Below are 72,089 nucleotides of genomic sequence, written 5' to 3' on the forward strand. Positions count from 1 at the left end.
TTGCACACAACTTTAAAGACTTTGAAGCAAGCTTCCTAGATTCTTCAAACACTCAAACTGTTTCAAGAGTAAATCCTCTCATCTATTCAATTCTTCCTTACCATGCATGTATTCAACCTGCGCTGTTTAAGAACCCACTGGTCAAAGTGCTCTGCCTAAGGACCAAGGGGAGAAAATGATGAAAACTTCAAAGGGTGCCCTCCTACAGACAGCAATCTAGGTGAGATGATAGAAAAATGTACAAAAGTAACTGTAAGATTGATTGTGATATGTGACACAGGGAAGCCAAAGTGATAAGAGAATTCAGAAACATGAACGGCTATCCTTAACTTGCACATTCGTGTTGGGAGCTGCTCTCAGACCAGGCTTCATTTTGTGGAGTATTGATCAGCTGTGCCAGGAAGGCACGTAGTCCCAGACCAAGGCAGTCTGAATGCAGGCAGCAGCTGTGCCTCGGCTTCATCCTTTTCTTCTTTTTTTAAAAAAACAAATACCAAAAAGCTTATTCATTTTCTAAATCTATATGGCATAATCTTTCACATCTATTTACATACCTTTACTGATGTTAATTCATTTTGTTGTACCTAAGATAATATTACTATGCATAACAATTTACAATTAGTGAAAAAAGTACACAGGTTTGAAAGACAGCAAGGAGCAGTATATGCTAGGGTTTGGAAGGAGGAAAAGGAAGGGGGAAAGGATACAATATATTATGTCAAAATGAAATAAATAATAAAAAAGTTTCTTTCAAATATCTAGACTTGATGTTTATTATCAAATTAAGCTGATCTGTGGAAATGATATCGAATCAAAGGCTATAGTTTATTTTATTACAACTGAACTCAACATATATATTTTAAAACTCCGTGCTTCAATATTTCAGATGTTAGTGATCTTTATGAGCTCTAGAATGTAGAGAACAATTCTGTGAAAGGGTAAAACAGTTAAACTGCTACTAATTTCTTTTTTCTTTTGTTTCCCCTCTGAAATTTTGTGTTTAGGTATATACTCCCTACTATAATAAAGCAAACACAGGAAGATCTGAAATTTTACAATCATAGATAAAACCACAACTTCATTCATGAAAATAAAAATTTCTGTGTATTATATGAAGAGAAAGAAATAATTTCATATAATTTAAATATAAATATGCTATATTTTTCTCAGAAATTCTATTCCTCAGAATCTGTCCTTAAAAATGTTGACACACATTAAAAAACATAATTAGACATTAGAAACCATGTAAAACAAAATATATGAGCTGTTTGAACATTTGTTTTACCTCTGCCAAATCTTCTTTTTGGAACATTAATTTCAAGCCTTATAAATGCGTTTATCAGGTAATCAACACTGAACAGTATCTGTGTAGTAAAAAGCTCATCTCAATTGTCTGTGAGCTGCATTGCTTATTTTCATTTTCATTTTAAATAAAATGTTATTTGATTCTGCTATATGAGAAATAGTCTTGGGTAAAGGTGATAGGTAGTCAGGTAAGAGTGATCATTGCATACTAATGAAGACTGGAGTTCACATCCTCAGAACCCATTGCAAAAGCTGGGTATGGTCATAAACTCCTGTAACCCTGTGCTGAAGAGGCCAGAGACAAGAGAGAGCATGGGTGAACCTTTCTGTTTACTAGCCTAGCTCCAGGTTCAATGAGAAAGCTTTTCTCAAGGAATCGATCCAGAGAGGGATCGAGCAGGACATCCAACATCCTCTTTTGGATTCTGCACACTATGCATGCACACAGTTGCATACACAACACAAAGATACAGAGGGGAGAGCTGGAGCAAGAGAATACTTGGTATTCTGTCATGGGTGGAATGAGAAATGACTGCCATTGACTCACGCATTTGAACACGTGAGACCCAGTCAGGGCCACTGTTTTGAGAGGTGAAGCGTGTTTGAAGGTCTGTTGACTCACTGCGCCTTCCAGTTCGGTTTTGCTGCTTTATGCATGTGGCTGAGAATTTAAACTTCCAGTTTCTTATTCTGGCCATCTCTCTCCCTGCTTTTGCTTTACTATAGCTTCTTCTTCTGTAATTTCTGTAACTCTTGCTGAAAAGCTCATGTTCGTACAGCCCAACTCTAACCATCAGGCTAACCACACTATAAACAAAGCTTCTCCTGCAACTCATAGACCTTTTACTCATTTAATTATATTTAGCTGCCCAATAAAACCATCAGTTTGCTAGACTTATCTTTTCTGAGATAAAATATTTTAATCCATCCACTATTATACCTATCTGTTTCATGACGATGATCAGAGTATAAGATTTTAATTTATGCATGAGGGAGGAGGGAGGAGCTAAAATAATTAAATTAACTGAACTACACACATGGGGGGAGGGGGAAGATGGCCCATTTTTTACATGATGTAGGGACTCGTGGGCAGGGAGCTCCAATATAAATGCCTTAAACCAGGATTGCAGGGTTTCCAAACCTCAGCGATGATGGCTCTTGAGCTTGATTTCCTAGTGTGAAGTTCTGTCTGCAGCTTCCAGCCGTAAAATATATCCCAGCAGATGTGATGACCAAGATACCTGCTCATGTTTCTTTGTGTTCTCTGGGAGGGAAGGCACTCTCAGATGACAACTACTGGTCTTGAGAAACCGAGGAATCATGTACCACACTGCATCTTGTTTGACCCACAGGTATAAAAGTGTCTCTACTGCATCATTTTCTTACACTTTTGGAATCTTAGAACTTATATTTTTCTTTGATAGAACTTTGGTTAATATTAATGTTCCATGTTGAATTTTCTGATAAAGGATAAAAGTATAAAGTAGAGAAGCAATATATTTCCTTTTCATCATTTGATTTTTTGTTACCACAGTTTAATTTCTATTTTAAAATTATAAAACCAAATAATTATTCTAGTTAATCAAAAATGATAGCATTTGTCTACTGAACTTGAAAGTATTAAATTATTCATATTAGCTAAGCAATTTGTTAATGAATTATATGTGTGATTTTGTACACTTGCCTTCATCTGCTTTGAAAAAAATGTAAATTTAATGATATCACTACGTTATTATTTCAAGCTTAAAAATTGGCCAATTTAATTGGAAATGGAGATATTAAAACATAAATTATGAACACTTTATTAGAGAAAAAGGTCTGTTGGTAATTTAAGTGAATAAATATAGCTTATTTGGCATTGGTTATATGGTTTCGTTTGTGACATGGACAAGCTGCTTAGAATTTCATATTCCAGAGCAGAAAAGAATACAAGAGTTCTAATTCAAAGCATCAATCACTGAAAATGAACATAACCTAATGTCAGTGCTGAATCAGGCCATCAATTTATTGCTTTGTAAAAGCAATCAGCAAGCTATCAAGCAATAAAGTGTATGAGATAAGTGCTTCTTTTGAGACGGCAGTGCCATTGACAGTGATATACTGAGGGGAACCGCGACTCCCCGTCAGTGCAGTGCAGTGCCTATTTCTTGTTAAAAGCTCTGCACTGTGCAACAGATGTGAAATATGTTTCTTATTATTATGAACCAATCTGGTTTGTTTAATAGCTTTGTATGCCCCTTAGACTCGCTGTCTTACTTAATGAGGTTGTATTTGAGCTCCTTTGCTTTCTTGGTGACTTTGTGTAAGAGAAGTACAGGTGAGAACTGCTTTTCGGGCAATTTGCCCTAGACAGAGAGGTAACTCACTAGCATTTTTTCCAGTGACGTATTACATACAGCCGGAGGTATCTGGAGTAAACTGTGGTACTATTAAAGTCGTGTCACTTCTGACTAAAATACAAAATATTTTATATATGCTAACAAAATGTGATTGATTGCTTATAGCCATCTAGTAAATGGTTGGCTGTTGGCTTCTGATACATTTGCTTGTGATAAACATGAAACTATGGGGGAAATACAGAGGAATGTACCATACGTGGTGTTATCCCATATCCCGTGTGTACAAAAGATGGACTTTACTTAATGATGCAATGAATATAGTGACTGTTATCTCTAACTCCCAGTAGGTGTTACAGTGATATTTTCATATTATTATTCATTCAGAAAACCAGAATCTACAGAAGTAAGAAGTAACAGTGAAACATTAAATAAAGATGGCTCTATATTTATTATATTAGCTATTTTTGTATTATAGTAATGATAAAATTAAATATTATTTACAATAATATCATTAATGTTATAGTTTTATTTGTTCTTTGAAATTTTTATATATTCACAACATACACTTCATTCAACACTTCCCAGATTCCAACACTTCTCCCAATGTCATGTCCTTTTTTTCTTCTTTGATCATCCACTGAATACAGTTCCTATTTCTTAATTAATGGAAACAAATATTTTAAGAAGTCAGCTTTTGTCAGCCTGGTCTACAAGCTGCTTCCAGTTCAGCCAAGGCTACACAAAGAAACACTTTCTCAAAAAAACACATAAAAAAATAAAAATAAAGGAAAGAAAGAAAGAAAGGAACGAAGGAAGGAAGGAGGGAAAGGAGGGAGGGAGGGAGGGAGGGAGGGAGGGAGGGAGGGAGGGAGGGAGGGAGGGAGGGAGGGAGGGATAAATAAAAGTCAGCATTTGTTCCTGAGAATGCATCAAATATAGTACTGCACACACATGGGATTTATGCGAATAATTTTTACTATATTCAGTCAAGAATATACCTGGTGGTTTTTGGACTTTTAAAATCAATTTTCAAAGAAAACCAGCCCACAAATCACAATCCTAGAGAACGTAGATAACAATGAGGACACTAAGAGAGACTTACATAGATCTAATCTACATGGGAAGTAGAAAAGACAAGATCGCCTGAGTAAATTGGGAGCATGGGGACCTTGGGAGAGGGTTAAAGGGGAGGAGAGAGGCAGTGAGGGGAGCAAAGAAAAAATGTAGAGCTCAATAAAAATCAACAAAAACGAGAAAAATCAATTTTCAGAGTTTTCTCTAATGGAGACAGGATAATAAAGATACAAAAGCTTCTTCCTTATGTAGCAAGGCTGAAACGGCACATTTAGGATGATCATGAAAACATCTGCATTAGGAAGTTTTGCTCAAGTGGAGAGGATTAGTGTTTTCAGCTGTATATTGAGATAGTCATAGCTTGAACTGCTACTTTTACTACTTATTTTACTGCTAGTTTTTGGTATTTTACTCAACTCTTTCAAAACTTAGTACTAACTGTTGTTAAACACAATGGGAATAAATATTTCATCTTAGCACAGATTCATTTTAAGAGAGGACAGAAGATATAGTTATGTGGAGACCCAACAATGGGAGTCTATTCCCACCTTGTCTGAATGTCAGAGTTTGAGTTTATTTTGCTCTCTAAAAGTTGTTGGCAACAAGTATGGCTACACACCCTGACCTAGGGTGCGGTTAGTTGATGTTTTGGACATTAAGATGGCCCATACAGGTAGATCTGTTCCACCTTGAACAAAGGTCCGAGAATTCAAGCGTGCTTTTGCTCCTTCTTTTTAATTAGGAGGTTTGACCTAGGGAGGAAAGTCTAGTGTGTGTTCACTGCTTAAACAACAGAATGCTTAACAGAACTGGGCAGTGGTGGCACACCTTTAATCCCAGCACTCAGAAGGCAGAGGCAGGGGGATATCTGTGAGTTCAAGGCCAGCCAGGTCTACAAGAGTTAGTTCCAGGACAGGCTCCAAATCTACAGAGAATCCCTGTCTTGAAAAACAAAAAACAAAAAACAAAACAACAACAACAAAAAACAAAAAACAAAACAAAAAAAAACAAAAAACAAAACAAAAAACACTTAACTCAGGACATAGTTGGTTGATGCTTCAGGTACTGGAGCAAGTCGCTGTTCTTGTTGTCTTTTGTATCATTTTAAATCAGTCTTCTGCCCTCTTCCCACCCCATTGTAGTGGAGTATAAAAGTGTATGAAAAATAAACGCAGAACTTTGTATGCAGGAGGGACTGTGTTGCCTTCCTGATACTATCCTATGTCTCTGTTTCTTTCTTATCTCTGTTCCTCCTACTTGATTTTTTTTAATCCTAACGCCCCTAACCTGGAACGTATGAACCTGCTGCAGCTAGGATCTCGGCAGAAGTCACTCCAAAAGAGAGTTTCTGGCACAGTTTGAAATCATACTTTGGAAATCTTTTGGATATTGTAAAATTTCGCCTAAGTGAGAACCATACAAACTTTGTACCAAACAAAATTTTATTCGTGTCATCAGAAAGGAGATGTACATATATCCCACTCTTTACACCAATGTCTTTCTAATAGAAAATACTCGTGTGCTGGATGTGTTTGTGTGCCCAGTACATGTGGAGACCAGAGGTTGACATCAGACGCTTCCTCAGTCAGTCAGTCACTCTTTAGCTTAGTTTCTGAGACAGGGTCTCTAACTACCCAGAGCTCACTGATGCAGGCAGTGGATATCTGGTGAGCTCCAGGGAGATGCCTGTCTTTGCCTTTCCAGTGCTGGGATCACAGGCTTACAACTGCCATCTTTGACATTTTATGTAGTATCTGAACACCTGGACTTAGTGGTAAGTATTTTACCTGTAGAGCCATTTCTCAAGAGCCAAATGGGAACTATTTTTGGAAGGAAAAAACAAAAAGAAAACAATACTTGGTAGTTCAACCAAAATAATTCAGATAATTCTATTGTAATACTTATTTCCAAAATATAAGTTGTGTATTAAGTAAATGCACTAATTAATGTCAATATTCACACATGTAACTATGTTAATTTAATGTAAGTTCTTTATAAATGTTCCCAGCGTACAAAGAATCAAATGAATTATCCTTGATGTGTTTTGAAAACACAAAGAAAAATGCACCTTACTGAGAAACACTAAATATTGTTCACATAAAATCAGGAAGAAGTTATGAATATCGACAGCCATAATTCTATCCCACATCCTCCTCCTGATAAACAATAAACAAGAGATAAAAATCATGAAATGTGTGCATCTAGGGCTGTGGCGATCAGTGGTTAAAAGCTCTCGCTGCTTTTCCAGAGGACCTAGATTTGGGTCCCAACACCCACATACCCGTCTGTAGTTCCAGCCTCATGAAATCTTCCATCTTCTTCAGGTCTTTGCAAGCATTCTCATACATGTGCACACACATGTACATGTAACTAAACTGTTAAAATATTTAAAAATATGTATGTGGATCAAGAAAATTATTAGCTAATAATTTATTTTATACATATTCATATCATTACTATTGCTATAATATATAAGACTAACAATAGCTTAATCAACACAGTTATTTCATTAGTAAAATTAATAGCATATGATATTTCAATACCTGTATGCTTTTTATAGTCTTCTTGGTAAATATATTTATCACTGCCGGGCAGTGGTGGTTCATACCTTTAATCTCAGCACTCAGCAGGCAAAGACAGGCAGAACTTTATGAGTTCAAGGCCAGTCTGGTCTATAGAGGACGTTCCAGGACAGGCTCCAAAGCTATGGAAAAACCCTGTCTCAAAACACCAAATACATATGTAGTGTGTGTGTATGCATGTATGTATATGTGTTTTATATATATACATATATATGCACATATATGTAGAAATACACACACACACACACACACATATATATATATACATATATACATATCTTTAAAACAATGAAAAGGTACAAAATGTTTTCTTGCAGTTTCTTTAGTCACTATATAATTACGTAATTATCTACAGTCATTCACTGTGCAATAACATACTTCCCCACTTTACAATATTTATTTATTGTTTGCTTGTTTGTTTGTTTGTGTATTGGTTTATTGTATTTCTATTAGGTAGGCACTTGTGAAAACTGGTCTACATGAAGAAGTAGTAGGAGAGGGCAGATTGTGGAAGCTGATTCTCGTCTTCCATTATGTGTCTCAGGTGTTCATACTTAACAGTACCGTCTTCACACTCGGAGCTATGTAACCAGCCTAATTCTCCTTTGAACTCTAATTAGGAACCAACTGTCCACTCTCCTTGCTCTCAGGCTCTCCTTTGCCTCTGACAAAATTTCTTTAATAATCTATTTCTCATTCTTTTTGACTTCAAAACTCTAAACTTTCACCTGCTTTATCTTTCAGTTATTATTTAAATTTATCAAGACAGTAATATTTGATAATTTTATACATGTGTATAATGTGTAATGACTAAATCAGTGTAGTTGATAAGTGTATTTTTGATAAAGGCTTTCCTCCAGACTTCTAGAGAATATTCCATCTCACCCTTCAAATATATATAGATATATGAAATTTGGCACTGCATTTTAATGACTCGTTTTTTTATTTTCCCATGTTTTAATAAACACAGTACTTGCTTATTGCTTCTGTGAAGCAAACATGACATATATTCTCACTGTCCAAACAGCATCTGGCCCTTGACCTGTACCAATTGACTCAGCCATAAGGCCAAGTGATTTTCTTGGCTGTTACTTACTTCAAGAATGTTCACCTTTAAACCACATCATCCAACATGGGAACAATGCAATCATTTTTATAGTTACAGTTTGTTTTAGTTTTTAAGCAGTCTGTCAGTTTGTGTGGTATTTCTGATTTTTTTCCCTTTGAATTCAATGTAAATCATTATGCTTGTAAGTTGAAAATAACGTACTTATGATGTTCATTCAGTCTTTTGTGCAACCCCCTGAATGCTGGATGCCAAAGGGTCACTCTTCTGTTAAGACACTGTGCAGCCCAGCAGAGGGTGATGAGGTAATGCTTTCAGGGCAATGCCCTTAATTTCTTCATCATTTGTTGCAAGTAGCACAATTCCCCTTCTGCAGTCAGCCACTATCAATATCAATTGTGTTTCCAATTTTGTCTTGTACGTCTGTAAGTGATGAGCAAGTGTCAGAAGCAGATGCTGTCTTTCCAGCAGCTGCGGATAGCAATGTCTGCAGGTCACTTTCTTTCCTTCTCTTCATTCTGCCGTCTGGGTATCCTAGCAGCAAATTGTCTGCCATCATTTCTTTCTCCTTCTTTTGCAATAGTAGTTGCAGCTGTATATTGAACTGAATGCTGAAACCCTTGGTGAGAGGGTACTCAGTTCTTGTTCCCACTTCATCCTCGGATCACCCTACTGGTGAGCAATGAAATTAACTGCACACTCTTTAAATGTGAGAATTTAGTACTATACAATATTTTTCCAGGTATGAAATTATATGATCAAAAGGTTTTTAGAGTATATATGATGTAGTAATAATAGGTAATAAATATAAAAAAAAGCATGATAACTACCATGGCAAGCTTTAATGTGTTATAGATAATCTGATGATTCTCTCATGTTTATACATTTTTGTTTCCTTACACATTCAAAAAGAAAGTATACATCTGAATATGCAGGTCTTAGTTCTTTGGAAAAAAATAGTCTTTCACAAATTTCTTAAGATCAAGCTTAATGTCAAAAAGGTGGCACAAAAATAGGCTCTTCTTCATGTTATGAGATGAAGGATGGCCTTGGAAGTATAGGGTTTTACAGTTCTTTCAAGTAGCTGATAATACTCTCAATTATATTCATTTTGGAACAATGACCTTTTTGATTTATATTTTCATTCTTTAATTTATTAATGCTTTATTCTAAAGAGTTTTCAAATAGCAAAACCACACATTGATTTAAATAAATCCATTCTTTATACAATCAGTGGATTGCTGTACACTTGGAATATCTTTCGTGAAACTCAGAACTTTATCTCTGACTTCACACATTCAGCATCAAATATATTTTTATGACTTATCTACCACCAAAAAGAAAAAAATCCTTGTAAGAGTAAAGAATACAAAGAATCTAACTCTATGTCCTCTCTTAATACTCAAGTGTCTACTACCTGCATTCAATTTTTCCTCATCCAGTTTTTACGTCTTCTTGGTGTGCTTCCTAAATATTATATTATACCCACATGCATGCTTGCATAGTATACATATACATACATAGATATATTAGACTAGAATATATATATATATTACATACTATATAATATAATATAATATAATATATTTCAGGCTAGAATCAACATTTTAAGATTATGTGGACTTACAAACATTATGTATCCTGTGCTCATCAATTTTCCTACAGATTGTAAGAATTTATTTCTCTTTAGAGCTGAATAGTAATACATATCATGTGTGCACCATGTTTTTAACTATTTTGAGATACTTCCTCACCCCTTACAGAATGGCTGTCATCAAGAAATCTAGCAACAAATGTTAGAAAGGGCAAGAAGAGAGAGAAAACCTTATGATGGGTGCAAATTTAGACAGCAGTAAGTTTGGAGATTCCTCTAGAGCTTACAAAAATAGAAATTCCTAGTGACAAAGCTAGTTCATTCATGGGCATATACCCTGAGAACTAAATGATATATATATATATATATATATATATATATATATATATATATATATATATATATAATTTATAGCATATAAATGATATGCAATTCTATTTTACTGATGTGATGTGGGATACCCCTCTGTATGCTGTGAATAACATTGATTAATATAGGACTGCATTGAGCCCATTTGATTGTTGTAATCTAGTATTGATTCTTGTTTTTTTGTGAAACTGGGACAAGAAATTATTGAGATGCTGATGAAAACGTACATTTCATAGTAGAATTCTCCTTAAAAATCATCTCTTTCTTTTTGCATGTTTGGTTATGTTCTAAGTAGCACAGGCCACAACACATATGTGGAGAAGGAGTTAGTTTCTTTTCTACCGTGTATATCCTGGGGATATATCTCAGGTCATAAAGTTTAAAGATAGGTGAGTTTATTTACTGAGTCATCATATTGAACCCCTTCTTAAATTAATTTTTAAAATTCTATTTCTTGGTTATTATTTGTCCATATATTAATCATGAAGTTTCATTTTATAAAGAATATTCTAAACTTTCTAGAGTTAGTTAGGTAAGTAAAAACTGCATTAACATATTGAGCCCTGATGATATAATGATCAAATGACTAGAAAAAGCCTAGGGTCCTCTAAAGTTTTCAATAACATTTTTTAACTTTAAAAAATGTTTTCTTAAGAATAGTGTTCCAGTTTGGATTAAATATTAATGATACATTATAAATTGCTTCCTTAGAGAATTACCAGAAATTTTAGTCTGCCAATTCCATGTTGTTACAGCATTATTTAACTTTGTATTTAAAGGAATTATTTGGTGTTTGCATTTGGACAAATGTATCAGTAGCACAAAGGTTTACAGTCATAGTAGAAGAAGAGAATTAATCTGTAGAATGTTTTTCCTGATAGTTTTGGTGGCTGATCATGTAATAGACATGGCTAGGCATCATTGAGCAATATTTGTGAAACAAGGGAATTTCTTCAGCCCCTTGTGATGTTGCTGTCAAATGCATTGTATTCTGAAACAGACTGAATGTTTTCATATCCCAAATATTATTTGTGTTTTTAGCTTTAAAGTGGTAAGATCCTATAAAGAATTCATGGATGCCTGTGAATTGTAGCTATAAATCATATATAAGAATTAAACTGATCGTCTTAAGGGACAACTTAGTAATCAGTGAAACCTAGATATTATAGGTGACTCTTCTTTTGGGTTTCAACCAAGACCACATTCCCTCATTTTCTACCATTCCTCTCTTAGTAAATACTCTGTTATAGGTTCATATTTTTTTTTAAATGGGCCAGGCAGTGTTTATTTTTTTTTAATTTTTTTTCTCATGGTTTATTTTTTTTTATATTTAAAAATTTCCATCTCCTTCCCTCCTCCTCCCCCCTCCCTCCGCTCCTCCTCCCCCTTCCCTCCCCTCCTTCTCCCCCTTCCCTCCCCTTCCCTCCACCCAGACCTCCCCTCCCTCCCTCTCAAGGCCAAGGAGCCATCAGGGTTCCCCACTCTATGCTAAGTCCAAGGTCCTCCCAACTCCCCCCAGGTCCAGGAAGGTGATCGACCAAGCTGAGAAGGCTCCCACAGAGCCCGTCCATGCAGAAGAATCAGAGCCCAGCGCCATTGTCCTTTGCTTCTCAGTCAGCCCCCGCTGTTGGCCACATTCAGAGAGACGGGTTTGGTCACATGATCCATCAGTCCCATTCCAACTGGAGTTGGTGATCTCCCTTTAGTTCTGTCCCACCGTCTCCATGAGTGAACGCACCCCTCACGTTCCTGACTTTCTCCCTCATGTTCTCTCTCCTTCTGCTCCTCATCAGGACCTTGGGAGCTCAGTCTAGTGCTCCAATGTGGGGCTCAGTCACCTTCCCCATCTGTCGCCAGCTGGAGGTTCCCTCACGGTCCTGACTTTCTTTCTCATGTTCTCTCTCCTTCTGCTCCTCATCAGGACCTTGGGAGCTCAGTCCGGTGCTCCAATGTGGGGCTCTGTCATTTTCTTCATCTATCGTCAGGCAGTTCCTATAGCCATACTGATGAATTTCTTGCATATCACCATAGGTTCATATTTTTAAAATATTGACAAAATAAACATCACCATATTGTACTTGCAAATGGACTTGCCAGATATAGAAGAATACAGGTAACAATAGATGAAGGATGGAATAATGATATGATTCATCAGGTAAAGATATTTGCTACCAAGTCTAATGACTTGAATTTGATCCCTGGAATGTACAGTGTACATTCCATTTTTAAGTGTACATTAAGAGAACCACTTTCTGAAATTTACCCTCTTTCAGATAAATCCTTGCATTCATATATACTGAGAGGGTGGGGGTGGGGTTAAAGAGAGCAATAAAATATAAAAACATTCAAAAATAAAAGGAAAGCAGGTTATTGTCCTTGTAACTGTGAGGGTTGATGATACCACAAATTCCAAGTACTGTCTTTTTCTGATTTATAAGCCACTTATATATGGAATTTTATTGTATCAGCTCAAGTGGACTGATATATGATTCTATTTGCTCATATCTTGGTTTATATTAGGGTTATCCAGGGGACCAGTAATCAGCAATGTGTATGTGATTCTGAGAGAACGTCAGTGGCATTGGTTTATCAGTCAGTGCCTGGGTTAGGCGACAATAACCCTGTACAATCTGCAGAACTGGGGGAAGCACTGAGGACCTGGGAAGGAGAAATAAGTGATGAAGCCTGAGTTCCCGGAAGAAGGCCCGTTAGACCATGGGTCATGGCTACTGCAAGTCTACACAGAGGGTGATGAATCTGATTGGATCTGCAATTATAACAGAAGCAAAACCATATCAGCTCATGAAGACTGTGATGTGTGTGCACAGGTGGGTTTGCTCCTTTCCAGCTTTTTATTCCATCTGGGTCCCAGATAAATGGCTACTACCATCAACATTAAGAACGGATCCAGACCCTCTCAAGTCATTGGTCCCATTCAGTTGCTTCAGAAGACATTCCCACAGATACACCTAAAATTGTGCATTAGTAATATCCAGTCAAGCTGCAATGGCTTCAAATGTTTCCTTCCAACTTAATTTGACTATGCAAAGAATAAATAAAGTGGACTTTTCTGTTTTCTCTCTCCCATTTTTAATTGAAAAAAATTCATACAATGTATTCTGATACTGTTTTACCTTACTTAGCTCCTCTAAGCTCCATCCCATTTCTCACTTACCCACATCCATATCATTTCTTTCCCTCTATAATTATAAAATACATAAGAATATAAATTTTTAATAATAATAAACTTAAAATAAAACCAAACCAGAATAAAGTAGAAAAACTAACTAATGAAAAGGAGAAACAAGAAAAAGGACAAGAAACACATACAAACAAGGAGAAACACATATTAACACACATAGAAAACCCATAAAAATAGAAAACTGCAATGCAAAAGCAATGATCTGTAATACTATGAAATTAAAAAAGAAAAATGGCAGATAAGTTATTATGAGACAAAAATCCTCCAAAACTATCCCTGAGTTCATTGGGTGCTGGCCATGTCCTACTGGGAGTAGTTCTTCCCTTAAGTACAGCATGGATACTTCCTGTATGTACAGTTTAGGAGTAGGGTTAAATGTGAAGTAAAAGAGTATATAGTTTTTGTTTTCTTTTTCTTCAACTACAACAGAAAGAAATCATTTTCAGATAGATAGTGACCAGACAAATAAGAGGTAAGCAGCCCTCAGCTTTTTTTGGCTTCTACATGCACTGGGAACTATTCCCACAACTGATACATATTTTATGTAATTATAATTATACACAAGGAACCCATATTCTTTTCTTTTAATAAACATTAAATGATATTCTACATATTTGTCCTACTCTTGAGTATACCACCATGAGCTTTCAGATGAAAAATTAGCTCTGTTCCTAGCACGTTAAAATCTGAGCCTGCTCAAAGGCCACATTTTATACTTTATAGGCATCTACATCATTACTATTTATACTATTGATTTGCTCAGGGGCTCAGGCTTTGCAACATTTGTTCTTACATAAGATATAGTTTGACCTCCACACCATGTAATTCTAACAACGCAACACAGCTATTGACTTTTCTATCATGTGTCTCCCCAATTGCTAATTCTTACACTAATAAGTAATTATTTTTATATTTTAAATAAAGAAAATGCTGACAATTTAAAACATTTTCAGTTGTGAAAGGAATATGGAAGCATTTTGAAATGTTTTCCAATCAACCCAGCTCTTGCAGGCTTAAAGTAATTTATTGACAATGAAATGGAGTAAATGCCCCCTCCCCCGCCGTGACTGGATTCAACTGTACTCCGGTGCTTTTAGTTATCATTGTGTCATTTCAGTATTTTAAGTTAGCAACAGTATCTATTCTTCACAACTATAATTATGAATCTTAAAAAATATATCCACATAGCAATATATAGGACAAAGTAATCACTTTTGAGGCAAATTTGGCTAGGTCATCAGTAGGAGACACAGATAATAGTTTATTTATCAGAGCTGTATTCTCAGATAAAAGGGCAAGAGAAACATGCAATCCCAGTCCATTCTTTTCTCCCTTAATTGCTCCAAGGCCAACTCAACAAATTGATTCCATCATATAAGCCAATTTAACATGTTTTTGGATTTTAATTGATTTTACTATTGCAAGCATCTTAGCTGGTTCACTGCTCCCAGTGGCATTACAGAGCTATATCTCAATGAAGACTGTTACTATATTAAATCAGTATATCAATACACCTTGCATTAAGAAGCAAGGGCCTTAGAGAATCTATGAATCAAAGGAGAAAGAAAAATGGTTGTTGAACTAAAGCACTCTCAAAACAAACACATTAATGGCAAAACATCATAAAAGTTTCTTTTGTGCTGAGGGATACATAAAACAAAAGTGCACAGCATGGTAATATTCTCCCCATATATTGATAAAAAGCACTAAAGTGTTTTCTCTGGGGCAGGACATTCAACTGGTTGCTTCCAAATAATGCATAAGATATGTGAATTAACAAAAACAGAATGACCTTATTTATGACAATCATTTTCAGTGTAACTGAAGAAAGTAGCTGCATGCCCTAGACTTGCTCACAAGGACATGGACAGGTCTGATATATGAGCTTCAAGTAGGTGGGTAAAGAAATCCATACTCATTTGATTGCACAAATTTTTAAGAATAAAGTCTGATATATATGTGGAAAGAAGACAGTGGGGTCAGAAATCCAATCACAAAGGAGATACTGTCAGATTGATAAGAATACCAGAAGCAAGACTGGTATGATGTGGAACAGTCCCAGCAACTAGTCCACTGCATCAGTGATAATGGGCATAATACAATAGCTATCATCTATTTTTCCAGCCACTGTAATTTTCTTTTATATGCTTTTAAACTCAAGGTATTCAGTTATATATGTATTGTTTCTATTCATAAGAAACTAAAAGATGAGTTAATGATATCTGAACAATATTAGAACTCTTCACTCTGTTGTCACACTTTATCATTAATTGGCTTAGTTGTGACAAGGAAAGATTGACTTCCTTTCACATCTTAAAGAAATGTAGCTTAGCCGGGCGGTGGTGGCGCACGCCTTTAATCCCAGCACTCTGGAGGCAGAGGCAGGCGGATCTCTGTGAGTTCGAGGCCAGCCTGGTCTCCAAGAGCTAGTTCCAGGACAGGCTCTAAAAAAAAGCTGCAGAGAAACCCTGTCTCGAAAAAAACAAAAAAAAAAGAAAGAAATGTAGCTTAAACGGAATTCAGAATCTTTTTTTTTTTTTTTTTTTTTTTTTTTTGGTTTTTCGAGAAAGGGTTTCCCTGTAGTTTCTAGAGCCTGTCCTGGAACTAGCTCTTGTAGACCAGGCTGGCCTTGAACTCAGAGATCCGCCTGCCTCTACCTCCCAAGTGCTGGGATTAAAGGCATGCGCCACCACCGCCCGGCAATTCAGAATCTTTTTATGAAAAAAGGTCTATTCCTAGGAAATTCTTCCTACTGCTGTTGACTGACAGGGTATTTTAAGGTAGTAAGGGTAGTTATGTGTACAAATAATTTTCAGCAATTAGTGTGTAGAAAATTGACTGTCTACATATTTAGCATTGATGCATTTTACTTTATAATGGCATATAGTAAAGAAATATTATTGTATTCTTAGAGAAACAAATATTGTACATGTACTGCAAAATATAAACTGTCTAGCAATTTTCCCTAAGTTAGTTTATACCATCCTAGAGAAAGCCAGGCTCTTTACTTAATACTCAGTAAGATGGAAAAAGGACCCAAAAGATGACAAAAACACACAAGTCATAAGTATCGGCAAGTCTCTGAAACTTTCCAGACTCACAAATCTCTCAGCCACCCAACACACACTTGCACTTATATAGGAAATAAGGACTACTGAAGATGAGAGACTCTCACGGGAGCCTGGTGCTTTGCATATGCTTCAATGTCTAGGATTGTTGCTTTTCTGTGTGAGCACTCAGACTAAGGTGGGCTTTTTGGTGATGTAATTACACTTAGTTGTCCATGTTCCTGTAAGCAGCCCCAGTAAACTCATTATTACAGTGAGCTGGACTTTTGTGGAGCCATTTCTTTTTTCTCTTCTCGGGGTTTTGTCTGGTATGGGCAAACATTTATTTAGATCTCCCCAATCATGTATCCATGGACTTTTCAATTATATTTGAAAGTTGTTAATTCTTTTTTACAAGAACTTGAGATATTGAAATATATGGTTTGAATTAATGGAACTACTATTGATTTCAATGCCAAATATTAGGACAAAACTCATCAAAAGAGATGATTTAAAAGAAAAGGAAAGGGGGAAACTCACAACTAAACAGAACAAGAGTAACTGTATCAAAGAAGGGGAGAGATGGGCATTACCCAATTCAAAATGAAATTGACTGTCTGTTACCAGGATTTTATGTTTGTGGAAGAAATTTCTCAGGAGCTTGACTGGTACCTTTAGTATTATCAGAAGCACAGTTAATTTTCTTATGACTATGAATTGAGGCTACTTCTTAGAAATTTTATAACTCATGATCTCTCAACATAATCATCAATCTGTGTAAAATCTTTCTTCATTAGTAGTTATGATAACATTGTGATAATCATTGTCATATAGTGAAGCACTGCAAAGTAAAGCCAAGAAGTGATCAAAGTTAATATCTCAGAGTAACAGTCGGTCATTAATGCTAAAAGTAGAGAAGAATGTATTTTTGTCTATAAGTATGAAGTTAAGCTAGTATAGAAATGCCTATGTTAAAGCAAGGTTAAGGAAGGAGAAGAAAAAGAAGAAAATAAGAAGAAAAAGATGAAGATGAAGAAGAAGAAGAAGAAGAAGAAGAAGAAGAAGAAGAAGAAGAAGAAGAAGAAGAAGAAGAAGAAGAAGAGAAGGAGGAGGAGGAGGAGGAGGAGGAGGAGGAAGAAGAAGAAGAAGAAGAAGAAGAAGAAGAAGAAGAAGAAGAAGAAGAAGAAGAAGAAGAAGAAGAAGAAGAAGAAGAAGGATGGTGGGGTAGGCTGGAGTGGTGTCTCAGCATTTAAGAGCACTTTTTGCTCTTACAGAGGACCCATGTTTCTTCCCAATGGTAGCTCAAAGACATCCATAACTCCTTCCAGGGCAAATGTCATAGTCTTCTGACCCCTGGTGCAACAGGCATAAATTCATGCACGTTGCAAAAAAATTACAATTAAAAGGAAAAGATAGCTTCTGAAGAAAACAGATGCTGGTCCCTTACTGGTAAGCCACAGCCTTGTGGTGATAAAGTGATTAATAGAAATGGGCTAATTTCAGATGTAAAGAGTTAGTTAATAAGAAGCCTGAGCTAATAGGCCAGGCAATACGGTAACAAATAGTTTCTTTGTGATTATCCAGGTCTGGGCTGCTGGAAAGAAATGAACAGTGTCAGTTTATAACCTTAGCTCAAAAATAATTTAATTTCCAAAATCAAGGTGGAAATCCTAGATTTATTTCACACTTGAATAACATTATAAATTATTTATTATATTAAAATTGATGCCTATTTTTAAAACCTGGGTCTCATTGTAAAGCCCTGCAACTTACTATGCAGGTCAGACATGCTTTGAAATCAGAAATATCTACCTGACTCTGCTATCCATGTGCTGGGATTAAAAACATGCACCACAAAGCCTGGCTACATGGGTTCTTTTAACGACTGATATCTGGTGACATTTGACCTACTCCATATTTGTTTTTTCTGTATACACTTCTTTATGTCCCTGACTCCTTTGAAGAGTCTCCATGTCTTTAATTTCACTGAGCAATTTTCAGAGTTTCTATGTGTGGCATGTGGTTTGCACAGCATGCTTATTTTCTTGCCTCTTATTTCTTCTCATATGTTAATTCCCAATTTTTCACCCGAAATTCTAGTTTTTCATATACATGTAAATTACATAGGATGATGGTTCCAGTGCTTTCTGTCTTTGTCTCTGTCTCTCTCCTTTGTTTGCTTCTAAATAGCACAATTTAGATTGTCCTCTCTGCAAGCTAATTCTTATTTTTAAAGCCAATTTAAAATATATCCATGAACCTATTGTAGTACTTTACATTGCCGTCCTTATGTTTTATTCTAGCATCCCTACATTCCAGCAATTTGCTTCACCCTAATGAAGGTATCCGTTTCACTCCTCATGATGTTTAACTTTTTCAACCAGGCTTTACACACTGATAATAGTTACCATATATTTTTGATCATCCTGTACCTTTTGCTATGGCTGGGTCATATTCTATTGCTTGTTCCATATTCTCACAAATATTTTATTCATTGCCTATTTTATATATAATTCATATTTGTAGTTAATATTAATGTTATGTAGAGCATAATGAACAGAAAAATAATCCCTATTCCTAGAAATCATTGTATTCGTGGTGTACTGCCAATGTGTTTTACGTGAGAATTGCTATTCTCATGGTCTGTATTAGCACTCTTAGTCCTTGAGCCAAGAGCACTTAATTAAGTGCCTGTACAAGGTGTAGTTTCACAAGCTCTAGGGACTATTTAACATCTCCTCCTTCACAGTTAAATATTTATTAGTGTTGCACTTCAGAGATGCTGCCCCCATCATTGCTCAGGGTAGAATATTGTTCAACATTATTGCAACGTATCTTTCACCCTGAGCTGGGACTACTGTGATGTTTCATCTAATTGTGTTTTTCTTAGTTTTTCATTTAGCGCTTCAATGTTCTATGCACTTTTGCTTAAGTATAACAAGAAGAAAAAAAGTCTGTTCTGATTAAGTCATATTTGTGACAAAGCCTCTCAGGTTCTCATCAACAGACCATTAGCATTTTTCAATCTTCTATTCCTGCTATGATTTAGAGTATGCTCTTGAACCTTGTGCATGCTTCTCCTTCCTCCCTCCCTCCTTCCCTTCCTTCCTTCCTTCTCCCCTCCCTCTCCCTTTCACCCTTCCTCCCTTATTTTTCTATATCAGTCCTTCAATAGAACCATTTTCCTTCCTTGGCTTCCTTCATTGTGAACAATATGCGAAGGGTTCCAGTAAAGCTGTTGTTCACTTAGAAAGTTCTATGGCAGAAACCCTCGGAATAAGCAAGCATCCACCTTTGCTCCATTGCTTCCCACTGATCATCTACATGGCCCTTGCCCATTATTAATCAGTTTCTTATCACTTTCTCAAGGTTCTTTCTCCTCACGGATAAATGTCTGCTTATCTTTGCTTGTGGGCATCCATCTCTAAACCAATTACTTCCTACATGAATTTAAGGAATATTTCTCCTTTTAATACTTCTGTTTTTTTTTTGTTTTGTTTATCTACTTGGTTGGTTTGAATTTTGTGGAGTTTTTCTTGGTGTTGTTTAATAACTCCCTAAACTTTATATAATTTCATAATTTGCTTTATGTTTTTGTATAAGAACACATAACCAAAAGTTCAAACTCTCAATATAAACACCACATGGTAAAGCAGAGCTTGTGGCTATATTAATGTTTTATAGCTGAAACTTCCTACCTTCCTACCTCTTAGCTTTTACCTCTTGGCACCTACTATTACAGTTCCTCTCAACCTTCCTAATGCTGCAGTCCTTTAATATAGTTCCTCATGTTGTGGTAACCCCAACCATAAAATTATTTTCACTGCTATTTCATAACTATAGTTTTGCTACTTATGAATTGTAATATAAATGTCTGTGTTTTCCAAAGGTCTTAGGTGACCCCTGTGAAATGGTCATTATATTTCCAAAGCTGATGAGACCCATAGGTCAAGAACCACTGTGACTATTGTCGTCTCTGAACTTATCGGTTCAATCAACAGAGATTACTCTTGAAAATGGAATCACTAAATAGTTGTCATTCTTGTGACTGATTTATCTAGCATAATGTTTAATGTTAATTGATTTTACATGACTTTTCTCCTAGTACTTTCTCTGTTTCTTTCTGCCATCCATCCATGTGCAGAAGGACTTTAACCAAGCAAACCATGGCTACCACACTTGTGTATAAGGCTAGTGTCTAGAGAAGACAACAGAGCACAAGAAATTAAAAAGAATCACACAACAAAGACAAGACTAAAAAAATAAAACTAGACTCACTTGAATCATAGTAACCCATATGCCAAGACACCAGCACAAAACACAAACATTAACAGACAAAAAATTCTTCTATTAGAACCTAGTAACAATACTACCATAGACACTATGAAATGCAGTATGCTAGATGCATATAAGACAAAGACCACAAAACAACAATTATGCATATGACAAGGACTTTCAAGAGGATATGAATAAATTCTTAGCAAAGTCTGGGAAAACACAAGTGGTTGAATGGATAATAAAAACTATTCATAATATGATGGAAATGATATCTATGCCAATTACACATCAACTAGAGTATATATATATATATATATATATATATATATATATATATCTTAAATAAATAAAAAATTAAAACAAAACAGGAAACCAAGGAAACAGCCCAGTTAAAATTGGATATAGTTTAAGTACAGTTATCAAAATAGGAAACACAGATTACTGAGAAACTCTAAAAATATTCAAAAACCTTAGTTATCATGGAAATACAAATCACAACTACATCGAGATTTCATCTCACATTTATCAGAATGGCCAAAAGCAATAAAAAGAGAATATTTCATGCTGGTCTTGATAAGGAGTGATGGGAACAATCATCTATTTCTGGGTTGTGTGTGTGAACTTGTCAAGCCTCTGGAAATATGTGTGTCAGTTAGCAGGAATCTGTGAAGAGATTTACCACAAGATTCATTCATCTATATCACTCTTGGTTATATACCCGAAAGACTGTGTACCCTACTATAGAGAGAGCTGCTCACCTGTGTTCACTGTTCTGTTCTTCATAATAGTAAGAAAACAGAAACAGACTAGACATCTATCAACTGAGGAAAGGGTGATGAAAATGTTATATTTTGCACAGTGGGATATCATTCGCCTGTTAAATAAACCAATATCATCTCAATATAGGTAAATGGGTGGAGCTAGTAAAAACTCATTCTAAGCATGCTAATCTAGATCCAAATGACAATTATGTTGTATAGTTTTTTATATGTGGATGTTTACTTTGAAACCTTAATTTATCATGCTGTAATTCATATACCCACAGATTTAGGGACAGAGTTAAGGACTAGTGGAGAGAACATCCTCAAAATAAAGAGAAATATAACAAATAGTTATAGACAGAGAGATTGGAGCATGAAGATCAAATGGATAGGTAGGGATGAGGAGGAAGGAGATGAACACAGAGAGCCACAAAGAACACTGAAAGCCATTTGAAGGGTCAAATAAAATTCTACTACTAAAGAAGCTTCTTAAAAATATGATAACTGCAGAGGCAATACCCCAGCTAGATTTTTTTTCCACAATGTGAAACCTGAGTTGCAGAAACGGAATAAGTCTAGTTGATTCTCTAGCCACAGTGGCTCCACAGAAACTTCTAAATATCCCAGGCTATCCTAGGCTATTGATTGTTCTTCACAAACTAATGGTAAGGCCCCAACGAAAGTGTTACAAGTTCTAAACATAACTCTGAGATCTTTTATTACTGGTTTATTCACTAATATATATATATATATATACAATATATAAAATATATATATAAAATATAACATGTAAGATTAATTCATTCATCTCTCAATAAGCATTTAATGAATGCTATAATATATTTATGGTTTTGAGTACACAGTTCTCAACAGGCTTGTTGGGATTTTTTATTAGTTCAAATCAAATGGGAGGAGTAGAAACATTTTAACTTCAGAAATGAGAAGTCAGAATTTTCAACAAATGTGCCTCTTTTTTCTCCCTGTGGTCTGTTGCTAGTATTTATTTAAAAACAAAGTCAGTTATTTTGTATTATTCTGAGCATATTTTCCAAGGACTAATTCAGATAGTGTTTCTGTGCATTCTTTTCTTTATAATCTTACCAGTTTCTCAAAATACTCGATATCTCCATCTACTATCTATCAATATGAATGTATTCTAGAAAACTGCTTGCTTTTGATCATTATTGTTCACTTAAAAATCTATGTCCATCAATGGGGAAGAGCTCACCCTGGTGGTGAGGACAAGAGCTGGCAGGCTGGCCAAACCTGCAAAAAGCCCAGAACCAGGGTTATGTGTTGGCACACCCCAGCATCCAACCATCTGTGATCTGCTGGAGCATGGGAAAGGACTGGTCCTGCCAACTCTAAGCTGCAGGATTTCGACAACACAGGGCAACAGCAAGATAACCAAAAGGAGTCCCAGTGAGGGCCCTGCATCTATAGTGTATCAAAAGCTAAAGGTCTCGAACCAGACCAATGACTCTGCTATGAACAGTGCAAGATAATATAAATAGATAAAAGTGTTTACTGTGTGACTCACTGTGTCACTCTATAGCTTCTGAGATAAAACTGTTTTCTTTCCTTCTCTCTTTTTTCTTTTTTCTCTTAAATTTTATTTTATTTCTGAGTGAGGTTGCAAGAGCAGAGGGTGGATATGAAGGAACGAGGAAATGAATGGGATGCAGATACATGATAGATAATAAAAATAATAAAGAATAAATAAAAAATGTGTCCTTGAAAAATTTCTGTTCTATTGTGTTAGATAACACACACATACACATACATACATACATATTTACACACTCTCTCACACACACACACACACACACACACACAAACACATCCATGCTTGTACAATCTCTGAAGGGCTGCATTTAAAGGCAGGAAATTAAAAGTAGTGTTCCCATGTGATTTCTTGTGATACCATATTCTTCAGTCCCTGAAATGCTTGTCCTTCATCCTTCTTCATGATTGTATAACATGTGTTTAGTATAAAATGTCTTTTCCTTATGTAGTATAGAAGTGGTCATACAATCCTGCTCTCCATACTACAGATACAATGTATTAAGACAAAGCATTTTTAACTGTACTGGATGATTTTCTAGATTTCTGTAGAGAGAGTTTGAGAACATCAACGACTTTCACACAGCTGTCCTAGGCTAATTCTCCCTATAGAACTTCATGATTCATAAAAGAATTTATTTTTTTCTTTCAGAAACTTTGAAATCCCAACTCAATTTCATGTTTTCTGAAGATACATGGAATTGGTGAAGATTATAACCCATAGGAACCTTAGGAATTATTTGCCTTCAGTTTCCAGATAATCATAAACTACAATCCCCAAGAAACTGTGAATTAATAAATAGAAGAATCCATGTCTTCCTCTGGGCATTATGCATCTTCTTCATTTACTAATTGTTTCTTTGGTATTAAATTTTCTGTTCTTTTGAACTGTTCTTTTTGCTTACTCTCCTCATTGCTATAAAGTACACTACTAAAAACAATAGGACAGGTTTATTTTGTCTTATTGTTCAGGAAAACCTAGTTCATCATGGTGGTGATAGGAAGACAGCAGGAGGTAGCTGGACACACTGCATCCACAACCAGAAAGCAGAGAGTGAAGAAGAAATAGGAAATGGGACCAGAGTATAAAGGTAAAAGTTTTACCACCCACCTAGTTTCAAACTTCCTCCAGCAAGGTTCTACCTAATCAAGATTCTGAAATCTTAAAAATAGTGTCACAGTTGGAAACTATATATTCAAACATATGAGACTATAAAGGACATTTTACACTCGAACCATCATAACACATACTGATGCAGAATAGCCACACATTTCATAGGTAAGAGAGGTTATGCTACCTTGCTCACAATATGTTTGGCTCAATAATTAACCTAGTATCCTGGTTAGTTTTTTGTCAACTTGACACAAGGTACAGTTATCTGAACGGAGGGAACTTCAGTTGAGAAAATAACTCTCTAAGATCAGGATGTAAGATATTTTCTTAATTAGTGATTTATGGGGAATGGTCAAGTCCTTTGTGGATGGTGCTCTCCCTAGGCTGGTGGTCCTGGGTCCTATAAGAAAGCAGTCTGAGTAAGCCATGGGAAGCAAACCAGTAATTCTCTCCATAGTCTCTGCATCAGTCAGGTTCCTGCCCTATTTGAGTTCCTGTCCTGATTTCCATCCGTGATACACAATGATATAGAAGTGTAAACTAAATAAACCATCCCCCCAACTTGTTTTTTTTTTTTTTTTTTTTTGGTTTTTCGAGACAGAGTTTCTCTGTGGCTTTGGAGCCTGTCCTGGAACTAGCTCTTGTAGACCAGGCAGGCCTTGAACTCACAGAGATCCGTCTGCCTCTGCCTCCCGAGGCCCAACTTGTTTTTTGACTATGTTGTTCATCACTGCAATAGAAAACCTAACTAAGGCACCTAGGAAATAAGATCTTATTACTTAGTTCTATTATATTTAAGAATAATGAAGCAATAAAGATCACTCTCTTTCCATAAAGTATTTATCCAGACTTAAGACTGTTTCTATGGAGAATGTTTCCAACATAATTATACTCTGTTTTGATTTCATCTGTTGTTGCTTGCATGCACATAACCAGGCAACAAAACTTTACCAGCCTTCTAAAAACAATGAGTACTTGACAGACCCTTGAGAACCTAGCTTTAAAAATTACATAAAATTCAATTATGTGGTTGTATACTTGAGTGAACTTACTTTTTGATTAATTTCAGTGTTAAAGTCAGCTCTCCTAATGCAAGCTCTCTATAACATCATCTGGGAATAGCTCCACCCTAGATATTAATCCTCCAAGTAGGCATTTATTAAGATGGATTCCCTTTGTAGTAGTTAGTCCTTAAATATTGGCGAAAAGTCAGTATACGGAATTTAAAAAAAAATACTGCATTTGTTGTGCCCTTGTTCTGGTGCAGATGCAGACTGAGAAAAAGTAAAATTGCATATTTAAAACATATTAGTCTCCTTTAGCAGTTTATGATCAATAAAAATTAAGTGAAAAAAAATAAACACATCATGAAAGAGAAAGAAAGCAGAAGGCAAGAAAGCAAAGAAACAAAAGGGAGTGGAAGGTGGCTGGAAAAAGTTTTGTTTGTGTGTTACATGTAATTAAATGTGGATAGCATGAACTAGGTTAACGACAGTCACTCTCATGATGTTCTTCTTGTGGCCAAGCAAAAATGACAACCATCTATCTCCAAGGCTAGCTCACTTTCTTTGAATTTATATAGGATGCATGCCCCAGCTAGTCCTGTTATTTGAGGCCCACTGAAAGCATGTTCATGGCAAGAAACAGTTGAAAGTCACAGGAGATTGTGGAGCATCTGGAGAAAACTAGGGAAGAGCACACAGGAGACTGATGGTCCCACAGACAGTCAGGGAAGCCATGGCAGTAATGGCAAATTCTGTGCTAACAGCGCTACCAAACAATAAAATTAAATAAATAGAATAAAGAGACATGATCTGAGGCACCCCACAAGTGTGACCGCTATATTAAATACTCAGAGAGTAACTTAGAAAACTCCTAGAAAAGGTAGATGGTTGTGACTGCTTGGGTTCTAGGAGAGGGTAACAGGGCCTTACACAGAAGAAGCCATTGCAGCAGAAAGCACAGCACAGAACTCAGGACCAAACTAACAGGAAATCACAGAATCCGTGTCAGTAAAGAACCCATATCCATCAGACCCCATTGAGCCTGAAGGTATTTTCTCCCCCAGTGTACAGTTAGCTTTGTAAAAGGCTGTGGGTCCCTCTGGAGAAGAACCTGAGAAAGGCTACCTGCAAAACTTTTAGTTGTCTTGTCAAAGCCCTTTCTCAGGTGAATCTGGCCACACCTTCATGCAAGGGTTTCTGGGTCTGCAAACCGGCCCACATCTGGAAATTGATTTACAGACCAAGATTGCTTTTTGCTATGATCCAGTGCAGTCTCCCTTTCATTTGTTTGAGAATTTTTCTGCTTATGCAGATCAAACAGAAATAGTGTAGGCTTCTTAACTATTTCATACCTGGAAAGATGATGATTGATTAGCCAGTACCACACACATAGACATTCACAGACATAAATAGAAGAACACACATGTAATATATACAAACTCAGACACAGATACACACATAAAATCTCAGGCAAGGGAATTGTGGTATGATCTAGTTTTTAGATTGTTTGAGGGAGTAATATAAACAACAAACACACATGGACAGTGTGTTATATGTCATATACATGTAAATATACATAAGATAGAAAGGAAGGCCTGCTACCTCTAAAGACAGAAACTGTTTTCATTAATGTGTCAAAATGGCCTTGAGACTTGGAAAAGACCTTGCTTTATTTGTTTGTTTGTTTTCATATTTGAAACTGTTTAATATAGTACAGGCTGGTCTCTAATCATTTTGTATCTGAGACAAGCTCTACCTGTTGATCATCCTGCCTCTGCCTCCTAAGTGCTGCTATAGCAAGTGTGGACCACCACAGAAGCCAAAAACCAACCCTGCTTCTAAATCAACAGTATATATCTAGAAGTGTGGGCCAAACAATAAAATCAGTTACACAATGTTAGGGCAACATTCTTCATTTCAGGCTTTCATAAATGCCCCTATAGTTTTAAAATGCATAATAATATAAGATAAAAATACTGGACAAAAGAAAAACTGTTTATATTACATTTTATTCTGAAGTATTTTTTGTGATAATTTACAAATATTGTTGTCATTGTTTAGTTTGAGTCAATTTGCTTTAGGTTAAATTGGCAGTTGTTTTATGGATGTTGTTTCAACTATGATAAGCAAAGTTCTTAGAATCGCACATTAAAATTTACATATGGCAAGATAGAAAAATTAGAGTTTTACTCAGAAATTATTTATAAGAATGTGTAAAGTTATAAATATGGGCTAGCTTCCTCTGTATGCCATGCTATATGCCATTAAGCATAGCCAATTGACTCACTTGTATATATGCTAGAATTTTCTAGTGGTTACCCCATGTTTGTTAAACTCAGCATCATAGATGCCTGTGTTATTTAACAGTGAAAGGGTGTTTTGACATTCTAGACGCTAGGCCTCTCTCTTGTCATTTCAGGGAGTAGAGTGCAAAGGTTTTCTATTTCCAGTGGGATCACTCTTCTCCTAATTGCCCCCTGAGGAGCCTAGTGTCAGTGAGGATTTCCACCAAATCTTGCATAATGATTAAAAATGAAGAATCCAAGACATCTAAAGAAAAGGTCACTGTATAATCTCCTCTTATTGAAACAAATAGATGTAATGGAATCACTCTATCTTCTGCAAGTACATCAGTGAGTGTTCACAGTCTTGAAGAAAGGATCGTCTAATTTCCTTACACTGAATTAAACTTTATGGTAATGTCTTCTTTTTTAAACAGGAATGATGTTGAAGCCTCTAATTTTACTTGTTCTTTCTTGGAAATAAAGTTTATTTTCACCTTTTTTTACCAAGAACTTAAGAAATACACATTTTCAAATAACTGGAGAGAAAAAAGAGAGAGTGGGGAAAGAGAGTGATGAGAATCCCACTATATACATATAAAATACTCAAAAAACAAATTAATATTTTAATATAAACCTCAACAACTACATAAAAATCAAAATACCTTCACTTTTCATGCAATTGGTTACAGTGTTAACTTGACTTAAATTAGAATGCTGTCATAATTATTTGAATTTGTACCTGATTTTGTGTGTGTGTGTGATTATTTACTACACTGTAAAAATTTAGTAAGAATGAAGCCAGTAAAAAAAATTCCAAGACCAGACCAAGATAATTGTTTTGCTTAAATTTTGCCAAGAACACAACAAAAGACCCACATTTTCTCTTTCTATTCATTTATTTTAAAACACTTCATTTAGAGAAATTGGATGGTAGAAGAATCCGAATATGTAAGTTCAACAGTGGGAAAGAGACTGCTATGTCAAAACCTCTCAGCAGTATCTCGGGTCTTACTAGGGAATTGTCACCCTCACCCCTTTTAGGAAGGCTTATTTTTCAAAATCCAAGTTTTTCATCGTGTAGTGTCTCCCTGAGCCTGATAATTATTGCCTTGCATTCTGTTAATGGATCCTAAGCTCCTTCCAGAAGAAGGCTACATCTAATTGATTCATTTGTCAAAGACACACAAATAGCACACATTGCATGGCAGGTGCCTTATTAATATTTTGTAGCTGAATGAATAACTACGACCTTTGCTTCTTGATTTATGCACTTCAGAAATTCATGGAAGCCTTTGGAGTGAGTTTTCTTTTTCTCCTGAATGTGCAAACCGACTGCTATGAATACTTCTGTAACTAATTCACCTTTTAAATTCAGGTTCAGTGTGTACCCATTGAAAATATGTGCCATTTTAAAGCAGTTGCTTAGAGTTTGCCCAGCAATTTCATATATAAAAACATGTTTTATATACAGCTTATTTATACTCATTAATTATCCTAAATACAACAAATGTTTATACACTACATTCCTATCTGGCAGGAAGTACTGATTTATATTTCCATGAAATGTTAGTGTTCTGGCTATCATTTCACCCTATTTAAGATACAAAAGTATCTTTAGTCTAAAATATACCTAACAAATAAAATTTTTCGTCTAATTTTTTTCTGATGCATTTATTTTGTTTCAGATCTGGAATACTCTAAGATTTCTTGTTCTTATAATGAGTATTTATTTCCATGACCCTAAGAATTCAAATGGTCTGAGTTTTAGACTGAATTCAACTTTCATGTTTTTATCATTTTTTCCATTTGGAAAAATCACAATAAAAATGCTCCGGGTCATAGCAGTTGTTAGTAGACATTTCTGCACCACAGACCATGTAATTCCTAGCTGTGAGTTCCAGAATTTATGCAGACTTAGGCCTCTCATAAATGGAGGCATAGTGCAGTCCACGGAAAACAATTGCATATGTTAAAGGCTAAAGCCCCACTGTCTGAGTGGGTGTGCGCACCCCTCGCGGTCCTGACTTCCTTGTTCATGTTCTCCCTCTTCTGCTCCTCATTAGAACCTTGGGACCTCAGTCCAGTGCACCAGTGTGGGTCTCTGTCTCTACCTCTATCCATCACTAGATGAAGGTTCTGTGGTAATATGCAAGATAATCATCAGTTTGGCTATAGGACAAGGCCAGTTCAGGCACCCTTTCCTTTGCTGCCCAAGGAACAAGCTGGGGATATCTCCTTGGACACCTGGGAACCCCTCTAGAGTCAAGTCTCTTGCCAATCCTAAAATGGCTCCTGTAATTAAGATATATACTTCCCTGCTCCAATATTCACCCCTCCTCCATCCCAACCATCCCATTCCCTCAAGCTCTCCCCATCACCTCTTTCTCCCTTCTCTCCCCCCCCCATCTTCCCTTATCCCCACCTCACCCTCACCTCCGTGAATAATTAAAAAGCTGAGGAATCCATATAAGTTCAAAAATTAGTAAACAAAATTAGTGTTACTGCTAAACTAAATTTACTCTCTGGGTCACAGTGAGTAAATACTAATGTATCTATGATAAATGATTAGAAACAAAAAATAAAAACCATCTAGAAAACATGAAAAAAATTAGTAGGAGGGTTTCAGGGCTGGGGGGGGTGCAAGAAGTCTTTTTTAAACATAGATTTCATAATTTTGAGATGATTTTTTTTACCAATATCTATGTTTAAATCTTCTGTAAATGTATAGTGATATTCTAAACAACTAAATATTAGAATATAGATACAAAATATCTTGATGACCAATTTGACTTTTCAAAAAGACTTGAATTTAAATTAAGTTGTTGCATATAAATTTATATAATGGAGATTTCTTGAACAAAAGTCTTCAAAATGCCAATTTAAAAAGTAATTCATGGTGAACTTGTCCAAATAAGCAAGGACTGGCTGTGGAGGTATATTATATGTTTACAAAACATGGATTGATAAGTTGTAACAGTAGAGAGAATGAATGTATTATATAATCACATAGCAGTAATGATCTATCCATGTAATCTATGTAAAGTATGGTGTTGTTGGAGGCATGTTCACTTATTTCCTAGTACTTACTTACTTCAAATTAGAAGTACTTACTTGAAAAAAATAACAGTAGAAATGGAAGACAAACATTTCAAGACTGTTTTCAGTAAATTATTTATTAAGCCAGGAATCAACAAGTGGCTCTCTCCCTTCTCCAACAGCAAGGCTCAGAAAAAATAAATGGGCAAAGAAATATGAGGAATGCTAAAATCGTACAGGCAGTGGTGAAGTCAGTTGGTAGTACTAATCTGGTCTAAGCATGCCACCAACCCCACATATTTATGGAATTAAAAAATGACATTTGAAAATTTTCTTCATCCACAAAGACACTTGTCTTTGAAATCTCTCATTTCAAAAACAGGTGCCTAGAAACTCAAAAGGATGTGATGTGTGTGCCTCTAGCATAGAGGTATTACCAGAGTGTTGTGTACAGTGTCTTTAGTGGCTAAAGAATATATTTTTTTTTTCCTCCAAATTGAAGGGTGGACACCTAGATGCTGTAGAACATTGGGAAACATTGGTAAACACAATTTTTTCTATGAATTCAAATTGACACATGGAAAATAAAGACAGATCAGTGGATTTTTTTTTTAAAAAAAGTATGCACTCATGTGTGAGTTCCTATATCCATTGTAACCACCCTTGTCTTCTCACGCAGTATCACAAGATGAAAGACCAGAATCCTGTGAGCAAAATATCAGCAGGAAGCTGAAGGAAAGCATCCCACTGCTTCAGCTTCTGGGATGAAGTTGTCGATCAGTTCATCAGCCACTAAAGGCTGTCATGGAAATGCTGAAAGACCCTCTTGTGCAGGATGTTGTGAAATGGGTGCAGGAGACTTTTGATTCACTAGAGACTACTTTATATCACCATGTAGAGAATATTAAACTTGAATCCAGGCAATAATTAGCTCTTTTGTTTTGTGCACTTGTATTTGAAGAGATGGAATATTAATTACCCATTAACTTGACTTCTTCCTGAAATTCTGACTTGGCCTCACAGTTTCCAGCTCAGCCCAAGGTTAGAATAATCCACCCCTAAGCCCAGTGTTGCCTGGGACACTGCATTCTTGGTCAAGTTAGAGTAAGAAGAGATGAATAATGCTAATCCCCTTGGACATGGCTATTCAAGAAGCTGGTGGTGACATTTTTTAATGTACTGCAACTCGTGGTTAGTATGTTCATAGAGAAGTGAACAGAAATCCTTTTTTTTTCACTGTTAGGAAAATGAGATTCTTTTTAATATAACCAAGAATGGCATTGTAACTATGCTCTAACACTCCGAGGAAATGTATTCCCTGCATTTTCCGTGTTAACACTGGGACCTGTCACATCCATGTTGATTATACACTGAAACTTTAAATACGCTTGTTGACATCTCAAACATTTTGAAAAGCAAATAAACAATTTTTATTTTTAGAAATCTCTTCTACCAGTACAAATTCCAATTATTATTATTATTTTTTGATTTTGAGACAGGATTACTCTGTAGCTTTGGAGCCTGTCCTGGAACTTGCTGGCTTCAAATTACAGAGATCTGCCTGCCTCTGCCTCCTGAGTGTTAGGATTAAAGACATGCACCACCAGAGCCTGGCTTCAATTTTTAATATATTAGCTAGAATTTTTGGTAAACATGCTGATTAAAATAATTATAATATAAAACTATAAAATATTTTAAAGACATTATTTAAATTCATTATTTGAAATAAAAAATAACATATTGAAGAAGTCTGTGTCTACATATGTGCTAAATATTTTAAACATGTTCTTATTTTTGCTTATTATATGGTAAATCTATAAAATATTTTAAAGACATTATTTAAATTCATTATTTGGAATAAAAAATAACATATTGAAGAAGTCTGTGTCTACATATGTGCTAAATATTTTAAATATGTTCTATTTTTGCTTATTATATGGTATACTCACTAATATTGTTCCTAGTTATATGATTTTTATCATGTGTATCATGTTGATGAAATTCTTTGAGCTCTAAACATAGACATATGAAATAGGACAGTATCTGATAAATGATATTAAGGTTATCTTTTCATTTTGCATTGCATTACAGGAAGTAGAAAAATGGATATCATTCTCTGATGCTTGCTATAGGAAATTATGGTAGGTGACAATTATATCTTTGCTGAGTTGAGATCCATAGTAAAATCTAAATATGTATCAGGAGATTATTAATTATGAACATGATGCTCTAGAGGTCAGTATAGATGGGTGAGAATTGAGTTATACTTGACAACTTGTTTAGGTTGAGATGACAACATTTAAATTACAATTTATACCTCAAATGTCATATGACAAATTATCCCAGACATGAGGGGAACCAGGTCTTTTAAAATGACGGCAATGCCTCACTAGCTAGACTATATAGGCATGCACAGGCATCTTATTGGCTAGGTCTTACATCCATTAATCTGTGCATCGCCACATGGCTGTGGCTTACCGGATAAAGTTCCATTTGAGTTTCTGTCTCCAGTGGGGCTGCATGGCATCTCACTCACTCTGCCTTCTTTTTCAGTTTAGTTTACCCCACCTACCTCTAGTCTGCACTGCACAAGCCCAAGACAGTTTTCCTATTAACCAATAGGATTCACAGCATACAGAGGGGAATCCCACGTAAGAGTCTTGCTAAGGGGAGTATATCACTGTGGGCACAGATTAAGTGTCCGTGGCATCACCCCACTTCCAGGTGACTGCCTCTGTTTGCTGGTGTGATAATTAAATGACTGCCTTCTCCATCCATATCTTCCTCATCCTCACCCTAATGGACTCCAGTCATCTGGAGCTGTAAAGCAAAATAAATATTTTCCTTCTGGTTATAATGTTATACCACAACATAACAGTAGAAAATACAGCCCATTTTCTTTTACCTCCTATGCACACATACATGCACACAAGCATACTTGTGCACATATGCACACATATATGCACCCACACACATGCATGCACACATGCATGCACACATGCATGCACACAGACACACATACATTTATGAACACACATTCACACATACACATATGCAAACACAATTAAGCCTAAGATTTGATTGTAACACTGAAGCATTTGCTTTTCTGGGTCTTATACATTTTAATTTTATTTATTATTACTGCACGTATGCTTATGTGTGTTTTCCCTACATATACATCTATGTACCACATGAATGAAGGAAAGAAGAGAGGGTCAGCTCCACTGACACTGGAGTTACAGTTGGTTTTGGGTGGCCGTGGGTTTGCCAGGAATTGAACCAGGAGCTTCTGGTAGAGTAATAAATGATCTTAACAGTTGAGACACCGTTCCAGTCCCAAGTTGGAGATAATTTAGATACTAATTACAAGTCTGTTGCATAGTCCCCAAAACACCATTATTTCTTTTTTCTTTTCACTGTGTAAGTGAAAAAAAAAAAAAAAAAAAAAGAAAGAAACAAAACCAAAACAAACAGCACAAGGTCTCAGATGCATTTATTTCCTGTTAGAGGAGTAGTCAAAGACATTTAGCAAAAGTGACAATGATGATGCTAGTGGAATTTGTCATTCTCTTTCTCTCTTTCAATTAAAGGTGAGGAGGCAAGGACATTGGTCTGTTCCTGTTACTTACAATCAGACAGCTACGGTACCCAGAGTCAAGCCCTCTGGTACTTCTCTAAACCTCACATACTCACTCCCCTCAGGAAGCAGCAGGATTCCCAGTAGACACACATCCATCAACTCAGGAAGACACAGAAAAAGTAAACTTGTTGGCTAGGATTTTTTTTTTTTATTTTGTTTGTTTTTGTTTTGAGCCCTGACTGAAGTTACAGAAGTGACCTGTCAATCCTTTTAAGTGTGAGCATTGACTTTGCATTGCTTAGGGAGACATTGACTTAATTAAAGTGACACAGAGAAAGGGATACAATCAAGTTTTATAATTCATTAAGTTTGTGGGGTACAAAGACTCACAAAATATTAGAACCTAAACAATTTAGCAATTGTAAGATATTGGAGAAGAAAAAGGCAATTGGTCCTCAGAGACAAAGGAAAAAGAATAAGAGAGAACTCTGATTTGTGTTTGTGTTAACTTATTTGATATATTAGTTTTGAATAGATATTTATTTTTAAGAAAGAAAACTCAATGAAAACCAAACAGGCTCCACATATTAGGCTACTAAGAAAATAAAACAAAAGGGGGTTGAGTTCCAGTTGACTTAAACAGCTGCAGGGCTTCCCATTTGTATTCTAGCTGTTTTCTTGAAGGAATCTTTGTTAACAGATGACTGACACAGATTTGCATTTAATTTCCTCGGAGACAGAGAAAATCCTAAACCATCAGTTATTTTACAGAGTAGCAATTGATCAATTAATAATTGAATCCACAGTGACAAGACTTAATCTCAGTCCACCGCAATACTTGAAGAAGTACCAAGAATATTTTCCAATTGATTTTTAGAGGTTGTTGCCAGAGATGCACAGTAGCATGGGGTTAGGATGTTTAGCCAGGATGGCAGTGAGCAATTTGTTGTGCGACTAGAGCAGCTGGAGCAACACGTAGTCCTCTTTGACCAGAAAACATGAGTGTCACAAAGAGATAATCCATATTAACAGTTTGATCAGTCTACAGAGTAATGACAATTACAGAGATTAAAAAATTACAGGGAGAGTCTGTATATATTGAACAATGGGATATTTATAATAAATGGGCTGTGTTTTACCATTAATATTTAGGAAAAGCAGAAGACTCTAGTACTCTAGATGCAAGGAACTCAAGTTGAAATATTACCAAGTAAATATATACATTACTGTCAGATATCTGCATGGTGTATCCATTGCTGTTTTTCTTTCTGCATTTACTTACAAATTATTAATTTATTCTTTTCTGAGTTTTCTCTTTTCTTTGTTTTCCCTTTACTGTCAAATTTTGTAAGGTTTGAATTTGGGGATTTGGCAGAAGTCTGTACTCTCACTATTATAGACAAGGATTTAAAAGTTCTTCTCTATCTTTGCTAATAAGAAAGCCAGGTTTAAATCCCAAATTTGCCTAGTGTGATTAACTAATGTCAGTAACACAAGGAAAGCTGGATTAGAGTTTTACTTCCATTTAACTACTTCATAATCCATCATGAGTCTTCCCACACTCTATTTAGGGAAATTCCATTGGCCTCCACCAAGCTTATTGTCCCCTAGGGCATAGTAACCAAAACCAAACACAAAACATGAAATGCTCTACAAATGTTTACAAAAGCTTAATGTCCACTGGGGACAAATATCATCTTAGCAATATTAAATATTTGAAATATAAATGTACTATTTCTCATTTTTTTAAAATTGCTTTTAACTGTGAGGTACAGCTATCAGTGTCCCATTATGATGAATATTTTATAAAAATCTATCACAGGAAAAAATATTCTATGAATGGTGATCACTGAAGTCAATCTTGTAGTTATACTCACAAGTTGTATAAGGAAGCCCAGGCGGCAGGTCAGAGAATTGTAATGCCAGCCTGGTCTACAGAGAAAAATTTTGTCTCAAACAACAATTCTCAAAATAAGAACAGCTAGCATACAACATTCATTTTGTGTCAAGATTCTGTATTCTGTGCTGCTAATGTCAAAGGAGAATTGGATTCACTGATTTAAGGGCCATGAAAACTTGACAGAATTTAGCTATGCTGAAACACAAGGCAGGGAAGTTTTAACCCTGGGTAACATTAACCATGATAGAGCAAGAGGCCTTCAGAATAGGGAAGAGCTTGTGCCTCTTTTGTTTCCTAATTCCACTTCCCACTGCTTGACACCCATCTCTGCAGGAACAGAAGGTAGACCCTTTCTTTTTTGTTGATTCCATTTCAAAGAGGAGCCTAGAGCTCTTAGCAGACAGTCTTTGCTGTAAACCTTAAAAGGTGCTGGGGAAAGATTTACATTTCAAAGGTTCAGAGAAAGCTTTCTCAAGTAAGTGCTCTAAAGAAAGCTAAGACCCCAGTACTCAGGAGGAATCCCAAATTTAAACAGCAGAGCTAGTCTGGTAACTAAACAGTTTATTATTCTGGTAGAGTTTTGTAGACTTCCCATAAAATTCTACACAGGCATTGAAATAATCTATCAATAGGAAGGAACTGCTTTTGTATTCTACTTCATCCTCTTTCTTCTTCCTCTCTTCCTTCCATCCCCCCTTTCCCTTTCTTTCTTCTTCTTTTGTTTGGTTTTAGATCTCCCCATGATGTTCAAGTGTCAAGTGGACTCAATAACTTGATCCATACTCTAGAGGAAGATTTGGTTAAATTTACTATTTCACCAGAGGTGATGTTGCTAGTAGTTTTGTACATGTTCTTGATCCTGTTTAAGAAAAATCCTCCTTAGCTAACAAATACACCTTTACATTATTTTCTGCTTTTTAAAGATTTATTCATTTTATTATATGTCTGTGGGTGTTCTGCCAGGAGGCCCATGTGTGAAGTTAGGAACAAGGTATCATATTCCTTAATCTTGGAAGTATGGATGATGTGAGCCACATAGCTTAGCCTGAAAGACCAGTCCTTCGCAGAAAGAATCCTAATCACAGAATCATCTTGATAAGTTTTACTAAAATTCTTATTCGGCATTGGAAATTTATTTGTAAATAAATATCAGTTTGGTGCTACATTTTTATAACAAATCAACTCATGTGCAAGGCAAACATTTCTCTGTTTTCTCATTTCCCAACCCTGTCTCTGTCTCTGTCTCTCTAACACACACACACACACACACACACACACACACACACACACACACACACACACACACACACACACACACACACACACACACTAGATATTCTAGATGATTCGGCCTCTCCTAACTATAGCTTTTTCCTCTGATTCATTGCCGTTATAATACCCTGTCTACTCTCAACCACATTTTCAAAAACCTCAAGTCCAAAGTGGGACTGTCATTCAATTCTCATTTATTTGTCTCTATCAGAAATCACATTATAGAACTGTCAATAGTCCAGTTTGCAAATCAGCCATTTTATAATTTTATTAAATACATTTGTTTAAAATGTTTTGTTTTCTGTTTGTTTAAAATCAGTCAGTAATTTTGTTCTCTCTTTATTTTTCAGTTCATTTTTAATTAAATTGATCCTATGGAATGTTACTGTAATCGATCAACTAATATTCTTGAGTTGAAGCTCGAGTTGCTGGTGCTTTGGGAAATTTAGGATCAGGATTCCATGTGTACTAGGAAATTTCAGCATAAAGGAGGAGACAAACATAGAAGAGTGTACAAATCCCAGGGAAGGCATTTTAATTAAAGCTAGTAGGGACAGTTACAATGAACTTGCTAATTACATCCCCAGTGTTTCCTGATATTCTCCTGGGCATAATTTGATAAGGAAAATGTTTTGAGACCTCCTTGGGAGCTATATTATTTTAAACAGCAGCTTTCAAAGAAAGAATTAATTGGCATGTGAAAGACCCTAATTTCTAGGGTTCAGGGAAGGATACCCCAGACTCAATAAGCCACACCAATGGATGCAAACAGCAAGAAGATTCTTTAATTTCGAAGGTGGAACTCAATACTCCAGTGAGACTGAGCCCCCTTGGTATTTTTTCAGCAAGCATTTATAGGGTCTCAGGGTTACATAACAGGGAACCATAGCAACCGCAATATCATTGGTAAACTCAAATTAACATATGGGGGAATCAACATCAGGATGAAAACAAGTCTAACAGGATAAAAACAAGTCTAACAGGATAAAAACAAGTCTAACAGGACGAAAACAAGTCTAACAGGAAAAAATCAGGGCAAAAACAAGTCTAACAGGATAAAAACAAGTCTAACAGGATAAAAACAAGTGCATTTCCTTTTGGTAGAAATGGTCCACAGCACTAACTGGTAAGGCTATTGTATAGTATACTGTCAGTATTCTCTGGTTCAACAAACCTTATAACCTGTATTAACTGTATAGATTGTGCACTTAAAGCTGTTACCAAGTTGTCAGACCCTTAAGAACAAAAATAAGTCTAAATTAAGCCAGTTTTCAGCCAGTTTCTGCCTCCTGAGCTTTGATACACAAAGGACTGGGTGTTTTTCTCAAGGTTGCTTCTGCTGCCCACAGATATCCTGATTTTGCCCCCATGGCAAGTGTAGCTGGTCTCAAGACTGCTTCTGCCACCCACAGATATCCTGTTTTTCCCTGGCCTAGGTGATCACAAAAAAAAATCTTAAGATGGGGGACTAGGGTTGAGGTCTTTCACATGCATTATTTTGAAGATTAAATGTTATTGATATGGGGAGCCCCCCACAGATGACCACCCAGGCACCAGAGACAACTGAAAATATTCCAGCTGGCTGGGAATACACACAGGTATTCAGGACCTAAATGGAGTCTGAGCATCTAGAGCAAGAGGCTTCCTAAGGCATCTTGTTCTACAGCTGCAGCAGGTTTTGCACAAGTAAGCAGTTTAACAGAAGCTGAGATAAGCCCTTAGCTGGTAGGGGGTTTTGCACAAGCAGGCAGTTTAACAGAAGCTGAGATAAGCCCTTAGCTGGTAGGGGGTTTTGCACAAGCAGGCAGTTTAACAGAAGCTGAGATAAGCCCTTAGCTGGTGGGGGTGGGGGTTTGCACAAGCAGGCAGGTTAGCAGAAACTAAGATGTGTTAATGGGGTCAGGGGCACATTTTAAACTTAGGTTTCTCTAATAAAGTTGGGGGAATTTTCAATACATTTTTCACCAAAGAAATCAAATTCTACGAAATGAAAATAGCCCCAACAAATTAAAAGATAGAGGTACTGTATTACAATGTCACATTAAGACAATATAAATGGTTCAATTTGGCATTTCAATTCATTCTTATGAAACATAATTTTAAAATTTATCTTTGAATTTTTTTTTCTCCTGTTTAGGTTGCTTCTTATAACTTTGTTCTAATGGAATGGGCCTTGAGAATTTGATGTGTATCTAAATCAAAGTATGATTCATTTGCTTACAAGGATTCTAAATAAAGTTATACAAAGAACTTTCTTTACACAGAATTACCACTACTTTCTATGAGAGCTAATTCAATTCATAAAAGGATGTTAATTTTCCTGGATAGTCTTTTTTCAACAAAATCTGTCAATGTTAAATGCATGATAAGTTCTGATGCACTTCATACTTCTCCAATATGATTAATTACTAGGCAATCAGGCTTAACCCGGGAGTTCTATTTTTGTCATAACAGGTGCATATTATTTTGTTGAATTAGATATTGGTGGGAAACAATACAGAACTTCAGAGTTTCAACATTCATCTAAGATATGTATGAATACAGATGGTAGAGTTTTCCCCAGCATAATCATTAGTTGTCATTACAGACATATGGCCCTCTAGTCTCACCAGGTATTGTTTCCTGATATAGATTAGAGTTGGGGAGTGTGTGTGTGTGTGTGTGTGTGTGTGTGGAGAGAGAGAGAGAGAGAGAGAGAGAGAGAGAGAGAGAGAGAGAGAGAGAGAGAGAGAGAGAGAGAGCTTTTACAATTCCTAGGTAACCTTTGGAAATTTTCTCTTATACAAGCCTAGCATTGTATAATAACCATGTGACTAAGAGAATTAATTTATAAATTGTAGTCTTCAAACACACCTAAGCTATAGATATATTACTAAAAATTCTTCTTCTATTATTTTTTTCTGCTTTTTATCTTTTTTAAAACCTCCTTCTGAGTACTTCATCTCTCTGATTTGCTCAATAGAGACCCCAGAAAGCAGTTATGTTCATGACCAGTAATAAGCAGTGAAAATATTTACTATGATCTGGATATGGCTTCCTTATGTCCTACAGGGTTTTTATATGTTACAGGTTAGTCTCCACTGTGAGGGATTAAAAGTGTGAAAAATTAATCCAACTCTCATGTTTAGAGACAGGATGTTTGGGGAAAGACTGAGTCTGAACTCACATAACTGAGTTACTATGGCTTTGTATGTGATGTATTCATATACATACACACTCTCTCCCCCTTGACATTTAATGCCCAGCGTTGATAAATGAGTTGTCAGTTGTAGATCCTCAGCAGTTTCAGTCTCTTGGCCTTCCATCAGAACTGTGAGCAAACTACTCCTGTAATGGCAGGAGACTAAATCTAGCAACAACCACAGCTTATTCCTTTGCTACATTTACACATCAGATTGTTAAATGCGTAGATTAAACACATTCGTGGTTAACTCAGAGTCACCAACAATTCACAAGTGTCACATTAAGGAAGAAAATAAAAGCATTCCGCCTTAGAATCCAAATTCCAAGCCTCTACTCCATGTTCCTTATGTCTTCAGTCCACTCTCTTCGATGAGTCTGAATTTGTCCTACCAGAAAATTGTCTTGTGATTTTTTTCCCCAAAGTTTGTGTCTGTGTATGACTGTTCCTGAGTCTGTCTTTTGTCTGTCTGTCCTAACAAAATGCTCTATTTTCTTTTTTATTGGACAGCACACAATGCATTGCATGGGTAAAGAATGTGATACATTGCCGAAAATTTTAAGCTGGTTTTACAAGGGATTCAGTCACTGCCTCTGACAAACACAAACTGACCCAACTAGTAAACACCACTGCTTAACATCCAATATCCATAAATGTTGCATTAGCCTTTACGGTAGATTTTAGAAGATTTCTTTCAACCTCTGTTGCCTTCCACAAATAATACATTTGCATTTTTTTTCTGGGTCAGGGAAGAAAGAGTATAGAATTTAAGACTACAACTATGCTTTAGCTTAGGGTGTTGAATTACATGGAAAATCCAAGACAAGTAAGGTTTATTGCTACATTATTCTCATAAAAGCAAGCTAAACAAGCAGCTAGAATATACAGTGGGGCAGCAGCCTTAAGTCATAGGTGACCTAAAAGTGTATTGTTAACTCTGGCTGTTAAGTCTAGTCTCTTAGACTGCGAGAGGTATTTTCAAAATATTACATGGCCACCATTAAGTAGTTACATGGGTATTATCAGTTTTGAAATTTTGATGAATACCACTCTTAAAATTCACATCCTTGTAATATAAGACGGGAAATTGAAGGCTCTACATCCTGTCCTGGAAGGAAACCTGGCATCTGACACTGTCCGGAAATCTGTGAAAATTAGTACAACTACAATAACAAAAGCTTTAGAATTAATATCCAAATATAATTAATTGGAATATACTCATAATTAAGACTTGTGTAGTCTATTATCTAACACTACATTTGAAGAAACTATTTTGCCCATAATTTGAATATATTTATGAAGTGTCTTATGTATTTAGAGATTCTTTAATTTTAGTATTAAAGATAGACCATTTACTATATAATACTGTATAATTAGATACTAAGTATCCATAATTCACTCTTTAAATTAGTTTTTAACTTTTTATGTTGATGAGTGCTTTTCTTGCATGTAGATATAGGAATAACATGCTGGCTTGGTACCCACAGAGCCTGGAAGATAACATTGCATCCCCTGAAACTGTGGTTACCTATGGTTATGTGCTCCCATACCAGTGCTTGGAATTGATCCAGGTCATCTGGAAGGGAAGCCAGTACTCTTAAACACTGAGTCATCTTTACAGCACCAAAGTGTTCATAATCTTTTATCCATATCGAAAGTTTAAGGAATGAGTTCCTACAATAAAATTATAAATTATTTCCAATGAAGCTTTTCTATAAATATTTATGAGCACTATCTGAACTGAGAAGAAACTTTTATTGCACTGAAGTTCTAATTATATAATTACTATATATATATATATATAATTACTATAAAAAGTTTTTGCATACACAATATTTAATAAAATTTGTGTAGAATTAGATTCATTGACATTGTTTATTTTAGTTACAATTAATTAAATACAAACAGATGCTTAAATAATAGGCAGTATTTAAACCAATAGCTTCCACAACAAAGAGGAAAGAAAATGAATATAGACCAAAAAATACAAGATAACCCAAACCCACAAAAATAAGGGTCTCAAATCGTGCAGTGTCAAGAGGGAAACAGGTATGAGAAAATGAAGACAACAGAATTCTGGGAATAGGAGGTCTTACACACACAGATGGACTACATTAAGTAAGTTGATTAAGACATACAACATCTTACATACAGGTTTTGGGGATAAATTATGACAGGATCACCAGGAAAGTGTCATGCACTGCAATGAAATGAGGAGGAAGCTAGTCAAGCAATGGTACAGCTGAGGAACACAGGATACTGAGTGAGCACGTATATGCCTGATAGCCACTATTCCTTGCCGAGGAAGATCCCAGTAGCCAAAGTGACAATTCCTGTAGTCCATGGCCCCAGCCCATTACTGGCCTTGAAAAAAATACACCAGATTTTAGACAAGGAACTGAGTTCTTTCTTTATATATCATGACTTCTGGGAAAGCCCAGAATGGAGCTAACACCCAACAAGGAAACTTGAAACCAATGCTGAATCAATCAGAAGAAAGGATAAATGCTAGCTCCAATCATGCTGGAATTCATATTTCCTATAGTTACAGGTCAAAATTTTATCCTGGGGAGGGGAAATGCAGATTAAAACATAAAATTAATACTGTCATTCCTGTAGTTATTGTGAGAGGCATATTTATTTTTGGTACAGTGTTCTAATGTTGATTTTGCAACTTTATATTTCTCCTTCTTATCTTTCAGAGCTATTGCAATGCCACAGAATAACAGCCTTTCCTCTCACTAAAATGTATTTTCTTATTATGAAATGTTAAACTTAAAAATGGAAATAGAATATTCAGGTGGTTCTACTGTTTACTTAGTCAGTAAAATAAAATACATTTAAAAAAATCTCTCCACAAGGTGACAATCCTTCTCTACTTTGTAAAAGAAGAAAATAATAAACAATTTATTGTGTGTTTTAAGGTCAGAAATTGCTTATACAATAGAAAAGTTCTCATTTGCTGAAAAGATTCCCAGTGGGTTTCATATTCTTAGGAAATATTACTTTTTAACAATTCTCCATAAACTGGATGGGATTCACTTCAATATGTGTCAGTTTAGTTAAGAGAACATTTGTCAAGCAAACAACCATATTAATCTCTTTACTGTTAGAATATAAATTCTACAGTCCATCAAAACATCTATGGGTTTGCTGCTCAGGATAAATTATATATATGTTTGAAACTCCAAGAACAAATTGGCTGAGTAAGTATCTCTGTCGCATGCTATTAAGTCCTTTGGCTTTATAACATGGATTAGTATAATTGGGTTATACAGTCAGATCAACTTTTAAATTTTTGGCATGTCTCAATAAGGATTTTTACATTTTTGTCCACTTTAGTTCTACTAACAAGATGAGAGTTCCCATTTCCTTGTGCACATCTGCTATCAGTGGTTTCTGTGATGCTGGCCACTCTCACTGGGCAAGATAAAATCTTAAAGTAGTCTTAATATTTTTCTTATTGATAATACTAAACACTTTTAAAACTATTTTTTACCTATCAGAGGTCTGCCCCATTCTGAAGGGAGATGCAAAAGGTGGAGGGGATACACAGGAGGTAGGGAGGATAGGAGTTAGGGGAAACTGTAGTCAGGATAGAAAATAAATGAAAAAATTAATTAAAAAAGAATGAAATATCATAAAATAGAGAGGAATGAAAGGAAAATTGTTACAAAGAATAAAGGGAAGAGTTTGGAGGGTGAGCATAGTGAATACATGAGATAAATTGACAGAGATTAATATCTACAAATCACAGTACAAACTACAATGAATGTACTCCAATACAAATAAGTCTATTCCCAATCAAAAATAAAATTAGAACTGTCTATGATATTGAAAGACTGTAACCGAATGACAATTAATTGTTGAAACTGTGCTAAGAACATTTTAGTCAAACTTTGAATTTTTAAATAAATTAATTAATTTTATGATTTTGGGAGATGAGAGATGACCTTGGTTAAGAGCACATACTGCTCTTGCAGGAGAACTAAACTGCATACCCAAACACATGTCAGGTAGCTCATAATCACCTGCAACACTAAATCCAGCAAATCTAGCGTCTCTAACCTCCTTAGAAACCTGCATTCATGTACACAGAGACTCACACATTTACAAAATTAAAAATAATAAAAACTGTCTTCTAAAACAAAAACTATGTAATTGGAATTGAGTCAATTATCTACAATCATGACACACTTTCCAAGAAGTCTGTTTTTGTTCTATTTATATGTCTGTATCTTATCTACGTGCAATAGAATTGTTTAAATAGTAGTTAGAGGGTCTTTTGAGGAGTAAAACCCATTTGAATTTTCAGATTAAAGCTACTAAGATAGATAGAATTAACTTCTTAGCCTGAAATGTAAAATTTTATGAATAGAGTAAATTTGAAGCGAATGGCAATAAAAACAGAATTCATTTGATGACATTTCAATAAATTAGGAGGTAGAAATCACAGTGGCCATCCAACCAATTTAAATATGATTTGTATAAATTTCTGTAGTGTAAGGACTTTTCTTTCTTTTGATATAACGGTGCTATGTGTATATGTAGCCAGGTCTAACCTGCCTCTACAAACTATAAGCTAAGCTTGTGAAGTTAACCTTCAGCTCTAACATGAAATTTAAGAATATTCTGAGAGAAACAAAGAGTCAGTATTAGAAGATGAAAAAGTGGAACACAGAAGTGTAGTTTTCTGGAGGTCATTTGCCACACAGTGTGGTTTTGTGGTTTAGTTTCTAGTGCTGAAGGCGCTGGAGTGAGGAAACAACACTTATACCATAGGTGAAACAATGATAGAGTTGTTCTCGTCCCAGGAAAAGAACAACAGAGCATCAGGAAAAGAACAACAGAGCATCAGGAAGACTGCACTCACTCAGGTGGCTGCTCTATGCATCGCGCACATCAAAACATGGTGATGGGTAGAATGAGAATTACAGGTGTTTACAGCAATATTAATGAAGGGGACAAGAATAATCATACTGAATACACTGAGAAAACTGAAACCAAAAGCCATCTAATTCCTTATGCGTGTTGATGAATGAATTAAATCCTATTAAGTGAATGTCAAAAACTCACCAATTTAAAAGAATTTTGACTTTATAGTAAGCCCATTCCCCTGGAGGGTATAAAATCAATTATAAATTCTTTCTCAAATGGGATCCCTATCTTTAATTAAAATAATTCTCACAGTTTCAAGAAAGGGTTGTTGTCTCTTAGAGGTCTGCTCTTTTCTTAAGGGAAACAATGGAGGGGAGATCTAGGGGAGAGAGGAGGTGGAAGGGGTGCTGGGAGGAGTGGAAAGAGGGGAAACTAAAGATGTATTATAGAGGAGACAAAACTACAAAAAAGTGAGTTAAATAAAAAAAGAGGTGTGAAACTCATGGTTGAAAAACAGAATATAAGCAAAGAGGAAATAATACCAAAATACCAGTAGATACAAGAGAAAGCAGAATCATATGCAACAACTTCTTCTGGATTGCAATTATTGGACATGAGAGTAAATAAATATAATTAAGATTGTTCTATAAGTAAAGCAAATGACAAAAATTTCCAACTGTTAGATATGTAACAAGAAAATCCTTTATGGGATAATGAGGTAACATACTTAATAAAAACCTGTCACTACATGTGACTTGAGTTCAATCCTCGAGAAACACTAAGTTGACATAAACTTTTGCAATTTTTACTCTGGCATCCACATGGTCAACACAAAAGTGTGCCCATAAATTCACACACACACACACACACACACACACACACACACACAGAGAGAGAGAGAGAGAGGGAGGGAGAGAGAGGGAGAGAGAGAAATAAAAATATAAATAATTTTCAAAAATTAAAGAAAATAACTTTAAAAGTAAAAGTAATATATTTTATAATTTAAAATATACATCTGGTTTAGGAGTCAAGATATAGCTGATACAAAATTATTAGTTGAAAGATAAGGCAAGTAATAATTATAATAAAAGTATGAAGTCACAAGAAGACAAGAGGATATTTAGCACAAATATTTGCAATATTTTTTGTTCACCAAGTTAAAATTCTGAAGATTTAAGAGAATATGATTTTCACCAGAAGGAGGAGTTGATGCAAAGACTTTTGAAAACCTAAGACTTTTCAAAACTGATTTGTACTATTTTGATAGGATGCACCGGTTAAAAACTTCAGTACCATGAGTTGACTTTCCTAAGTTCTTTATTTTTAAATTTTATTTTTTTTATCTCTTGAAATTTTGAAGAGGAAACTGATAGGATAGCTCAGTGAACAGGCTTCTGTTGTGAACACAAGGTTCACCTTGTTGTAGAAATTTTGGAGTGCCATGGATGGATGGCCAGGTTTAGCTAGAGATTGCTCTGTAACTGCTATGTGTGTGTGTGTGTGTGTGTGTGTGTGTGTGTGTGTGTGTGTGTGCATACGTGCACATATATAGAAGGATATATAGTATATATATTCATAATCTTCATAGAATCAGTGTCATCATTATTCTTATCCAAATTAATTTGATTAGCAGAAAATTAGCGGTAAACTACTTGATATAATCATATTTTTCTAATGCAGTATTACTTAGGCAAATACTCCGAAGTTTGGATTTTCACATAGAATGGAATATGCTATATTGCAAGTGTGGGTAAGAAACTGGAGTAAGCTGAATGGTAATGACACACATATTTAATCCCAGAACTCAGAAGGCAGAGGCAGGAAAATCTAAGAGTTCAGGGCCAATCTCGTCTACAGAATGATTTCCAAAAATCCCTGTCTCTAAAAGAAGGAGAGAGAGAGAGAGAGAGAGAGAGAGAGAGAGAGAGAGAGAGAGAGAGAGAGAGAGAGAGAGAGAGAGAGAGAGAGAGAGAGAGAGAGAAGAGGAGAGGAGAGAAGGAAAGAAGGAAAGAGGGAGGGAAGAAGAAGGGAAGGACCTTTTTGAATCAAAGAAAGATTACTTTTTAGAAGTTATATGAAACTTGTATTGAGCTTATTCTGGCCAATAAATAAAATCTGAAATGACTTTGTGTCTTCAGCTTCATTCATAAAGAATATGCATATTACTATTACTTCTCATTTTTAGGACCTGTTCAGTTATGAGAATGAAGCGGAAATGACTTGCTATGGAATTGCACACACATGAAAAGAGGTTCCAAAAATCCTCCTGCCTCACCCACTGGTGTCACAAATGTATAACCCCAAAATAGATGTGGGACAGAGACACATGTCCCGCCTTATTTAACATATGCGTGATGCTTTTAACTTTGTATTTTCCAGCATACAGTACATAAAACTAAGTTTTAAACTTTGACGTTTTGCATCAAAGTAAATACTACATTATGACCAAGTTTTCATGAATCAGAAATGAAATACTGTATGACCATTCCTTTTATTTTATTGAACCAGAAAGCTAAATGTAATTATCTTCCCTGCTGTGCATTCAAATAATTTGCAAATAAGCCTGGAGATATGGCAGTTTGCTGCAAGAACAGAGAAATAAATATGAAGAAAAAGCCTACATAGTTTATTAAACAGAATGAAAGAGCCTCATATGCATAGGTCACTGAATAGCCCAACTAATGCTAGGGCGACCCTCTATTTATTGACATCTGAACATAGCACCTATATGTCTGTCTATTTGCTTCCTGCCAGCATTTCTAATCTGGTAACTAATCATGTTTCTTACTTACACATATATTTAGAAAAAAGAATCCATCAAATATCGATCCCTACTTTGCTTTAATTTTTAAATCACCACTCAATGAAAACAATAATTGCCTTAGGGAACTTATAAAGTAGGAACAATGAATCTTTCTGCTCTTCTTTGCTGCTTACTTGTTTATACCATGCAAGCATTCATTTCAATTAGCATGGCTAATTAACTTAATTCTTCTGTCTTTGGTTTGTTCTCTTAATTTGTTTCTTATTCTGTTATGACCCAGTGTCCCTATGAATACCAATAATAAATGCCTAAGTCTCTTGCCCTAAACTAGTAAACATATTGAACATTCATGCTGTTTTACCGCATGTCTGCCTGCATTATGTCCTTCCCTGATGTTACAAGGCTGCCTCTAGCATCTCCTATATAGATCATGGCAACTGATTTCTAGGTATTCTTCCTACATCTGCTGTGAACTTAGCAGTATTGTATAAAAATATGGTTCTTTCATAGCTTATACCAAGCTCACACCTCTAATATAATTTTTCTTCACTATTTGGGCAAATATGACAGCCTTCCACGCTCTTTTATTGATGATAGCATCTCAATGTATGTGATTTCCCAACAGGCTTGGGACAAAGCTCGATCATCCAAATTGTTAGATGAAGAGGGTCTTTGGAAGGTATATAATTCATAAGAGTAGATCCTCTTTGGCCAGCGATATGAATTAGCAGGTTACCACATGTGCCCCCAAGGCTGATCACATAGTTTGAAAGCCTGCTACCCACATGATGAACTCTGCCGCTACACTGTGCCGGTACACCGTGCTGGTACTCTGTACTGGTACACTCTGCCGGTACACCATGCCAGTATCCTGTGCCGGTACACTCTGTCGGAACTCTGTGTTAAGTGCTCTCCTTATACAGAAAATAAGATGTAAAATGTAAAAATAATATAGAATAATGGAGTCTACCATAAATATGTGTGATCCTTTATTAAAGAGACTCTGGAGAAATTGCTTTGAAACCTTCATCACATGAGAGCACAAAGTAGAGTAGTTGTTTATGAATCAGAAAAAAAAATATCTCAGACTATGCAATGACTCTTTCAGTGCTTGATATCTGATACTATCCAGGAATTAGAACTACGAAAACAATTTTTTGTTGACTGTAGGCTGATCAGACCATGCTATTTTGCCAGAGCAGCACAAATGGATCACAGTATCTGGCAACCATTAGCACCAACCCTTTTGTGGGTCACTGGTATTGGCAAGAACCTGTCTTTCTGCTTCTGTCCTTGATTGCAATGGAATACTGTGATGCAGTAGAGAGTAAATAAAAAATATGGGTTAACTTAAAATGTAAGAGCTAGTAACAAGCCTAGGCTATTGGCTGAAACATTTGTAATTATTATAAATATTTGTGTCAGTTATTTGGGGACTGTTTGCAGGACAAAACATCCATTTACAAAATTTCATGATGATGTTTCAGAACTATAAAATATACAAAAAGTTTATGGTCACCTTATTTTCTCTTCTTTCCTCCTATCCTCTGGCTAACATTTTCTTCACATCTACTCTGCCTTCTACTTTAATCTAGATTCTGAATATGAGAGAAAGTGTGCAACATTAAGAAAACCCCATAATATAAATAAAACACATATTTTAAAATCTGTTCTTTTATTAATGGGCACTTAATCCAATACTGTAGGTCAGCTACTGTGACCTGTCATGTCAGAAAGTCCAGTTTTTACAAGTTGTATCAGATGTCTGCAGCAGAAAGCTAGCAACAAAGAATCATGTAGATATAAAGGAAATTCTTTCTTGGAAAATGGATAAAGACAAACCACACAAATTTCCAATAAATAGAAGAGGAAATGCAAAAAGACTCCCAATCGTAGACAACATGGTATTCACAATTGATAACTATTGAGAAAGATCAGTTTTCTTTGCTATATTAACCACACTCCAAGGCAGGCTTTGTACTCAGCATTAAGTGGTTAACACAAATTGAAAACCAGGGTGGCAGTGTTTAAGTGAGAGACAAAAAGTTGGGTGCATGAGGAGATTGAGGTGATTCTATAACTATAGACAGAGTAAACAATATGATCACATATATTGCATGAATTTCTCAAAAACAAATACAAAATTTAAAAAATAAAAATAAATGCAAATATGCAAGTCTTTTAACCTAAACTTATTGTAGAAGCTGCTGAATAAATTATTTTTAGGGAACTACACCTAAGGTTTCATATTAGGGTAAATAAAGTTTGTGCTCCTTCTATTTATGAAAATCTTCTCTTATGTATAAAAGTCATCTGTTTGGATTCTGTGCTTTATTGATGCTCTTCTATTATGATTTTAAAGAGATAAATTCAAAATAAATTATCTTGATTGTAAGATCTCAAGAACTACAGAGAAAGAATATAGTAACTAGTATTTATTTGGTCAGTGAAGTTTATATTTTTCCTATTTGAACTAGTTATCTAATTTAATATTTGCATATTCAATAAATACTTATGATATATATACATATATATGTATATATATATGAAGTTGTTACTTATTACTTCAGTTCTCCTTCAGTGAAATGAGAACTTGCTTTAGGATTTAGCCTGAGGAGTGGATGTACACTCACTTGTCCCTAAAGCTAGAATTTTCAGTTCTCAAGTGGGAAGCTCACTCTCTCCGACCTAGTTACTGGTGAGAAACATGCAATTATTAATGCAGTTGCCTATAGGCACGTTTAAAATATCACTTTAACATTTTACTTTAGGGCTTTCACATAAATGAAAATATGTGAACCAAGGTCATGTTTATTTTTATAATTAGAAATAAGGTATAATTTTATGATACTTTTTATAAAGTATTAAATTGTATTTTCAATATGATTTATAAATATTAATGTAAGGTTATTAAAATACCTAAAATAATTTAAAATAAGTATATTTCAAATATATATACCATTGGCTAAGTAATAAACCTCACTGAAGGATCAGAATTTCCAAAACTGTCATCACAATACAACAAATTTCACAACTTCTGGGAACACTTCACTTCTGCAACAATTGTATTATCTTTAAAACTTTCAATTTGTTTGTATCATTTGATGCCAAGCATAGACTACATAGAACAGACACGTGAAACTTAAGGTCTCTATCATGTCCTACTGGAAATAAAAACTCTTAAATTCTTCCCTTGCTTACTGTAAGTCATAAGGTTTGATAACAAAATGCCTTCCTACTCCTAGACACAGCATGAGGGGCCTTATCACAGCAACAAATTTGCACAAATCATTCAACATCTTCTACTCTCACATTTCAATCAAAAGAGCTTAATATGATAGTCACAATCCATTCCTTTTATTGAATAGTTTTCTCAATATTAATAGAAATGTTTCCAGAGAAGGATATTTCAGAAATTTAGTAGACTTTCCACACAGTTTTCCACATATGTATACTGTTTAATTTGGTATGGCCTGTCTCAATTTTTAAAAATCTGCTACTTTTAATTATCTTATATAATTTATAGAACTATATGAGATACAGGTGTTTTAATATCCAGCATTTTATTAAATAATCATGAAATTCATATGAAATATTTGAATACCCATGGGGAAACATTGCTGGTATTTCTTTTTGTATTCTTAACTTGCTTTGCTGCAACAGTCCAACTTGAGACTTTGACATTTCCCAGGAAAAGATTCTGAAAATAATAATTGGATATCTGTATTCTGGTTCTCTAAGAGCTCTTAGCTTTTTTTTAAAAAAAATTTTCTTAGTTTGTCATTTTGAAAAATTCTACTGTCTTTTGAGTAGGGAAGAGCTGAAAGCTTGTGGACACAAGGGCAACTTTTCTGTGAAATCTGCCAATTAAATAAGCAACTGAGATCAGAATGAGCATGGTTTATGACATATTAAATGGACAGCAGAAACAAGAAAACAAAAGTATGAGGGATTGTTACCAGTTGCAAGAAAGTAACTTATTCTGAGAGATTTTGAGTCTCTTTTGTCTAATTTTTGTATTAAAGTTTGCATTTAGTTGTACTTTGTATAATAAAATTTTTATAAGTATAAATTTGTATGATATTACTGAATGTCAATTATGATAATTCTAATTGTTACAAGTAGTTGGTACATGTACTTAACAATTATTATACCAATTTTATAAATCCGACCTTGTGATGCATTTTTTAACGCAATTTAAAATTCAAACCCAATAAATGTGTACAGGGCATAAAATCTTTAATTAAATTAAAACCTAACTATGAAAATAAGATGATAAAAATGATAATACTTCTACCCTCAAATTCTGTAACCTCCAGCTGAGAGACTAAATCTACCAGCAAAACAGAAGATGTTAAAATTTATGCTCTGTTAATGTGTATACTGAACTACATGAAAAACAGCATGGGGAAGATTATTACATGACAACTAAGAAAATTTGAAACATCTAATCATGACATAGTAAGTATCTTATTACAAATATGGTGGCTATGTTTTTAGTCATAACTTACATTTAATGCTTTTCAGGCTAAATTAATAGTACTCACAGATTAAGGTCACTAATGGCATCTACATTGCAACCTGTTCAGCTGAAGGCTATTCCACCTTCCACTGTGTAAAATACAGAGGTTATGTATATATAATCTGTGTGTGTGTGTGTGTATCGTAAATTTCCCTGTATTAATTTATAATCTAAATGTTTGATTTAAGAAAAAACACTATGTGTTACATTCATCAGTGTGTGTTTCCACAAAATACCTCAGAGCAAACAAGAAATTGTGTACCTAAGTAAAATTTCAACAGTGTTATAATAAAAATTAAAATGAAGTGTGTTTTTATCCTTTAATAAAGTTTATCTAGGTAAACTGACCCTCTAAGAACCTTAAGAACCATATATAAATACAGCATTCTGAGTACGTGTGAGGTGACATTGGCGTCAACCATCTCCTATATACACCACATGAGAGATGAATGCAGATCTGTTTATGTTCAATTAATTAATATGATAGATGCTATTCAATGCCCTTGGTTACTTTTAAAGTTATTATTTTTGAGTAAGAAAGTGAATCTTGGATAAGTTCAAATATGACGGTACCAAAAAATTTATATTTTCCTCCTTATATTTTACATATTATTTCTGCATGAATTTATTTTCTCTACAAATATTTAAAAATAGTCACTAAGGTATTTAAATTTTCATCTGTAACATTAGCCTATCCATTTATGGGGCTAGCTAAGAACTGATTGAACAACACATCTCATTTTATAAATGTCTCAATTCAAAGCTAATATCAGCTTTCTTCCCTTGTTCAGTCCACGTAAAAGTAGAATAACAATACTCATCGTAGATTTAAGAAACATACACAATCTCATAGCACTAATAATCATGTGTATTATTTTTGGATTTGTTAGCAATTTTTTTCATATTCCTAACAAAAACTTCCACTGTTGTTTTGATGTAAGCAAACAGCACCTTAGTGAGCATGAGTGTACAGTAAACATGAAAGTCTCGAGGAGACTCCCACCGTCTCCGTGTATTCAAGATGCTCCTATGTGTCCAGACTGTCTACTCTTTTATGAATAAGATCAGAAAAATCAGACTTCATGATGCTGGACTGGGAAATGTGGATACAACAAATGAGTAACTTATACTTGACCCTGAAATATTCCCTCACAGTGTGCTGCCAATTTTTGACTCTGTTTTCACTGTCTGGCTTATTGGTGCTCTGAAGTAAAATCTAAAAAAAAAAAAAAAAAAAGGACGAGTCATATGGAACTTTATTTTATGGTGTCTCTTTTCTAGTATCAAGCCCAGTGTTCAGAAACTGTTGCTAGGTTGTTAGATTAGCCTTCACATATACAGTGTCCTTAGTGGCCACAGAAACATAAATTATCATCACCAACGTAATTTTTAGAATAGGAAAATGTAAGAGCTTTAGGTGCAATGTTTTCTTACACATTCATGACAGATGAGATAGATAGGCAACATTTGGTCCAAATAAATGCATCCTGTTCCAGAACGCTCCTAGGAACTCTCAGGTGGTTTCATTTCAGTTGATGATGTCACATAGGACATTTTACATCTGAAACAGAGATTGATTTTTCTATTTTCCTTTAATTTTGTGATTTTTAAGGGATGTGATCAGGTAATTTATCTTATTTTAGCTGACAGATTGTGCAGAATAGAACACTGCTACGCTGTCATTTTCTAGAGAATTATCCTAAAATATTATGACTCAGAGACCTTAGGGGAAAGTATGATTAGTTATGGTTTCATATGCTAATTATCTCCTACATTCACTACATACACACTTCTCAGAATATATTCAGGTCTCAGCCCTTTCCAGTTACTCAGTGTAATCAGTTGTTACTGTTACAAAAGCTGGCCGTAAGGTTCTAAAGTTGAGTTTCATGACTGACTAAAGTGAGACAAATTTTGTCGTAATTCTCAATACGGGCAGATCCTAGGGATCCCTGCCGAGTTTCTGAGGCACAAACTGAAGGTTGTGGTTGTTGTAACTGAAAAAGTGAGAGATGCATTTTGTTAACATGTTCCTATAAACGAATCAAGACCCTCAACTAAGTGCCATGGTGGATATAAAAAGAAATTTTACTATACCTCATAATGAATTCTGTTGTTTGCTTTGTTATTTCATTAAAAAAAAAAACTTTTAAACTCAAATGGCTGTTCATGTCTATAAAGCTTGTATTCAGCAAGGCTAGACAATATTATTGAAAATCCTGTGTAGAAGGACAGCGGGCTGCATCCCGCCACCCGGCTAGCTTTACCTAAAATAATTACACGGAAACTGTATTCTTTTAAACACTGCGCCTTACAAACAAGGTGATTGGCTGGGCTTCCCCTTCAATCCTGGTCTCTGGCCTCTATCTTTGGAGACCCTGCCCTAGTGCCCCTTGTACCTTGACCCCTCCAAAACACCAAACCTTGGCCCTTCCCCCAAAACGGTCAAGATCTCTCCCCCAGTCTATTTAAACTGCTCCTCAAAAAAATAAACACGTGGTTTTCCCTCTTTCCCCCCAGTGGTCGCGATGGGGGCTCCCCGTTCCCCTTGGGGCCACCCGAAAGAGCAGGGGTCCAATTAAACCTAGATTCTTTTAATTTGGTGTGTTTTGATTTGGCTTGATTGGGAATTTTGGATGGGCAGAGAGCTCGTGTTAGAAATTTTTCTAACAATTATCATTGTAAGTTCAAGGCCTTCCTGGGACCACATAGTGAGTTCCTGTATACAATGAATTACAAAGTAAAACTTTGTCTCAAAACAAACACAAATTGAAAGTGAATATCTTTATATTTTTTTTTTCAAAAAAATCTTTTCCCCTGACTCTTCCAGAGTTCTGAGTAGAAATGACAGCCCCTCTCATCACTGCTAAATTTCCTGTACAGTCACTGAGGATGTCAGTATGTGGAATCATTTACCTCTGTTTCTGTCTCCTTCTACTGAGACAAACAAAACAGAAAACCCAGTGTCATTTTCAATCAGAACCTGATGATTCCCTGACAATTCTTTGGATCTCAGATGGCAAAGTCTGAAAATGCAGATGTTTTTATTTCCTCTACAGGGGAAGAAAAAAACATGTTTAAAATCTAAAAGTGTTTCCATGTAGCGAAGATAAAGTTTCATGACAAAAATATCTACCTAGCCAGAAAGAAGTGAACCACACAGGTCGACTGGTGCTCAGTGGTGAGGGTTGCACCTTGATCAACCTCTGTGCCTGGATTCCAGGCAGAATGGGCACTATGCAACTAGAACTAAATGTCCATGTTTTGTTTTAAAACTGAAACAAACTTTAGTTTTTGCTTCAGTTTATGGTTTTTTCATAACAGCCTGATGACAATATTGGTGCCTCAGTTAGTAGTACACTATTTAAACTGCCTGTAAAAAAATAAATGTTATTTAAAACACAGATTGTTCAAAACCATGAAATGTCAACTATACTCGCCAGAGAAACACAACATTTGTGACTAGATTTTAGGACACAAGTGAGAAGATAACTCCTTATCTGGAAAATAGCTCATTTATCAAAGTGAGATCACCTTATTAAAATTAATAATTTTATGGTGGTTAACAAATTTCTGTAGACTTAGAATTCTCTACATCCCTGTGTTTGCTAATCGTCAAGCTGACACCTTAGGGACCGCATGCTGAGAACCACATCAGGTTCCACTGTGATGCTGCGAACTTCTACTTTAGTATGTATTGGTCTATTTATTCCTGAACTGTCATATAGAGAATTTTCTCAGTCTTGTTGAAATGAGAGCAGAGACTCCACAAATATTTATTTAGTTCATGGTTCCCTTTTGTCTGTCATCCATCTCTCAGTTTGGTCTTCCAGTATTAATTCAAAAGAGATGAAATTTCACCAGGTGAAATAAGTACACAACCAAACAGCCCAAATTTCCCTGCTCCATTCACTGTGGTGTGATATCCAGCCACATGTTTTTCCCGTTGTTTCCTTCTCAAGGAGAAATTCCCTCCACATTCTGCTCATCAGAAATGCAAATCTGCTTGTGAAAATGTTTATGTGATTTTGGTTGGTTGGAAAATAATGAAGATCCCTTTTTGCATCTTCATTTTGCTTGAAGATGAAATGTCTTATTTTCCTGTCGAAATCCAGTTATCTGATATTTAATTATCAAATATTTATCTGGTAAATTCTGGTTCATAGGCGTCATTCCAGGCACCTGGCCACATGCAAAGCAATAATTAACATTCGAGGCCAGCCTGGTCTACAAGAGCTAGGTCCAGGACAGGCTCTAAAAAAGCTGCAGAGAAAACCCTGTCTCGAAAAACCAAAAAAAAAAAAAAAAAAAGATTTCTTACCTTTAGGGACTTTAGAGTCTAATGAGTAATAGAGGAAAGAAACACATGTCACTTGATAAAATAGAAGTTATTAAATCTATATGTGTCAGAAACTATTCACATCTTGCTTACAATTATCAATTAATAACACTCATTAACTTTGTAACATCCTCATTAAATTGACGGTTTTATCACACCCATCATGTACACTAGAGAACACTTAAGTACATAAACATTCCTGAGATTGTCCTTATTACACACAGCTGTGGAATGGCAGATCTCTAAATCCTGCCATCTAACACAAATGTTATAACTACTTTAAAGAAAGGTGTGGGGTTATACTTGATAAGAGAACAGTATTACCTGGGTTTTGTGTGTACAAATGGACAGCTTTATACAGTAATAGCATGTTTCATATACTTGAGAACATGAAAACAGGACAATTATTTGGATAGATATATTCATTCTAGGAGGACAGAATGGTGGCACAAAGACTATGAACATGAGCTTCTTTTAATTGTACGAAATGGAGGCACAGAGAGGGAAACAGTAGTTGACTAGGAGAAGGGAGAAGATAGCATATCACCATGAAGCATCTTATAATACAAAATTAGTCTTCAGTCTTGTCATTGGACAGTTTATAAGAGTGTGAGATGACAGGTTAGACATTTACCAAGCTTCAAGTGATCGCTCTGTAAAACAAGACTGAACACAATCATGAACAGAAAGTTAAAATTGTAGTTAAAGAATTAAAGAACAGTAGGTTTCAGCAGGCCCTGGCAGAGGTGTCTGTCTCCTGTGGCAGCTATATAGCTTCTCTTTGATTCTGCCCACTCTCTTCTCCTCTATCTGCTTGGAATTCCCACCTTGCCCTATTTTGCTAGGCCACTGGCCTAAACAGCTTTATTCATTAATCAATAAAAGCAACACATAGACAGAAGGACTTCCTTCCTCACACAATCAACAAAATGAAAACACACTGTGTTAAAATCTCTGTTTCAGTTCTCTGACAAACTATAAAGAAACGTGGTGTGAGGGGAGGTAGGAAGGGGACAGGAAATAGGCAGAAAAGAAGAGGGAAGGTAAAGGTGAGTGATCAGGGAAACATGTTCTTTGAAAAGCTACAGCGACTTTGACAGTTTTTGTTCCTGTAGCACAAATAAGTCAATCCTGATAAATGTAACAATATTGTCAATATATAAGGGCATCCAAGTTAACAATGAGATGTTCACATGTGACTTTACATCTAGGGTCATGAAGAAATAAAAATGTTTATATAATATTTCAAAGTTAAATAAACACAAAATTGTGTGGCTATACCTATGTGTATTGGGTATTAAACATTTAAAACATGTTTTGAAATGTTTCCCATAGAAAATTCATATTTCTGACTATAGTGATTAGGCAAGCAGGACTGTTTTTTGTCCCGCCCGGATCCCACATGGCTAGCTTTACACACAAAATAACAACACACAAACTGTATTCATTTAAACACTTCCTGGCCCATTAGTTTCAACCTCTTATTAGCTAATTCTCAAATCTTGCTTTAACCATATTTAGTAGTGTGTGTAGCACCACGAGGTGGTGTCTTACTGGGAAAGATTCAGCATGTCTGACTTGGTGGCTGGCTCCATGGCATCTGTCTCACTGAGGAGAGGCACGGCATCTCACTAACTTCCCTTCTTCCCAGCATTCTGTTCTGTCTACTCCACCTATCTAAATCCTGCCCTATCAAAAAGCCAAGGCAGTTTCTTTATTAACCAGTGAGAGTCCTCCATCATCTGACGGATAATATGAGACCACTTACAGATCTGTTTTCTTTCAGAGAACAGAAGCAAAAATAAAGGTTTGATTTAGTATATGGAGCTTTCTAAACAGTAGTGTGCAGTGTTTGGTTTTAATGTCAACTTGCCACAAATTAGAATCACCTGAGAAGGGAGACTCCCGTGAAGAACTGTCCTGACTACGTTAATTAATGTGGAGAGACCCCATATGTGGACAGCACTCTCTGGTAGCAAACCAGACAAATGAGAACATAGAGGTGGAAGTTTATTTACCCTTTTCTTATTTAACCTCTGTATGCCTGGCATTCTCTCTTAGTACAGATTTGATTTATGCTGTTACTGATACTGTTGTTGAGTCCTTCTATGACTGCAGAAAATGTATTTCCAGACTTTCATCTTTGACACTAGGTCAACAGCTCTCAGGGAAACTTTAAAATTTGGGGAGTCAGTTGACATTATTGAAGCCTCCAATGTCAGGGACAAGAAACTATAAAATGAGTTCTCAACTTCCAAAGTTTAAGGTAAATATTTTCACATCAAGTTTATTTAATAAATAACATATAATTTATCACAAATACATATATAAGTATATTCATCCTAATTCTGTTCCTCAAGAGATGCCTGACTAATACAGACTGTTGTAATGTCTGCTGAAACTGATGGAAATTTTGAAGGTTTTCTCAATAAAATATCACACCAAAACCATCCACTATTTAATCAAATAAAACATGTGGTGAATTGTAATCCATTTGCAATCCACAATTCTACTATTACCTTCAATTTATTTTGCTTTCAAAATGTTTTAAGCTAGATCTTCAACATTCAAAGTATTGTGAATAGTTTTTTTTTAACTTATCTATTTCCCAAGAAAGGTTGGTATATGAAACTTCAATTACCATTATTTCAGCAAAACATTTCTCAAGAAGTATTGTTCTACAGTACAAGCTCAGAAACCATAAGAGAATTTTTAAGGATCACAAGTCTACCAACGTCTATTACTGACTAAATGAAGCATAAAATGAACAGATACTCTTGAGTCTGCTTCCCATATTACTGTTGCTAATACAGTAAGCATAATAATAAGCAGTACATGACTAAAATGTAAAACATCAGCCAATAAAGAAGAGAAAATTTTGCTTCCAGTGATTTATTAACTCAGACGAACATGAAAACTCATGAGGACAAATAAAAACCTTGCCTGTTTTCTGAGATCAATCAAAGGCTCAAGTTGATGTTACCATTGATCATTTATTTAAAGCTAGAAAATAATTGGCATAGCCATGGATAAAAATAAAAAGTGAAATAAAAGCATTTGTCAGTCAATACATGAACTCTCATGGGTGTAGAATTTCTGATTTGATAATTTCCCTTGTCATAGCTTATTCACGACAGAACAAAATAAATAACATATCTTCAGGTTGGATTGTTGCCCAAGTTGGGATCCTTTCAGGAAATAACTCAAGAGAACTTAGTCATGGATGCTACAACATAAAACATTATGTGAAGGTCAAAAAATACAGGCAGTTTCACTTGAGAAATAGTAACCACAGCTGGTAGAGACAACACCTCCAGCAATGGCAGTTCAAATAGAAAACTGTCCAAGTTCAAACACTTAGAAATTATAGAACCACATCACATGACTGAAACATAAAATATAAGATCTAGATATCAAAATAAGTGCTTAGCTATCAGAGGCACTGATTGGAAAGACAGCTGTGAAGAACATCGAGTCTCTATGTGGGTATAAGCACATTAATTAATTGTAACACTTTCCTAAGTCAATTAGACACTGGTAACAGTGACAGAGATATAGAAAATTCTATTAAAAGGCAATGGTAACAGGGATGCGAATGTGACTTAATTACCAGAGGACTTGTTAAGCATGAAGCTTGGGTTCCTTCCACATCACAGTGTTAGCCATACATGGTGTGCATGTTTGATGGAGCAGGAAAACCAGAAGCTCAAGGTTGCCCTCAGCTACTTAAAAAGTTCCAGGCCACCTTCAGCTTCAGGAAACTGCCTCAAAAACTAATCAAAACAGATAAGAAGAAATCTGACCATTCCTTCTAATATATGAAAAGTTCAGTGCCGTGTTGCAAAAAAAGATATAAAAACTAAAAACTATGGAGTTTCCTAAGCAAGGAAATGAAGTAACAGAAAATTGTAGTCCGCAATATCAGCAGAATGAAGAAAACAATTTTAAATGTTTCTTTTCCACTGAAGGTAGAGGTTTTGGAATGATAAACAAACAGAATCACTTCAGTAACTGGTAAAAAAGACTGAAGTAATTGTCAAAAGTGGAAATAGAAAAAGATGCATCATAAAACATTAAGAAAGTGAAACTATCAGAAAATCACCTGAGCTAGCAGCAAATCCCTGAGAAGAAAAATCAGATTAATAATTTCCTACATAAGTTTAAGAGAGATAAAAAGAGACAGTAGTGACACATGCACAACGCATACACATGCATACAAGTCCATATTCATGCATACATAGACACGTATATGCACATACAAGTATACACAGAATCACACAAACTTACATAATTACAACCATGCATACTTATAAACATGCATACATAAATATGCATATAAGCATATGTACACACATATTTTCACACACATACAACCACATATACATAGATAAACACACACATGCACACATAAGCAGAAACATAGATACATAGACACTCAGACACAAACACACATGTGCGTACACACATAAACTTGTACGTGCATACTTGTTTAATTAGACTCATACACACAGACACAGATGTAAACAGACACATGCAGTGACACAGGAACAAACACATATGCGTATATAGACAGACACACTTAGATACAGATGCATATACTGTTTTGATAGCAAATTTCAAAGTGGTACTAGAGAGAAGTTGAAAAACTCTAATGGCTACAATTAAGATAATTTGAACAAAAATTAAATCATATTTACCCTCCCTGCAGGGAGGTGAGATGTACAGAATTAGTGATGTAAAAGTATGGTAAATCTGAAATCCAGAGTCATTACTATGAGAACATCTAAGCCAGGTAATGGTAAGACGTACAGTGAAAAATAGTGCTTCAAAGTAGTACACACAGGGCTTGGTACAAAATAGAAAGCACATCACCATTTCCTATCAATTACTTCCCCAAATCATATTTCAGGATTTTCCTGATCACTGGGTTGGAATATATGCCATGGGGTCTATGTCTGATAATACATCTTAAGTTTCAAGATACTAAATCTCAAGGTAGCATCTTGACAAGAAGAGGATGACAGGGCTTGCTGATCTACACAGAAATGCGTCACCTCACCTGGCTCACTATTGAATGATGCAATAACGCAGAGAAAGGTATTCGGCCTCCTTAGGCTGGAATAAGAAGAACATATCAAATATCATATATAAAAAACATTATTTCAACCATGAGAACATGCCATAACTTGTTCCATAAACACACACACACACACACACACACACACACACACACACACACACAAACAAATAAATTTAAAAAATGGTCTATAGTGCCCAGTAGTTAATTTCATTAGGTGAATAGTTCATCATCTCGAGACAAACTTAGAAGTGAGGGGTTGTCAGGAGAAGTGAGCTCATTTTCTTTTCCACTACACGATTCAAATTACGTTTGTGAAGAACATAGATAAAAATACAGTCTCACGGTCCTAAACAATGATATGTTCTGAGGACACATATCTTCTTGCACGCAATCAACATGTAGCTCAATTTCCTCTAAGAAATATTCCTCACTTTGTTTAATATCTCATTTACTTTGCCTAGAATTCCTTCCTTCAACAAAGAACAAAATTTTCTTGTTTTTTTTTAATTTGTAACTTTTTTTCTCATTTATTTTCAATAAAATCCACAATCGCTAAAATCAACAAGTCAGAACTATCAAGAAATTAGTTCCTAATATGAAATTTCTGAATTACACATAGGACATGCCCACAGACATTGCCACAGTCCAGGCAATGCAGAAAACACAGCACACTTTCCAAGCTCCCTTTTCACAAACAGCTTCTAGCTCACTTATTCCTTATCACATTGAATGAAGAAGGTACAAACTTGGTCTGATGCCAGTCAAGTCTAGTTTTTCTTCTTATGATGTGGGACTATCCATATTTTACAGTACAGCAAGACCATACAGACACAGATAGATGGAGATGGATAAATCAATCAATCAATCAATCAATGTTGAAATATAGACAGCATTTTGACAATGTATTGCTGACAGGATGATACTAGGAAACATTACCAAAGTTAACAAATTTTGTCTTCTCAGAATGTTGCAATAGAACTTCATGAACTATATGTATCTGCAATGAGAGAAATCTATTTTGTCATGATTCTGTACTCTGAAAGCCCAAGATCAAGGTGCTATCCACAAGTGCCCAGGTGAGCCCTTCCTCCTGAGGTCCTCATGGGAATTCTCCCTGACAGGAGTAAATGGAGCCTGAGGGCAGTGAGCAAGAGTGTATGAGTGACCGGCAGACAAAGATGTTTTCCTTTCTGATCTCCAGACTAGACCCACTTTCCAGAACTCCTGAGCTGCTATAAACCATGTGTTGCACACATAGTCACACTGGAGGCTAGCTAGTTCAATATGCGAATAAAATGGCACAATTGAGAAAGTGAAATCATGATAATACTCACAATCTGGACAGTATATCTTCAATCCATTCTAAATTGGCACACAGAAGAATAGCCTGCAAAAAAAAAAATACAGGGTAACTATTTTAATTTAGAATTTCCAGTAGGAATTATACTTCTTAATATAGATAAAATGCATGACTTTCATACTACATTAACTAAAATGTTAATTTAATTTTGATTCATTTATTTTATATTTTAATAAAATATAATTACATCACTTTCTTCCTTCCATCCTCTCCTTCCAGTCCTTCTCAAATCCCTTCCCTCCAACCTCTTCTGTGTTTCCCTTACACTCAAAGTGTTATCCTATTTTTCTTGTATTCTTATTGGTACATGTATATATGCATACATGTACACATAAACATCTATGTGCGACCTGCTGAGTCCGTTTTGTTATTTGTGTGCATTTGGTTTCAAGACTGAACACTTTGCTTTGAGTGACCAACAGAGGCTCATCCTGTGCAAAGTCTAATGCTTCCTCTCTCAGAAGTGATTCATCGCCTTTAGATTTCTGTCTAGAGTTAAGATTCTAAGAGACCACTCTCATTTCTGTGTTATTACATGTGGTAGTTTGAATAAGAATGGTCTGCATCGGTTCCTGTATTTGAACGCTTAGTCAAGAGGAAGTGACACTATTTTAAAGAGTTAGGAGAAGTGACCTCATTGGAGGGAGTGTGACACGGTATGGGCTTTGACATATCAAAAGGCTATGCCAAACCTGGTGTCTCCTTCTGTGACTGCGGATCCAGATGTAGTTCTTAGGTACTGCTCCAGCACACCTGTATCCTATCATGCTTGTCACCACGACAATAATGAACTAAACTTGTGAATGTGGGAGCAAGCCCCCAATTAAATGTTTTCTCTTATAATAGTAAGCTTGGTCATAGGGCCTCTTCATAGCAATAGAAAATTAATTAAAACAGCATGTCTATTTATATTGTCATTGTTCAGACTTTTTTCACATCAGTTTCTTGAGAGACTATTTAACAGGCTGGTATTAACATATTAACATATTAACTATTAACATACCAGAGGACTGCTGAACTTGCCTAAATGTGAGATGATTCTTTGAGGTTCCTAATTCAAGAAAGAGTCTGCGAGACATTCTGAAGGACACAGCAGATAGTGACTGAACTACCTTTGAAATTTCCTGATCATGGAAATGTCTGCTAGAAACTATGGGCCTGTAGGCTGAAGATGGATGCCCCAACAGTACAAAAGAACTTTGGGTGACTGTCCAGGCAGCGAGATGTCTCTGTCATTTCTAGAGTTTTGGAAGTAGCTTACTTCTTGTTCACCTAGGTAATATTGTGTCCTTCTGGAGTCTCTGATGGAGTTGAAGAATAGATAGATAGTTATAGTTGTTTTCCTTTGTTATGATAAAGATAAAGTAGATATAAATATTGTAACTGTAATTCTTACTTGATAACTTGTTACATGTAATTTTGCTATGTTAAAGTTAAAGCCTTCTTTTTTTGTTTAAACAGAAAAAGGGGAAATGATGTATGTTTCTGGCATTTAAAAATGCTTTCTTTCATGCTGTTCTCTGACCATATCATCAGAAACTGTGATGTAGATGTATCCATTGAGGTTTGGCTCTTTAATGATCCATTTATCTCTGCACTGTGTGTCCAATAGTGGTTTTCTGAGATAGTCTCTAATTTTCTCTAGAAGAAGCTATATAGTGATAAGGGGTGATAGCAATTGATCTGTGGGTATGAGATTTACTCATTTTTATGTGCATGAGTGTTTGTCTACATGTACTTATGTGCATCATACATGTGTGATGCTCAGGGAGGCAAGAAGAGGACATTGGATTGCTGTAATTGCAGTTACAAAAGATTGCATGTAACTGTGTGAGTTATGGGTATCAGTCTCTGTTGCTCTGATACCAGAAAAAACATTTTAACTACTGAGTCACCTCTCAAGCCTCCACAGAAAGAAATAAAGAAAGAAACAAAGAACAAAAGAAAAAAAAAGAATTTTAATGAAAATTTAAGTAGACATTACTTAAAGTTGGTAATAATATGCAGAATTTTAAATACTAAAACAACATTGCATATCATTTTAATTAAAGGTAGCATTTTTGTTATTTAAGGGTGACAGGAATCTTCATTCAGTCTATTAGAAAGAATGTCAAAAATAAAGGTAAACCTAGTGCTAGGATTGCAGTGAATCCCTCCTATGGAATAAACACACAATGCTCACTTCAGTAAAACAGTTACAAAAATCTCTCAATATACAATTATTCACTTGTAAAATATGTTTTTCTGTGTCACAACAATAATCAAGTTCTGTATAGACTTGATTGTAAATAAAGACTATATTTTGAGCTATCGCTGTAACTCACTATATCAAACATGCTTTATTGTGTGTGTCCATGTAGTATACAAGAAAGGTAATCATGATAATCTTAAACACAAGCAGTGTCTTTTTCTTGGAGAATATTTCAATTCTGAAAAAAAAATTTAAAAGTTAAAATAATAATAATGAGAAACTTACAACTATATACAATGAAATAAATGGGAGGAAGAAACACCTATAAGATTTAATTCATTTCTCTATTTTTTACAGTAGACATTTTCCATAATAAGTATGTTTTCTTATACACAATACTTTCCGTCAAGTTATGGAGTGTCAGCATGATTCTTAGTTAAGAGTGGAACAAATTACATTAGAAAGTGCTGCTTTGGTGCACAGAACCATTTGTTGAAATTAAATAAAAACTACTTATATGAAGGAGTTTTAAATGATATTTGGACAACCTTAATTTTAATAGTTTTTCAATGATAAGAGTTATTCTGAACATTCAGTTTCTCAAAAGTATTAGCAAACCTCCTCAAATAAGACATGAAGATTAGCAAGTAAGAGAGTAGGCATCTGTTTGAGAGGCTTCAACCCTACACAAAGAAATACAGACACTAAGGAATGCCTAGAGGGGGAAAATAGTTTCCCCAGAGAAGAGCACATCAAGTATTATCCAATAAAAAACAATCAGCCCTGAAAACGTACATATAAGTAACATACAGAGATTGAATGGTTGTAGTTATGTATTGAGGAATATATGTGCATATACATAAAATGGATATTTGTAACTACAGCTGATAATAAAAGAAGCCAAGAAATTGAAAGGGAGGTAGAGGTAGGGTATGCAAAGGCTTGGAGGGAGGACATGGAAAAAGGAAACAATGCAATTATGCCATAATCTCAGGAAATAATTTAAAAGTATAAGCTGACAGAGGAATTTTTGAAGTATTCAAAAAGCACTATGTGTACACTTACTTCTCAATAGTATGTGCATTAGTAATATCCATAAAATATTAAGAAACTCGAGTTACAGAAAAAATGGCCTTGAAAAAACAAAATAAATAAATAAATATGCAATTAAATAAATAAATAAGCACACAAAATATTAAGAAACTCATGAACTATAATTTCCTTGAAAATTAAACATTTTTATTTATATGTTTTCTTTGACACCCGCAAATCGTCCCTAAAAACCATTTTTCTAATTTTCAGTGTAAACGAAGGTTTTTTTCTTGGATGTAAATATTTTGAAATAATATGCAGCATAAATTTCTGTAATTCCTAATATTTCCATCACTACATTTAGTGTTTCATTGCCTCTATCTTTACTTGGAGAAGACTCGAATCTAAGAAAATAATTCTAAAAAACCTTTACTAATATTTTTATACTTTGACCAGATGCTCCTGAAAATGGCCTAAAGGAGCATAGAGTGCAACCACAAAGACTAGATTTATCTGCTTGTGCAGAGCCATGTGTCTGATTAAAGAGAAAATGGTTAGGAAAGAATAAAGCAGAGTTCAGGGGAAAAACAAGACATATCCTTTTGGTTGCTCCCCACAGCCAGGAAGATGTGAACTCAAGATTCAACAAGAAAATTGATCAGTGTCACAGCTGGAAACCCTAAGCATCAATTCCATAAACTGGTCATTTTTGTGCAACCTCAGATAGAGCCAGAAGCACAGATGTGCCTAGAGCGGCATCTCCACAGTGGATGCCAGGTGCCTTATATTGCCACCAGGCTTTCTGAAAGGCAAAATGTCAGCTTCATTTTTAGAGTAATCATTTTGGAAATGATGTTTCTATCCAGGTAAAGACAGAAATCTTAAAACATTTTAGTTTGTATATGTAATAATGAATCTGTGTATAAAATGTCATTAGCTACCTTTAAAGAAATGTATAATGAGTGGATTCCAATTTGAATCTTTTATGTTGAACACCATAAAGAAGCATCCAGCTACAATGGAGATGCTATAGTTTGTACTACTGCCATCTAGATTTTGTATAATTAGGAGAGATCAAACTTCATTAAATCTTTGAAGAGTAAATTTGAAAAAAAATTGAATTTATAACAGAGCCTAATAATTTCTCTCAGTAAATGTCAGAATAAGGGCATTTAAAACCACCACAAGACCTATAAGAAAGTAAGCCAGTCAAAAATCCAGGACGGGTGCAGATCTCAGCTGTAGGTGAGGAGCTATTGGCAGTTGATTGCTGCTGGGGTGGAAGAACAGGTTTTCTTTAAGATGAGTCACTGGTAGGTTGTCCATGTGCCAGTGAATGGCCTTATACCCATGCACATAAAGCAGGAGTAATCGCTCTCGGTACGTTATGAAAAAAAATGTAAATGGAGAGAAAATGAAGTTTGCAAATGAATGCGGGAGCAGGAACAGTTGGCTTAGAGAGTGAACGCAAATATTATCAAAATGCACAATGCAGGTATGCAATTCTGACAGAATAGATTAAATGTTATATTTTAATGTCCTGAGGTGATTTCCATACTCAAAAGGAGTGGTTGTTCCCTCAGTTACTAATAATATTGCTTTTACTTCTGCTTTTCACCCGAATCACTGTCTTATATTTTGACAAAGCCTCCCTGTTGGATCTGGCACAGCACGGCCAGTTTTGCCATCCTATTGTTTCCAATGAGGAAGCAGGAAAGCCCCCCGTGAGTATACGCAACAAACATGAGTTAGAACTTCTGAGCTTGCTACATAGAGGACTCTGGTACTACCAGCTTTATTTGACAGAGAACTTGGGAAGCAGTGTCTTGGAGAGAGGGAAGAGACATACTTGCTCTGGATTGGCATTTTACGATGATTGGACTGTGCTTTTCTATCTCTTTCTGTAGTTTGGACCTAAAATCAGCCTTACCTGAGGGTAGCATAGCTGGCTGCTCTCCTATCATTTCTGTTTCCACGGACCAGGTCTGTTTCTTCCTTTACTTTTACTATGTATGTGTCCTCACAGGTGAATATTCTATACGGAGCATAGAACTGAATCTCGTGTAATACCACACACACACTTTGACTGGAGAATTTAATCCTATTTTACTCAACAGAATGTTCTGTAGTGAAGGACTTCTGCTATCATGTTTCTTGTTTCTCTAGAGATCCCTTTTCCTTTCTCCATTGTTCTCACCCAGTTTCTTCAGCGTGATGGACTGATCTCACTCCTGCCCGGTACACACTTGCCCTGGGTTTGAATAGGCATGAATGTATCTACTTCAATTATTTCACTTTGTGGTTAACATAATTCTTATAATAAGTAACAAAATTGTTTATAATACATAACAAAATTATTAAGACTGGTTGCTTTGAAAAAAAAAACACACAAATTTTCTGCCACTTTTCTATTTTCTTAAAAATATCTGAATCTTAAGAACATAAGAATATGATGACATCTACTTCCCTAGCACTGTGGGGGTTTAAATAATAATAGCTCCCATAGACTCATGTAGTTAAATGATTGGTCACCAGGGATTGGCACTATTCAAAAGGATTAGATAATTTAAGAGACATGGACTTCTGAGAAAGTGTGTCACTGGCGTGGGCAAAAAATTTCAAAAGCTCATTCCAGCTTAATTTCCCTGTTTGCGGATCAGGGCATAGCTCTCAGCTACTGTTCCAGGGCTATGCTTGCCTCCGTGGTCCCTGCCATGATGATAATAGACTGGCCCACTGAAACTGTAAGCAAGCCTCCGGTTAAACGTTTTCCTTGATAAGAGATGCAATGGTCCTGGTGTTTCTCCACAGCAATAGAACCCTGACTAAGACATCCATCCCTTCACAAAATCCCCACACCATCGTCAGCACTATCCTATCCCAACATCATGCCTTCTCCTTCTCTACCTCATCCTCTTTCTTCTGCTCCTCTATCATCTTCTACTCCTGCTCTTCCTCCTAATCCTCCTTCTGTTCCTCCTTCTCCTTCCGTGTTAATTCACTAAATCCAGCTAGGGCTGCCCGTGTGTGCATGGTGCTTGACCACTCACTGGAGCAAGGAATCCTACCAGGGAAGAAACTGTCAAGTATGAATAGCTCCTCCGTAAAGGGTGGGTCCTATCACCATCTCCCTGTCTACGCTATGAGTTTGGCTGGCTTGATCTAGTGCAGGGCTGTGCAAGTAACCTCAGTTGCTGTAAACTCATGAGTGTAGCAACTGTGTGATATTTAGGAAAATGCATTCATAATGTGCTTCCCTATCCTCCGCCTCTTTTGTGATGTATCTGAGCCTTGAACGGGAGTTGAAACAAGTGTCACACTTTAGGCTTAGCATTCAGTCTCTTAGTCTTGATATGCCTCTATTGACAACTATCCACTGGAAAAAGAAACTTTTCTGAACAAGGCTGAAAGTAGCTCCTATCTATGAGTATCCATGTAAATATCTAGAAGGCAATTTGACAGCATGACTATGTAGTAAATTAATAGTAATGGGTTCTATCTTAGGGCCTATGACTTTCCTTGCCATGGCTTTTGGTCAAGATTAAAGTACTAGGCATGAAATTCCCTCAAACCCAATCAGAGATACCTTAGGTATCACACAATATTCATACTACTATCATACGCATAGGCAGTCTCCTCTACGTAGATAGCACTGTAGCATTTTTGTCCAGCACTGGGGAAGACCATGGATGGTTGTCTTCCTCAGTTGGCTTCTGTCACTCTGGAAGGTCCCCAGCAGTGAGGAAGATTACTGATTGGTTTGAGATCTATTTCTCTTTATCCTTCAGCAAGAAGTGTGAGAAAGCTCCAGCAGGGTTATATATTACACCTTTGAATGGAATCTTTAAATGATTTACATGCCTTCATTCCCATATTAAAGTCCAGATTGAACTGTGGGTTTGTTTTCTATGGCGTTTCTTGTTTTTAGATATTTTCCTGTTGTTCAATAGCATTCCTTCCTTTCATCCCTAAAAACTCTTTGACCATTTTTTGCAAGATAGCTCCGTATGTGATTAAGTCTGTTGGATGTTGTTTTTCTTGAGAAGTCTTTATCTCTCCTTTTCTGAAAAGTGAGTTTTAGGCATATTTTCCTGTTGGTAGTTATTCTGCTTCAGTTACTGTTTTAGGTGCATTATCCTATGCTCTCATTGCCCTTTAGGTTTCTGATAGAAAATCAGCTGATTTGGCTGTGCCCCCTTTTGGCAAATTTTTGTTCCCTCTCTCCTACTAATGTCAGAACATTTTGTTTTTGCTTTTAAATATCTGACTGCAAATATTTAGCTGTAGAAGTATATGGGCTGAATATACAAGACATTTGTCTTTCCCAAATGTGTATGTATACTTACATATTTATTTTTTTATTTTATTTTATTTTTGTTTTGTTTTTTTTGAGACAGGGTTTCCCTGTAGTTTCTAGAGCCTGTCCTGGAACTAGCTCTTGTAGACCAGGCTGGCCTCGAACTCAGAGATCCGCCTGCCTCTGCCTCCCGAGTGCTGGGATTAAAGGCGTGCGCCACCACCGCCCGGCTACATATTTATTTTTGCATGCAAGCAATGTCTCTAGGTTTGATACGCTTTTTACTGTTATTTATTTAAATTTATCTTCCACCCCATTGCTTTTACTTCTCTTTGAACTCTGAAAATATGAATGTTTGAAGTTAAGGTTTTTTTTCCATGAATTTTGGAAATTCCCTCAATCCTCTTCTCTCTATTTTATTCTAATTTATCCATGGATTTCAAGTAATTTTTCTTGAGGATCATAGGAACTTCTTAACAAATACTTCTCCGGACATTCCAGTTACAGCTTTAATTTCTTCTCATTGTATTTTTGCCTTTCTAATGAAAACAGAATTTTTACTCATATTATACATGATTAGACACAGAATTCCAAACATTTGGCCACTTGTGAATCTCATTAAAAATTTAAACTGGAAGCCATACTATATATTCAGATAATTTAAAAACAGGTTATATATATATATATATATATATATATATATATATATATATATGTGTGTGTGTGTGTGTGTGTGTGTGTGTGTGTGTGTGTGTGTGTGTGTGTGTATGTATGTATATATATATATATTATATATAATATATATATGAAAAAATTTAAACATATTTAGAAAAAAGCTATGACATAACAAGAAATCGCCAAAGATGCTACTTAGTTTGGTTTTTGTTGGCCATCTACTGACAGTCCTGTACCTATCCTTAATAGCAGTTTTTTCCCCAGTAAGACTCCCTAGAGAAAACTAGACTTTCACTTGCAAATGGTTATCAATTGGAGATAGTTTCTCTGTTCAGGATGGGGGCATGTGTCCTGTTCTCCTATGGCCCAATCTGGTATAGGCCCTGTGTATGCTGCTTC

Source organism: Arvicola amphibius, chromosome 5 (assembly GCF_903992535.2).
Source record: "Arvicola amphibius chromosome 5, mArvAmp1.2, whole genome shotgun sequence".
Classification (NCBI taxonomy): Eukaryota; Metazoa; Chordata; class Mammalia; order Rodentia; family Cricetidae; genus Arvicola; species Arvicola amphibius.